Raw genomic sequence first — 68361 nt, forward strand, 5'->3', positions numbered from 1 at the left:
TGACTCCTTTTGGTCAAACATGTGGGTTGTTCATGTATCCCTAGAAAGTGATTTTTGGAGGCAGGGAGAACACTCAGAGAGATGCAAAATGGCCATAAACGGAATGCAGTAGCTGAACTTCTCTACCTGTGTGAAATAACCAATGATGCAAAATAACCAGTCAGCGTTTTGGCTGCCATAGCCCATGCTTCATTCTGTGGTCTTCCTACCTATGTAATTGTAATTTCTGAACCAAATTTTAACTTTGGCCGTCCCTCAATGGCTTAGCAGTGTTTGAAAAGAACATCAAATGCAAAACCTGCTCCAAAATTTTTCCTTATTTGAATTATTGGCTTGATTTACTTTTCTCAGAGCAGAAAAAAATAACGGCACTGCCCACATGCATTGTCGCACCATTGCAAATGTCTCCAAGAGGACCTTCTGTGCCATGTGACCCACTACAAAGCTGTCAGGGCAGCAGATTCTTCATACACGCAGTGCCTGGCAGGTCTGTTTTGCTCTGATCCAAGCCAGGGCCCACCTACAGTGCAGCCAGTGGCTGGAGAACAGTTTATCCAGGCTAAGGGGAAAGCACAAAAACAGCTGCCTTAGCAAAGTGACGGCTGCTGATGAAAACGCCCAGGCAGGCAGAGCAGGGAACGCTCCTGTCTAAAATCACAGAGGCAAAAACTCCAAGAGCTCTGCAGGAAAAGGGGGGGGGGGAGTGAAGCTCTTAAAAGCAGTTTAGAGTGGGCATAGTGGTCCGAGTGTGTTGGGACTAGGAACAGGGGACTGGAGTTCAAAGTCCAACTAGGCCATGAAACTCACTGGGTGACCCTGGGCCAGTTGCTCTCTCTCAAACTAATCTCGCAACATAAGAAGCTGGATGGAACTGAGGCAGACCATTGGTCCATTCAGTAGTGTCTGTACTGGTGGGGCCAGCCATCTATGAGGCCAACCGAAGCTATTGCCTCAGATAGAAAATTGGTAGAGGCAACCCCCCCCCTCCCATATGCCCTGCAGGTTGAACTGGTCCTCCTTCTCCCCAGTTTGGAAGAGGGAACAGAGCAGAAAAGTGTGGAAGAGAGAGAGTGGCAGGTTAGATCAGGGCGTGGGAGGAGCAGAAGCTGGCATGTCACTAGGGAAGAGGCAGAAGGAGGTGCTGCCTTCACTGCAAAGAGGGCAGTTGCTTTGCAGAGTTTTAAGGTCTTTCCCAGTCCTGTTGTGAAAACAAAATGCGAAGAACCTTCCACACAGCCCTGAGCGTCTTGGAGGAGAAGTGAGACAAAAATATTGCTATGACCGATAAGGTTGGGAGACGGGTAGAAAACTTCTTCCTAGAGTTTGATAAGCCAGAGTGTTTGTTAGCCAGTTCTTATACTGGGGCATAGGTGTGATACAAGGTGTTATCAGTAGAAGTTTAGCAGGGATGCTTACCTGAAATGTAAACAGCATGGTTTTTTATTTCTCTCTCTGAAACTTGAGTCTCACAAGCATTTGGCTGGGATTGGGCAGCCTGCCACAAGATGTTCTCTTAGAACAATGTTGATACATTTGAATGAAGTCTTTGTTTTCAGAGCACAGAAAAAAAAGATTTTTCCCTTGGTGCTTTTTGAAATTCGGCTTGAAGGAGCAACAGGCTTTTTAACACACAGGCTCTATCATTGCTTTAAGCTCAGAGATTGCATATATAGGCATATGTAGTTAGCTATATAATATTATTAGAGCAACAGGCTGTACACACACACGCTAGAACAGTATTATACACCAGAACCAGTTTTGGTGCATAAACACATGTAACTAACATTAGCCTAAATAAGTTAGTAGTCTAACAGCATTAGAGGTTTAAGACAACATATCAAAAGCTACTTCCAGGTTCACAGCAAAGCATTTCCAGATTAACACAGTGCAAAGGTCAGATTCCCACAGAAAATCATTTCACAACAGTTTTTAGATGAACACACGCACCGTGACGTCAATGGCAAGTATGTTGCCTTACGAAGGCCACAGTACATCATCCAATGGTTATGGATGAGGTCAGGTTTGTGTGCAGTGCCATTTGCTGACTGTTGGGGGTATATTGTATATGATGGATGTATAAGATAGCCTATTATAAAACAACAGATGTTTTGAACCCACCAATGAATTGTTTCCAAAGAGAAATGTACGTGTCTCAAGGAGGGAACCCCAGATTGTAATAAAAGTCAGCTAAAGGAAGCATTACGCGCTTCTCTTCTCCCCACTTCTGGTGCAAGCGGGCTCCTTTGAGGCTTTTTCCTTCCCACTGCAGTCTCGTTTGAAGACATGGATGGATTTACCACCTTTTGCTGATGGATTTACAATAAAGGCCTGGATTTGATCACCACTGTCTACTGAGTTTGCTTTGGTACCTGGGATTACATCTGAGATCCCTTGTAACATCTTGGTTTTTCACCTTGCAACAGGTGGAAGCACGAGGTTCCGGGGGGGGGGGAGAGATAATTCAGCAGAACTGAACTTTTAACCTAAATTTCTGCCCAGTGGTATCACTACGGTCTGCATCACCCAGTACGGGAGGCCAGTGCGTCACCCCTATGATGGCCCGCCTCCTATGTAGTGGGTGGGGCAATGCCCTGGGCAGTGGGTGTGGTGATGCTCCGTCGCCCCGCCCCCTGCTGATAGAATGGAGATATTTCAGTGTGATTTGTTCCAATGCATTCTGCCTGGAAATACACGTAGAATGATATATAACATGATGGTATAAAATACCAAGATTTTAAAAATTTTGGCCAGTAGTGGTGTCACCCCCCCATGCGCATCACCCGGTGTGGCCCACACTCCACATCCACTGCTGAATTTTCAGAGGTGAGTCTTAAATCCAGGCTGCATTCTAGGACTGCCATTCTGGACTCCCGAGCTCTCTGCTTATGGAGGAGTCACCCTACACTCTCCGCTGTTTGGAAGTGGCTCTAGAGAAGTGGTTTTCAATGTTTTTCTTTCATGGCACACTGAACTTTATGGTTTTCTCCTCCTGTGATGTCACTTTTGGCTTCCAGAGAACTCTTCCAGGTTCTGAGGCTCTGCTTCTAGGGCAACTGTCTGTAGCAACGAATTGGTTTTCCTTTTCCTCTACTAGCAGAGTAAGAGGGACAGACAATTCGTCCCTCAAATACTACCAACAGTTACCCTAGAAACAGAGCCACTGAACCTGGTGGAGTTTTTCAGCAAAGTTCAACCACTGTACTCCAAACACCTGTGGGACACCTGTGGACCTTATGTGGCCCACCGGTTTACAATTGCAAGCCTAGAGCCACATAACCATTGAGAAGAGAAGGTGGTTTGAAAAAACAATGGCTGTTCCTAACATGTACACTCACCCACTTGGCAGCTCTCCAGAATCTCCTAGAACTACCACTGATTCCAGCAACTCTCCACTAAGGTTCCCTGTGAATCCACCTGCCAATTTAAGTTTTAGAGGAAATTGGCAGCACCCCTTAATCAGGGCTTGTCGAGGCGGCAGTTTAATGCAACAGGATGCTTAATCCTCTAGTCTTAAGAAATGGATGGCCTAAAAATTCTGGTAAAAATAAATGTCTTTTCCTCCGCCTATTTCCTGAGCTGACCTTCCCTTTCCCATTCCCAGCTCTATGTTACCCTCCTGACAGGCAAAAAAAGATGAGCCCAGAAGGTCCTGTTGAAGATCTTCCAATAAGAATATTTAAAGAAAATGTTTATTTTTATGCAAAATACAGTGCCAGCACAGAAATTGCTCTAGAAACCGACATGGTTTCTTATTTACATGCATAATATTTTCATCTGGAAGGCTTGGGAACAGCGAGAGACCTGCAAAGCAACAGTACAGAAATAAGAGTGGAGGACAGGCAGGCTTGTTAATCCCTCCATCCCAACTTGGGAAGAGGCATGGTCCTAACCACTGGCCAGCCCTGAGACCTGTTCTCCATTCTAGAGCTCAGTTCTACAACTAGTGAAGGGAAACCATTCTCTATCATGATGGTCATTTGGTTCAACATAAGATGATCCAACAATCTTTTTCTTAATTATGATTTTTAAATGACAACAGCATAATTCTCCTGACGGGAATAAAGCACATCTTGTTGCTCTTAGACAGGGAAACAGGAATCCTGGTTGCCCTGAAGACAGGGTGAGCTCCATGTTTGAGAGGGTCCTCAGCAGACCCCCTCTTACACCCCTGGGCCCCCTTTTATAAGGGTGGACCCAGTGGGCTTAGGTGGTAGCAGGCAGCAGCAGTTCTCCTCTCAGTGCTGGGTGGCTGGAAGTCATCATTTCACTCACCCCAAACATAGATGCTATTCTGGGGCATCGCGGTGGAAAATATGGTAGCCCCCTGAGGCATTGTGGGAAATTGAGGTGGCAGTAGTCAGCTGCCCAGGGTCAAAGGGATCATCATAAGAACATAAGAACAGCCCCGCTGGATCAGGCCATAGGCCCATCTAGTCCAGCTTCCTGCATCTCACAGCGGCCCACCAAATGCCCCAGGAAACACACAAGACAAGAGACACAACCTATGGCCTGGTGCCCTCCCTTGTATCTGGCCTTCTGACATAGCCCATTTCTAAAATCAGGAGGTTGTGCATACACATCATGGCTTGTAATCTGTAATGGATTTTTCCTCCAGAAACTTGTCCAATCCCCTTTTAAAGGCATCCAGGCCAGACGCCATCACCACCTCCTGTGGCAAGGAGTTCCACAGACCGACCACACGCTGAGTAAAGAAATATTCTCTTTTGTCTGTTCTAACTCTCCCAACACTCAATTTTAGTGGATGTCTCCTGGTTCTGGTGTTGTGTGAGAGTGTAAACAGCATCTCTCTATCCACTCCTTCCTGTGCATAATTTGGTATGTCTCAATCATGTCCCCCCTCAGGCGCCTCTTTTCTAGGCTGAAGAGGCCCAAACGCCGTAGACTTTCCTCATAAGGAAGGTGCCCCAGCCCAGTAATCATCTTAGTCGCTCTCTTTTGCACCTTTTCCATTTCCACTATGTCTTTTTTGAGATGCGGCGACCAGAACTGGACACAATACTCCAGGTGTGGCCTTACCATCGATTTGTACAACGGCATTATAATACTAGCCGTTTTGTTCTCAATACCCTTCCTAATGATCCCAAGCATAGAATTGGCCTTCTTCATTGCCGCCGCACATTGGGTCGACACTTTCATCGACCTGTCCACCACCACCCCAAGATCTCTCTCCTGATCTGTCACAGACAGCTCAGAACCCGTTAGCCTATATGTGAAGTTTTGATTTTTTGCCCCAATGTGCATGACTTTACACTTACTGACATTGAAGCACATCTGCCATTTTGCTGCCCATTCTGCCAGTCTGGAGAGATCCTTCTGGAGCTCCTCACAATCACTTCTGGTCTTCACCACTCGGAAAAGTTTGGTGTCGTGCACAAACTTTGCAACCTCATGAAACATTTTGAACCCCCCCCCCCCCAAGCATCAGAGATTAGCTCTGCTGGGAAGTTAGTCACCCAAGAGCTCCATGTGCTGACATTGAGTCCGGCTCCAGAATCTATTTTGGAATCTGTGTTACATGGTAAACTGTTTTCTTTCTATCTGCAGATCAGCAAGAGAAGTATCTTAGCATGTACAGAACACGTACAACCATGCATGTTGGCCACTTGTATTTGGGATTGCAGAGCAGACAGGTACGGGTGCCATCTTCTCTCTGTTAAGGAGTCTGCTCCTGTGAATTTCCTACACTCTCACCAACCGTCAAGTGCCTGGGGACAATTCTCCCACAGGAGGCATGCTGTAGCTCTATCCAGGACCAGATTGTTTTAGCTCTACCACACCCACATAAGACCTTGGAAAAAAGCCATGTCTCCCTTTGCACAGACGTGTGCAGTACATCACTTCACAACAGCAACTGCACGCTGCCGGTGAACGGATGGAGGAGAAGGAGGAGGAGCGCCTGGTTAGGACACAGAGTTCCAGGCACCTACTCACATCTCAGTAACAAGAAGTTGAAAGTGAGCAAGACAGAACCGGAGGCTGGAGGAGAATTTGGCAGAGCTTCTTCTGTCTCTGCAGAGAGATGCAGCTGACGATACAGGCCTCTCCCAAGCTGCTAATATCAGGGATTAGGGAGGGCTGGACACCGCAAGTCTACGAGTCTACAAGGAGCCGCTAAGATCCTATCGCAAAACTTGCTCATTGTCTCAGGACTACATTTAGCCTCCACTGGGCTTATATGAGTGTGTGGGGGGTGTTATTTGGAGAAGAACTGCACATGCTTTTCCATGCATAAAATTCCATGTTCACCCCCTGGCTTCTCCACGTAGGGCTGAAGCCCTGGAGACCTGCTGTCAGGGAATGTAAATACTGAGCTATATGGACCATTGAGCTGATTCAGCATAAAGCTGCTTTATACTTTTCTTTGAACCCAGGCTGAGAATTACATTTGTAGTTCTATTAATTGACATAAATTGAGGGGTGGGGGAGAAACTATAAGCTGTTGCACCCACAGTCTGTCTCATTCATTTCCCTAGAAGGAAGTAGAGCCCCCTAAGCCATAGTGACTGGGGCAGCGGTTCCCAAACTTTTCAGTGCTGCAACCCGCCTCGTCCTTCCCAGTGGGTCAAGATGTGATGCTCCTTGTCAGGTAGCCACATGGGAGGGCCCAGAAGCCTCTTCTGGGTTGCGCTGGGCTGGCAACCCACACTGCTGGCCTCTGCAGACCTCTGAATGGCCTGCAGATGCATTTGGAAGCTACTTCTGGTCAAACCAGAAGTTGTATCCCAAAACTGGAAGTGGCTTCTGCGGGCCATTCTGAGGCCTGCGGAGGCCAGTCGAGCAGGTTGCCAGCTCAGCAGGGCCCAGAAGAGGCCTCCAGACCATCCCAGTGCTTCTGCAGTGGTTCCAATTTGGAGCCAACCAGAAACAAGGGCGGGGGAAGCAGCTTGTGACCCACCATACATGGGCTTGTGACCCACCAGTGGGTCATGACCCACACTTTAGGAAACCTTGGAGTAGGTTGTTGGGCTTGAATGTGGAAGACTCAAGTTCAGATGTCTTGTTTAGCCAACAAGGTGGGCTTGGACAAGATCCTAGCTGCCCCCTATTGACTCAGGATTCTGTAGTACAAAGAGAAGCAACTGTCTGTATCCCTCCCTTGAGGTGCACTCTCTTGATTTCTGATGTCCCAAGTAAAGGCTGTAGTCCTGCGGTGGGCCTGCCCTACTGTCTGGGTGCAGGGTTAGCAGAAATGGGAGGCTCATGACTTTACAAAAGGGAGACATCAGACTCCGTTCTGCATTATCAGGAGGAAGAGGCTGGGGCCCCAAGCGTTCTCAGAAGCTTCACACGGGTTGATTTGCTCACATGGAGTCTGTTCTCTTCCGGGCAAACACGGCAGAGACGCTCTTGACAATGCTGCGGATGCCAGTGCCTTTCTTCAGGGCCAGTTTAGCCTCACAGATCCGTTCCGCCAGGCTGTGGAAGACCATGAGGGCCCCGTGATAGGCTTCTGCCGCAGAAACCTCGTAAAACTCACAGTCCATGGAAAGCGCCAGGAGCCGGCCCTCTTCGCTGGAGACTGCTCGCCGGTGGTGCAAGTCTCTCTTGTTACCCACAATGACAATGGGCACTTTCTCCTGGCTGGGCCCTTCCTTAGCTGCCTTGATGGACTGGATTTTGGGCTGGATGCTGTTAAAGCTGGCCCGATCACAGATGCTGTAGACAAGGATGATGCCATCAGCCCACTGGATCCGCTTATCCTCTGAAGAGCTCTCATCCACTCGCTCCTGAGAAGGTATTTAAATGTGATTAAGCAGGTAGGTGAATTCATTTAATTTGGATCCTCTAAAAGAGTTTCCCCTGATTAATTAGTTTGAAGACTTAATTTTCTCAAATTCTTTCTAATAAAAGGCCTTCCAAGAACTGCAAGCACCATCCTAGAAGAGGCATACCCCACAAGACGTGCCTCTTCTGAAATGAGGAGAATGTCTCTTCTAATACACATGTTCATTACCTAAAAACAAAGGTTGTTTCCTTTCTTTAGAATCATGGATTTCATATACAAATATATTTATATTTAATCCATTAATTACTCCACCAAAACTTACATACAATGAATCAACAGAGTTCTTTAATCTGTGACAGTCTTAAAAATAAGTTGGGGAAATGCAGGACACAGTGGTGTAACACTAAAAAACAGGGTTGGACTTCTGAGGGGATGCAGAGGATGCACCCACCCACTTTCTCAGAGTGGGTCTCACCCTGTGTCTAACAGACTGAACTATCAATCAGGAAGTTCCCAATTTGAGTCTTGCATTTACCATGGTCACTAGGCTGCCTTAGGTGAGAGCCACATCCTCTCAGCTCAGTCTTTCCCATCTGCAATATGGGGATAATGCTACTGACCTGCCCTACAGGGTTATTGTAAAGATGAGAACAAGATAATCCATCCAAGTGTTCTGAACATTCAAAAGCACTACAGAGGTGATGATGATGATGACGACGACATCCTAGGGTCCAATCCTATCCAACTTTCCAGGGTTGATGCAGCCATGTCAATGGGGCATGTGTTGCGTCCTGTTGCAGGGCAGCGGTCACGGAGGCCTCCTCAGGATAAGAGAACGTTTGATCCCTTAGCTTGGGGCTGCACTGTGGCTTAATCGGTGCTGGAAAGTTGGATAGGATTGGGCCCTGAGACTCCAAATCAGACTCCATTATTGTTATTAAAAAGTGGAATACAAGTACTTGAACAATAAAACAACCAGGTCGTGTGAGTCACAAAGCCCCTTACCTGTGAGCAAGGAAAGTCCCAGATATGGAAAAGGATCTCTTTACCTTCCAGTGCCAAAGTGTGAGTATAGATAGACTCTGCAAGGGAGAACAAAAAAAGACAGAAAACCCACACAGTTTTTATTGCCAGAAAGCCACTCCCAAGATCTCTAACCTATTTTCTTTCCCTGCTTCAGCTTTGCCACTCCCTTCCCTACCTGGCACTGCTCTTCAGGTGTTATAGGCTGCCAGTTGCACATAGCAGAAAAAGTGAACCCAAAGTGGTGTGTGTCAAAATTTGTGGCTGCAGAGTGTGTGGCTGCTGAGAGGTTCATGCCTTCATTCCAACCCAATTATTTCTGTTTTTCCCAGTGATGATGCATCATAAGCGTCTCACACCTCTAAGTGACATGTTTCCAAATGTGTTGGATGATTTGCAGCTGGGATCCTAAGTGTACCTACTTGGAAGTAAGCCCTGCTAAATTCAATGCCGCTTGCTTCTTCGGAGTAAGTCTGCTTAGGATTGTAACAGCCTTAAAGCCACAATGTGGGGCAAATGTGTTTGCCACCACACCACCCATGATTCTTCATAAGTATATGCACAAGGTCATCAAGTGTCCCTAAATGCACTGGTGGGTTACAGTTCCACAGTGCAGGTTCTCACCGTGTGTAATGATTTGTATCTATCTCCAAGATGCACTCTAGGGCTGAGAGGGCCCTTGTCATCTGGCAGGCTCCCTCCTATGTTCATCTGTGGGAGACTTGGGTGGGGGGAGCTTCCCCTTGAGGTACTGGCGGTGAGCTCCTAGCTGTGCTCCTCTTAGCACTGGGCAGCTGGTGGCCGCACTCTTGGTTCCCCACAATGCCCTGCATGCTGTGCATTTCTGGAGCATTGTGGGGAAAAATGTCCACAATGGACATTGTGGGAACCCCCATGTTTTGTAGTGGCAACCAGTTTTTTCTCAACATCTCATGATTATACAGAGCATTGTGGGGAACCAAAATGGGGGCTGCAGCATCAAATGGGCTTTGGTGACTGCACCCTTCCACCAAGCTGCCCCCTTTCTCATCATCTCAGCAGAAGGAAGCAACACACGGCCCTTCACACAGAATTGGTTATTGCAGCCAGAATTCTCCTGTGCGATGGGCGAACCAGCCTCCCGGGGATGTGAAAAAAATTAACAGGCACAAATCTGTCCATGGGAGGATGACACTCACCCAGATCTCCATATTCCCCGATGAATCTCCTGGTGAGAAAGCGCACCGTCAGCGCTGCAAAAAAGAGTGGGAGTTGGAACCGCTATTTAAAACAGGTTTGGAGAAACAAGAAAAGCAAAACACCTTCAAACCACCCAACCTACTTCTCTGTTCCATAATGTGAGGGGGAACATGCAACAAAAGAAAAAGATGACAAAACCAGTGTCAATCTTCAAATACTAACATTCTCAAAGCTCACTTAGTAGGATTTACAGTGACGACATTTTGACTGAGTTTACTAGAAGAAACTCTTGATTTTTGCAGAATCCTGGAACTGAAATTCAAGCAGCATCATGGTTATGCACAGAGAACAGTTGCCAATCAATGCATACTTCAAGCCTATCTGTGTTTACTCAGAAGAAAGTCTCCTTGGGTTCAGTGGGGCTTAGGAAAGTGTGAATAGGATTGCAGCCTTATGAGACAAGCTAGTCCTATTGAGCTTGGTGGGATTTCCTTTCCACTGGGTTTCATAAAATGTAGGGGGGGGGGTATGATTTAGGCTTCCAATTTACTAGAAATACCTCCTTTAATATAACTTAATCCTGGATTGGTAGCCCAGCCAAGCAGGCTTCTCTACAACGAATCTACATACAAAATACAGAAGCCGTTACAAGTATTGACACGTTGATGATGTTTTGGGTTGGAGTTTCTCACAGTTCATTGTTTACTGTAAGAGGGCTATACATTAAAAAGTGATTCCAAAAGACGTCTGAGACAGACATTTCCCTTAAAAAGGCAGGACAGACTCCGTGTCGCAAAATATCTTAGTACTTTTTTCCTTGTTTCACATCATTAGCAATCTGAGGATCTGGTAACCATTTGTCCAGTGGACCAAAAAACTGTCTTTTTCTTGCTCACAAGTAATACCTCACTCATGAAACATTGCTGAGCTGTTTTCCACCCAATTCTCTTTTTTTGAAGGCTAAAGGATAATTTAAGATTTAGCAATTGGGAGCTGGACCATTTGCTTTCCTAGACATTTGTGGCCACTGATGGACACACCCTCAGGCCTGCCCACACACACAATAGAGGAAAGTCTTAGAATGAACTGATGGTGTATCCCCTCTGTGAGCCCCTCTCTGCAGCATTAAAAAGTATGCAAAACAACTATCAAAAAAGCAATTAATTTTTTTAAGTTTTCATGCAGATCAAGTTTATGCAGTTCTGCATATTTCCTGTTTTTTTCACCAAGCACAGTGCAAAATATTAAATGCTCTACTCTTGGATCATCTTATCTTACTTTTTTTTTCTCATGACAAAACTCACCTGATTTTCCCACACTGTCTGCTCCAAGGACCACCACATTAGCTTCCATTTTCACTGGGGTGGGACTGGGCACCTCCACCCCAGGCTGGTGGTCTGGGGTGTAGCTGGCACTTCTGCGGAGGGGGATTCGGAGGACCATTGAGAGATCTGTTTTTTGCCCAGCAGTGAATCTCTGTCTGTTTCCTGCTCCTCTCTTTGCAGACAGAAGGAGAATGACTCCCTTTTCCACTTTAGCTGTAGGAGTCATTTGCATGGATCATACCATTCCTAATGAGTGGAAGGGGTTTTGCTCTCAGGAACCACTCACTGAAGAAATCCTCAGTATTACAAACAGTTTAGAAGGCTAATTTTATGCAGAACTGAAATGACCATAAAAGTAAAAAAAAAAAAGAATGAAACCCATATTGGAGCAGTGGAAAAGTCCAGGTGGGACTCATTATTTTCCATGAAGGTCTCCAGTGCCTTCCGTAAGTTATGTAGGCATTCCATAAAAGGACAGTGCGGCAAATGAAAAATCATTTGCTCCAGAATATACTAGAATAGTGTCTTTTTCTTCTCAACAATAAAAATGTATTATTATTAGAATGTATCAGTCTTCTTGTATGCCTGCTTAAAGCAACATAAAAAAAAACCACAATTAAACATATGTAAAAATCACACACACACACACACACACACATTTCCTAAACTTCTGAAATCAGAAACACATTTTAACAGCAAAAGCACACTTATCTGTGAACTGTCTCAAGCTAATTCATACGAATTAAAATTATTTCAGCCCATGAGGCCATCACACAGATATCTGTTGCAAAACTGAGTCTGTTTCCTCCAGTTCACTCACTGAGCCTTTCTCATCCTGAGGTCTTCTGGGCTTGCCTCTTCATGTGGCAGTGCACACCAGAACTCAAAATACAGCAGCACGTCTAGGATTCCCAGGAACCCACCAGACCGAAACCTGTTAAGCTTCAGCACAGTTCCTGCATCAGGTGCCTTCGGACCACACCTTGGACTTTTGTGACAGTGAAGGTATAAGAACCAGCCACTTCACAGAGAAGTCTACATTTCGGAGTGAGTTCTTCTGAGCACCAAACCCTGCTTGGATGAAAACTCACACAGAGCAGTGACTCGCACAGAGACCTCACAGATAGCCTCCTCCACGGGTGGTCCATTCTGTGTCTCTCTATTGGGAGGGGTGGAATATTTGGCCTGGACGCCTTTAAAAGGGGATTGGACAAGTTTCTGGAGGAAAAATCCATTACGGGGTACAAGCCATGAGGTGTATGTGCAACCTCCTGATTTTAGAAATGGGTTATGTCAGAATGCCAGATGCAAGGGAGGGCACCAGGATGAGGTCTCCTGTTATCTGGTGTGCTCCCTGGGGCATTTGGTGGGCCGCTGTGAGATACAGGAAGCTGGACTAGATGGGCTATGGCCTGATCCAGTGGGGCTGTTCTTATGTTCTTATATTCTTATGAATGATCCAGTGGCACCCACTGCAGAGATGTGGCAGAATGTTCGGCTCCTTGTGGATGCTGCTTAGCAAATGATGCAGAGTTGCTGCCAAGCTCCTTTGGGGTGGATTCTTTGGGCTCATGGCGGGTGGGGGAAGGCTTTTATTACTTATTTAAGGAACAATAAGCCCAACTAACTTGAACATGGCGAAACTAGACTGAGCAAAGAAAAAGCCCTGCTGGAACATCATGTCAAGGTTCATCCTGATTCCCACAGAGGCAAATCACAGGCTTCCAGGCAGCCCAGAAAGAGGTCATGCAGGCACTAGCTCTATCTCTCTCTAACTCACAGGGTTGTTGTGAAGATAAAAGGGAAGGGGGTTAGGTGCGAGAACGAAAGAACCACACACAAGAAAGAACCACTCTGGATTCATTAAATCAGTGGTTCTCACACATTTAGCACTGGGACCCACTTCTTAGAATGAGAATCTGTCAGGACCCACCAGAAGTAATGTCATGACCAGAAGTGACATCATCAAGCAGGAAGAGTTTTATCAAACCCTGGCTGCAATCCTACCCACACTTACCCAGGAATAAGTCCCATTTACTATCATTCTTAAAAGAATATACATGATAGCTTGTTAAAAGTACAGGTCTGTAACATTTCTCCAAATGGAGTCACATACCATGGTAGTATCAAGTCTGATATATGAAAAATAAAATATTGAAATGAATGAGGATCCACCTGAAATTGGCTCGCAACCCACAGTTTGAGAAACACTGCATTAAAGGGATAGAAATGCACAATAATTTATACAGCATATGTGTAATGACCGTTATCACGTACCTGCAGCTCAATCCTATGCATGCCTACTCAGAAGTAAGTCCCACTGTGTTCAATAGGCTTACTCTAAAGAACGTGTGTATAGGATTTCAGCCTTAGTTTAGCTGGCAATAATTAAATCTTGGCAGCAGGAAGATGTACTTACCAGGAAGAAAGGGTGGCCTATTATGATTATACTATAACATCACACAGATAGCATCACCACCTTGGAAAAGTGGTTGTCTAACTGCACAATTTGGATACTCTTTTTTGTTTAACAAGAGGCTCAAATGAAACAATTAATTGCTGTTAATTAATTAACAGTGGCATATGTTTATCATATTTATCATATTTTGACCCTGCCTTTCTCCCTGGCTTACAATTCCAAAAGTACAAAAATAATATTAAAAACACACAAAAAATTACAACGATTTGTGTGGATTTTGTGTTATGATTTGTGTTGGAAAGTCTACTTTATTTGCATTCATCTGCTTATTGGCAAGGTGGTGTTCTTTCTACTAAAACTGGAAAATGCTGATGCCTTGTCGATGCATGGAAAGAAAGAAAGAAAGAAAGAAAGAAAGAAAGAAAGAAAGAAAGAAAAAGTCTGTGGGACCAACAGGCACTGCTTAAACTTTTCTGTCTGCCCCTCCATGGCTTTGTCGACTCCCCTTTGTGAAGCACTCCATCATCCCACCTTGTGGCAGGGAGTTCCACGGGTCAAGGGGGTGTGCAGCAAAACAGTCCTCCCTTTCACAGGACATCCACCCCTCTTGCCCTGCTCTCTTCTCCCACCAGGGGATGCTTTTTGGGAGTGCTGAATCCAAGGAGGGGAAAAGATGAGCAAGCCCCGCCAAGAGCCCCACACGAGGATGCAGTTCTGTGCAAGGAGGAGGACTGGGGAGTGCAAGCCCCAAGTACCTACTCTCGGGTAAGAGACCCCAGGGCACAATCCTATGCACGTCCACCCAGAAGTCAGCCCTGCTGTGCCTTCTTTCCAGGGCAGCGCAGGCTGGCGGGAGGGGGGGAGGAGGAGGGGGGCTGCCCCCTTGACGCCACTTCCCGGCGCCGGTCCGCCCATCGCGGCCGAGGCCTGCCTGCCTGCGGGCTCCGAGGAGGAAGGACGGGCGGGCTGGCGGGGCTGATGCTGCCAGGTGAGCCGGGCGCGCAGGCAGAGCCTCTTCCCGAAGGCGTGCCTCTGAGCGTACGCAGAGGGCGGGGGCCGCCTGCCTCCCCTCTCTCGCTTGGCACCAGGCCCGAGAATTCCCTCCCGCTGCCCGCGGCCCTTTCGCCCAGTCGGGCCAGCGCGGCCGGGACAGCGGAGCGCCTGCAGGGCGCGGGGTGCCTGTTCGGCCGGCGCCCGGACCGCCCCTTCCTCCAGCGGCCCCGGGACGCGAGTTCCAAAGGTTCCCTCCGGCTCCCGCTCCCTTTCGCCCGGGTGCCTGCGAGCCAAGGTCGGGCGCTCGCCCGCCCGCCCGCCCGCCTTGGGGAACGCCGCTCGCCCGGCGTGGCGTGGCCGGGAAGCAGAGCGCCTTTCGCCGGACCTGCTGCCCTGCTTGTCCCCGCAAGTGCCAGTGGCTGCGGTGGCAGCAGTAGCTCCGAACCGAGCAGTGGAGGCTGCAGTCCCCTGCGCACTCTTCCTGGGAGTAAGCCCAACTTGGCACACTGAGTAGACCTGCCTCGGAGGATTGTGCTGTAACCGGCCTTCTATGGAAAACTGAAGGATGATGAGAAATTACTCCATGAAAAGCAGTTTTCATACATATTCTTTTTTTTCTCTCCATTGTTATTATTTATTGTTGAATAAATCCTCCAATTTTCTTTAACCCTCCGATTACCCCTCAGGGTTCTTTTTCTTTCTTACTTTCCATTTTTTCTCCTGTAATATCTTTAATAATTTATCTCTATAACAGAATCTGATAAATCCACACTTTCTTATATAAAGTGTGTTCATTCTTCCAGTTAACTGGGATATATTTTCTCCTTCTTGTTCCAACAGATTTTGTGATTTGTGCACTCCTGTTACTCTGTCCATCTTATCTTTCTTGATCTCCATCAGCACCTCTTCTTTGTCCTGTTGATCATCCTGTTTTCCTCCTTGTCCACTTTTTCACTCCCTTATTTATCTTCTGCTTGTTTCTTCGCATCTTCCAATTGTTTCTTACAGACATCTATCTGTTGGGAAAGAGTCTCCAGACTGGCTTGAATCTGTGAGGACCAATTCAGCTGTTGTCGCTCCATAACAAGCAATCTCTCCGTATTAATCTTCTGTTTCTACATTTCTGGAACAGAGTCCATTTTGCAATTTCTCTCTAGTCCACTAGATGTCCACAACATATTATTCTCCTCACTTCCACCATGTCATTACTACGCTGCCATCCGCATTCCTTACATACCTCTTGCAGATAACAGTCCAGTGCAGTTAACGGAGAGAAAAACAAAACGAAAGAAAACAGTCTCACCGTCTCTGGTACAGAGAAAACAAAGCTCTTTCAAATCTAATGAGAGTTATATTTATATCCAATTATGTCCAAGAATGATTCTGGATTTTAGTTCACACCTAAGTTATAGTTGTAATTAAAATCCACCACCAATTTATTCCACGACAGTGAAAAAGAGCACTTTCAACCTCCTTAAAAAGTCTCTCGTTAACGCCTCCAATATATCCAGGGCTTTTAGCCAAATCAGTCAATCAGAGCTGGGGACAATATTAACACTTCCTTATCTTAAATTTCCAACTTAAGCTTTACACTTCACGCTTTCCCCCCTCCCCCATATGGCATCTCAGCACGGAGCCAGCAGCTTGATTGCAGATCACTGCACCTCCCCCAATACTGTCACAAAGGGTTAGATTCCTCTGCGAAGAAAGCCCCCCCCCTTGGGCTTTCAATTTCCCAGATACCTGCACCGATGAAGATCTTGTCTCTCCTAACCAAGATCTTCAGGTCCTCTTCAGACCTGCAGTATTTGGGGGAAAACTGTCTCCCAGGAGCTCCTGGGGACATGTCTGTTCATCCACTGTTGGCTCCTCCTCCCAGCCTCTTATTTTGTTCTTATTGTCAGGGCCTCTAAGAGGAATTTTATCAGGGGGTACAAAGTGTCTTTTGGGTTTTCTTTTTTTAATTTTCCTAAGTCTCTCTAAAATCTTTTAAATATAGAAAATTAGCAGAAAATTAGCTTCATTGTATTGAAGTTCACACTAGAATGGGAAGTGTCCTGGTGGCATCAAAACATACTTCCACAGCAGTTGTAGTCCTGCCGCTGTGTCCCTGAGCTCCTATACACTCCTTACTGGTGAGCGGATCAACACGCCAAAGAGCTATTGTAGCAGGCCAGTTTCTTCCCAAATTTGACACTGAGATAAGGAATGTCATGTATGCATTCCTTGGCCCAGCACATATGGCTTTTGGTAGCAGCCGTGTTCCCAGCATCCCACATGGGCAGCAAGTCCACGTGAGATATAGGAAAACACGGTATAAGATTCCATGAAATTTCTGAGGCCCCTCCTTTGGTTCCTGGGCCCCCTTTTTTATCCAGGGCATGAGTCCAAATTACCCCCTTTATTCCCCTCTCATTCCCTACTTATTATTGCACTTGAAATGTCTTAAATAAGACCTGCACCTGTTATTGTTGTGTTATGTTATTATATTGTAAACCATTCCAGAATCAACTGATGAAGGGTGTTTTATAAATCTTTGAAAATAAATATCAAATAATAAGGTGTGGAACAGCTGTTTGCACATTATGCTGTATCCAGGTTACAGAATGTCTGTTTCTGGGTTCAGCTGCTTGTACCTGGATACAGGTTTCCATATGAATGGCTGTACCTAGGTTCAGTTTTTACAGATCACCAGCCTGTGTGCACTGTACTCATATTGTACCTTCATGGAATGGAACATGTGAATAACATGTGAATGTGATCTGTTATTTTAAATTATTTTTAGTGGAGAAAGTGTTGCCTATTCTAATCTGGCTTTGCCTCTTTTTGTAGCCTGCCAGCCAGAGGAATGACGCCCCTTTCCATCTTCTTGTGGTCCTGACTCTTCAGCCATTGCTGATCATGGGGCTGAAAGCCAAGTCCCAGCCACCAGTGGAGGAGACTCGGGTCAGGGTGGCTGTGCGCATTCGGCCCTTGCTGCCCAAGGAGCGACTGCACGGGCACCAGACTTGCCTGCGAGGTGACCCAGAGACAAAAGAAGTGACTCTGGGCCATAACCGCCACTTCCATGTTGACGGCGTCTTCACCGAAACATCCAGCCAGGAGTCTGTGTACACAGCTTGCGTGCAGCCACTGGTGGAGGCCTTCTTTGAAGGCTTCAACGTGACCGTGTTTGCATATGGGCAGACAGGCTCAGGCAAGACCTACACCATTGGAGAAGCAAGTGTCTGTGAGTTCCATCTTCCTTTCTTGCATGAATAGCCCGCTCTGAATTCCCTCTTCCTCTCCACCCGGTGTGCATGTTGTGCCCCCAAGCTCGGGGGTAGTTGAGCTATAGAGGGCATACTAGTCTGCTGTGTTGGGTCGAGAGAGGCAGAATTCTTTCAGTGGTCACAACTTTTTTTAGTGCAGTGATATTGACTGTTCTAACTCATAAGGGTCCTGAGTTGCATGTGAAGTGTGTCTTCACTCTGAAGCAAGTCCTGTTGATTTCGGTGGAGCTTCTTGTAACTGTGTGTTGAATTGACATCTCTTTGTTGGTACAGAAATACTTACTATGAACCTGTCACAGCAGCGGCAACATCCAAGGCAGGGGTGTCAGACTGAAGGCCCACAGGCTGAATGTGGCCCCCGGAAGCAATTTCTTCAGCCCCTGTTATAATTGGGCTCTCCCAGTGGGATAATTGTCCTCTCTCATATCTTGAAATTATGAACAAGACTTGCACATTTTCTCTCCTGTCATTTGCAGCTCAGGGAGAAAGGTGGAATAGAACTATTTTAAATGAATTCAAAGAAATTAATCAGAAAGGCAACTTTTTGTCTTTATAAAGTACTATCAGGACTAATTTTTTATTGGTGCTAAAGCACAAAAATAATGTCCATGTGCATGGTGGCCCTTGACAGAGCAACGAACAGACAGGTCAGTCCATGCTCTGATATGGGAGAAGTGATAAGATTCCCTGACTTTATGTGCAGGGCATTTTAAATGGTGGGTTGCTGAATTTAAGTGGAATTGTTGTCATGCCTGCCTCTTGCTGTGCAGCAGCCTGTCTGTAAAAGAAACAGGTCCTATATTGTAGCTTTCCCCCAGGGATGGAATCCCCTTCCCTGCATCCACATCTGTTGGTGTGACCCTTTCTCCCTGGTTGTGTGTATGTTCCTTCTTCCTAGCTTCCATCAATGAAGATGAGCAGGGTGTCATCCCCCGAGCCATGGCTGAGGTCTTCAAACTCATTGATGAAAATGATTTGCTTGACTACACTGTCCGCGTCTCTTACCTGGAAGTGTATAAGGAAGAGTTTCGGGACCTGCTGCAGGTGGAGACGGCTAGCAAGGACATACAGATCCGGGAGGATGACAAGGCCAATATTGGTAAAAGTTAACAACCCTGCACCACCTCTTGCTCCCCAGATATTGCAACCCAAAGGTTATATCTCTGTGTGTTTAAAAACCTGCACACTGCAGTTTTCCCTTGCAGCTGATAAATGAACCTTGGAGAAGCAGAACGTGCTTCACCAGCTCCCTTTTACTGCCGGGGCGGGTGTGGGATGCCATGGGGACATTTAGGGAGCTTTTCTGGATTGCAGAGTCCTGGCAGAACTTGAACCCAGATCCTCTACGTTCGAGTACAGCTCTCTCTTCTTTGCACCTTGTTACTGTCTCCCGTGCCATCACTGTGATGCGTCTCTCATTGCAGTGCTGTACGGAGTGAAGGAAACGGAAGTGGAGGGCCTGGATGAGGTCCTGAGCCTGCTCGAAATGGGCAACATGGCCAAGCACACCGGGGCCACCCACATCAACAGGAAGTCCAGTCGCTCGCACACCGTCTTCACTGTGACCATGGAGCAGCGGCGCAGTGCCGGCCGCCTCACTCGCCTCGTCCTTCAGGACAAGGCCTCCGTTCCGGCCTCGGGCCAAGTCCTTGCTTCCAAATTTCACTTTGTGGATCTCGCAGGTTCTGAGCGGGTGGTAAAGACGGGGAATACAGGGGAGAGGCTCAGGGAGAGCATCCAGATCAACAGTGGCCTTCTGGCTCTGGGCAACGTCATCAGTGCCTTGGGAGACCCCCGTCGGAAAGGCAGTCACATTCCTTACCGGGATTCTAAAATTACCAGGTGAGTAGTCCCCACCTAAGACCTTGCGTTTCTCCACAAAGTGGGTTCAGGCTGAGCTTAGCGCTTGCTAAGAAGGATGTGTGTGTAGTTCTGTTTTTAAATTAGCAATCGACCTGGTTGGAAGGTGCTATTAAGAACATAAAAACAGCCCCACTGGATCAGGCCATAGGCCCATCTAGTCCAGCTTCCTGTATCTCACAGCGGCCCACCAAATGCCCCAGGGAGCACACCAGATAACAAGAGACCTGCAAGGCCTCCTGGGAATTGTAGTTCAGAACATAAGAACAGCCCCACTGGATCAGGCCATAGGCCCATCTAGTCCAGCTTCCTGTATCTCACAGCGGCCCACCAAATGCCCCAAGGAGCACACCAGATAACAAGGGACCTCATCCTGGTGCCCTCCCTTGCATCTGGCATTCTGACATAGCCCATTTCTAAAATCAGGAGGTTGCGCATACACATCATGGCTTGTAACCCATAATGGATTTTTCCTCCAGAAACTTGTCCAATCCCCTTTTAAAGGTGTCTAGGCTAGACGCCAGCACCACATCCTGTGGCAAGGAGTTCCACAGACGGACCACACGCTGAGTAAAGAAATATTTTCTTTTGTCTGTCCTAACCCGCCCAACACTTAATTTTAGTGGATGTCCCCTGGTTCTGGTATTATGTGAGAGTGTAAAGAGCATCTCCCTATCCACTCTGTCCATTCCCTGCATAATTTTGTATGTCTCAATCATGTCCCCCCTCAAGCGTCTCTTTTCTAGGCTGAAGAGGCCCAAACGCCGTAGCCTTTCCTCATAAGGAAGGTGCCCCAGCCCAGTAATCATCTTAGTCGCTCTCTTTTGCACCTTTTCCATTTCCACTATGTCTTTTTTGAGATGCGGCGACCAGAACTGGACACAATGCTCCAGGTGTGGCCTTACCATAGATTTGTACAACGGCATTATAATACTAGCCGTTTTGTTCTCAATACCCTTCCTAATGATCCCAAGCATAGAATTGGCCTTCTTCACTGCCGCCGCACATTGGGTCGACACTTCCATCGACCTGTCCACCACCACCCCAAGATCTCTCTCCTGATCTGTCACAGACAGCTCAGAACCCATCAGCCTATATCTAAAGTTTTGATTTTTTGCCCCAATGTGCATGACTTTACACTTACTGACATTGAAGCACATCTGCCATTTTGCTGCCCATTCTGCCAGTCTGGAGAGATCCTTCTGGAGCTCCTCACAAGCACTTCTGGTCTTTACCACACGGAAAAGTTTGGTGTCGTCTGCAAACTTAGCCACTTCACTGCTCAACCCTGTCTCCAGGTCATTTATGAAGAGGTTGAAAAGCACCGGTCCCAGGACAGATCCTTGGGGCACACCGCTTTTCACCTCTCTCCATTGTGAAAATTGCCCATTGACACCCACTCTCTGCTTCCTGGCCTCCAACCAGTTCTCAATCCACGAGAGGACCTGTCCTCTAATTCCCTGACTGTGGAGTTTTTTCAGTAGCCTTTGGTGAGGGACCGTGTCAAACGCCTTCTGAAAGTCCAGATATATAATGTCCACGGGTTCTCCCGCATCCACATGCCTGTTGACCTTTTCAAAGAATTCTATAAGGTTCGTGAGGCAAGACTTACCCTTACAGAAGCCATGCTGACTCTCCCTCAGCAAGGCCTGTTCGTCTGTGTGTTTTGAGATCCTATCTCTTCATGTATCCGGAGAGTTTTATTCCGCGAACACAGCTCCATCAAGCTGACCAAACAGTGTACAGCAGCTTTTCCCAAACTGTGTGTGGCAGGCTGCCCGCTGGCTGGCAGTGAAGCCATGCTGCTGCAAAAGACGGCAAGAGGCTCAGCCAGCTGAGCTCCTGCACATGGCTTCTGCATGCTGGGAAAGGCCCTCCCTCCTGCCCTGAGGCTCTTACCATCCTTTACAGTGGTGTGGTTTCCAAATCTGGAAGTAACTGTCAATTTTGTCACCGCCAGTCACTTCCGGAAGCCGTGCATTGCATTTGCAGCCTGGGGAAGAAGAGCCATTGGAGGCCTGGGAGGATTGGGAAGTGCTGGAGTACAGTCTGTCAAAATGTTGAAAAATGGCAATAAAATCCATCTTTAGGAGGTTGGTGCACATGTGATACTTCTGGTTCTTTCAAAGCAAGGTTTAAATTGGTTTTTAAAACCTGGTTAACAGTGATCCCTGGGGGTTATTAACTGGGTTTAAAACAGTGGCCTGCTGGCTCCGGGCAACGTGTGGCTTTAACTACAGCTAAGGCTTGGGTGGGAGGAATATGGGCTGGAGAGCAGAGGGACAAGATGGAGAAACTGTGTGAGCCAGCAGCTCACTTCCAGTTTGTTAGCTGTGGCTAAGAGATTGGGAGAATTAATTCTGTATTGGACTAAGGGCACAATCCTAACCAGGTCTACTTAGAAGTAAGTCCTATTTTGTTCAGTGGGACTTACTCTCAGGAAAGTGTGCTTAGGATTGCAGCCTAAGAACAGAACTTTTGCTACCCAGTTAGGCTTAAACATTCCTTATTACTAAGTAGGAGATACTCTGTATATGTTTTGCTCCTACATTTGGTGAAGGGGTATAGAAACCCCCACTGACACTTGTGGGCACTGACCCAGCGGGGTGACTGACCCGTAGAGAGGCAGATCTGACGATTATGGAACTACAGGTGCTACAAATGTTTAAGGAAAATAGTGAAGATGAAGAAATAGTAGCTAGGATATTCTTCTACGTGAGCTCTTAAGTACTAGAGATGTTAATAGCAATGGATCTGACAATGAAGGCAATGCAGAGAAAGATAAATTATTTGACACTGCTGTGAATATTTTCATGAAGAATGCCTGCTTTCATAATGGTTGGTCTTTATGGTGAATATGTGGTGCTTTTGTGGTCTTGCTTGTCCGTTCGGCCTTGGCTCTGGCAGTATAACAATGCCCTGGTTTCTTTTGTCCTCCTCAGGATTCTGAAAGACTCCCTCGGAGGGAACGCCCAGACTGTGATGATTGCCTGCGTCAGCCCCTCCTCCTCTGACTTTGACGAGAGCTTGACCACTCTGAACTATGCCAGTCGAGCGCAGAACATCAAGAACAGGGCGGTGGTGAATTGCAGCAAGGAGGTGGAGCCTGTGGAGGAACTGCAGTTGCAGATCAGGAACCTACAGAGGGCGCTGGAGCAGCGGCACCGCTCGGAGACCCGCATCATTAACCGCGGCGATGCCACCGCCACTAGGCAGCGTGCGCACGACCGGGTCTCCGGCTTGCTTGCGGAGTGCGCTCGCTACAGGACCTGCACAGATGCAGCATACCGCCTCTTGACGGAACTGCAGGAGGAAGGCAATCTGACCGTGGACCAGATCCTGCGGGTGAAGGAGTGGTTGTGTAACGTGGAGAGCGAGAGGAGTGAACTGAGCACGGCCTCCGGCTTAGACAGTGGCATCGAGAGCACTTCTGCGGAGGATCAGAGCCACAAGGCGCCAAGCTCCAAGTTGTCCAAGTCTCAGGTAGTAGGACAGCATGGGGGGTGTGTGTGTGTGTTTAAAAGTCAGTCATTTCCAACCTTTTTTGCCTCATGGCACACTGGAAAGGTACTAAAATGGTCAAGGCGCAGCACCGGTTTCTCACAATTGACAAGTCACACCATGCTGTTGGTGAGAGGGCTCACATCTCCCAATGTCCCTACTAATCAGTGACCCTCCCCCAAACTCCTGAGGCACACCTGCAGACCATTCGCGGCTCACCAGTGTGCCACGGCGCAGTGGTTGAAAATGGCTGTTATATGTCCTTGTACTCGCTGAGAACAAGCTTCCAAGGTCTTCCAAAGATGTCACCAGAGGAGAGTAGATTCTCATGCAGAGAGATTGCCAGCTGGCGATATGGTTGTCTTTACACAGTGAGTTCCCCAAGAATGCCAACCCCATGACTAACTTCCATCTATTGAACAGCTTCTTGGTGGGCGGGTGGGTTCTCTGGCCAAGATACGCTTCTGAATCTAAGAGCTGAGTCTCTCCTATCAACTGCCTTTTAATTAGTCCTTCCCCTGCTTTGCGTTCAGATGGTCCCAGGTTCAATTTCTGGCACCACCAGCAAGAAAAAGAGGTCCCGGGTAGGAGCGTTTGGAAAAAGTGCTTCCAGAAAATGCTGATGAGTGGCTTCCAGTGAGAGTGGACAGTGCTGGGCTAGACAGACCTTGAGTCATTATTTACAGCTTGTGCACAGAAGATCTTGGGTTCAACCTCTGACATTTGCATTTCAATCCTACGAATGAACCTGTCATGCCAAGGTTTGAAAGAAAAATGGGAATCCTTGGCAAGCTTGAGCACACTTGACTTGCCCACGTCATCTCCGTAGAAAGAATTATCCAGTTGGGTTTACAACAGCAGGATTCTTGACTTTGGTATGCAGATAGGGGGTGAAGTGCCAGGTTGCAAAGTGCAGGGCCTGTGAGTGAACCTAGAAGGCAGCGCAGATGAAGCCCCCTCCCCCCCCCGAATGTCTCTTCTTGGGTTGGAATGAATTGCTGTCTCACAGGTGGCACCCTTGATTGGGCACACAAATGCTCCACGTGAATGTGGGTGGCTGTCTTGTCCATTGTGGTCCTCTTCTGGGGCTCCTGGAAGCCCATGGTTGGGACAGAAGGGTGGTGCCTTTCTGGTATGAAGAGAGCCAGTGATGAGGAACGTGCCCCCTTCCTTGGGATTCCGTTGCACACAAGTTAAAATCGTCCACCTCGTTGAGCTATTTTTGTTCTTGGTATCTAATTAGAAGGGGTCCAGCATTGTTCTCCTTCTGCTAGATTAAAGGGCTTGCCTGCCAGCTTTGATTTCCCCCAGAAAAGCACTCATTCCCCATAGTTGTGGAGTTCCGAGCACTTCATGGACTCTTGCTGTGTTTTTTCACATAATCTCTGGGACTGTGTTGATCCCTGAAATCAAGAAATGGGTCACATGAGGTGATGCATTTATTCTGGACCGGCCCTTTTCAGAATGCTGGAAGTAAGCTTTGGGGATTGAGGTATGTATTGTATCTAAGGCAGTGCTTCCCAGGCTTTTTAGCACAGGGGCCCTACTTTTAAAAATGACTATCTTTTACAACCCACCAGACAAAAAAGCGATCTAGAATGAAATAATATTTTATTAATAACAATAAATCAATTATTAATTAAAAATAATGGGGTCCTGTGATACTGAGGCTGCTAGAGACCTTACATCTAGTATATGAGTGTACATTTATATTTATTTATTTATACAGGTATTTATATACCGCCTTTCTTTAGTCATCAGATTTCTCCTCGGACTTTAATCCAAGGCGGTTTACATAGGCAGGCTGTTCTAAACCCCTGTAGGGATTTTTACAATTGAATAGTTCTGGTCTTTCATAGAACTCCTCCTTCCGGCTGGATTCCTTCCCGGTCTGGCCTCTCTCTGGTCCTTCGCCTCCCACGCTCCACTTGACGGCAACTCCTCTCTGCCTCCGAGGGTCAGCTCATCAGTATCTCAGCGTGTCGTCAGTTCTGGGGTACTTCCGGTTGTTTTGAACTGGCAGCCTCAGATCTTCAGGCATACAAGGCGGCAGCTCTACCAACTGAGCCAGACCTCCTGCTATTTGCTAGACTCTTCCTAGAAATGAAGTTTGAGTGTTTCCCCCAAGTCTTTACAATCATTCCAGGGTGCCCAGAAGGCTGAACAATATATAAGATGTGCAGTTAGGGACTTCCAGGCCAGACACAAGGCTGAAACTGGGTTCGCACATGATCTATGGCACACCAATTACTAGAGAAAATTGGAAAATGTGACATTTTAATTTGGGGGTAGGAAGATTACCTCATACTGTTTTTTTCCTGCAAACTAGGCAAGGGTGCTTTCAAGGCTATTTTTTAATGTTTTAAAAACTTCACAACCCACCAAAAATGGGCTTGTGACTCACTGGTGGGTCCTGATCCACAGTTTGGGGAACACTGATCTAAAGCGTCCTTTTGAGCGGAGTCACAGAGAATGTGCCTTGATTATCCAGATGGTCCTCAGGGGCTTAATTCTATTTACTGTATGTTTATCCTATTTTTCTTCCAAAGAACGTAAGGTGGCTGGCATGGTTCTCTCCTGCACTCTTCCTACCCTCGTTACCAACCAGGTGCGATGTCTGGAGTCGTTGATGGTCAAGGCCTGGTTGTAACTGGCTGTTGCCAGTGAGGCAGATCCACAGTTTTCTCCCGGGGTGGCAGGGGTTGAGGCCAAGCATGGGAATACTCTGCTGGTGATCACTAGCGGTGCAATGGCTGTGATCACTAGGGCACGCTGCCCCTTCTTTGTCTTGGGGAGTGCAGCACAGTCTGAGAGTGCCCTGTCTCTCTCCTCCTCAGCAGGGGCTGGAAGGTCACGCAAAAGGATCCGAGGCGGTGCGAGAAGAGCACGTGGCAAGGCTGGAGAGGCAGGTGGAGCGTTTAGAGGAGGAGAATCGGGATTTCCTGGCTGCCCTTGAGGACGCCATGGAGCAGTACAAGCTGCAGGTATTGTGAGGGTCTGTTAGCAAACTCCCCCTCTCTTGCTCTCCTGCAGAATAATCCGCTGTCCTTGTTCTCCTCCTTTGTGTTTCATTAAGCTCCTCCCTCGGCTGTTGTCCATATGTTGGATTCTTAACCCCTGACTGAGTATTGTTCCAGGTAACTTTACTGTGGACTGTTCTGGGCATCGGCCTTTTGCCCAGACATGCCTTGCCTACGGCTCTGCAGTCCTGATCCGGCTCGGCCATCAGTGGGGTGGGTGCCGGCAGCAGCCACTGGGCAGTTGGCCCACGAGAGCCGCCTCATAGCGCAGTTCTAAAGCAACCATTTTTGCCTTTTTTTTTGCCCCAGAGCGACAAATTGCAGGAGCAGCAAGACATCATCTTTGAGCTGCACAAGTGCCTGCAGGTGAATGTGCCGGGCGTAGGTGTGCCTGAACTGCTGCAGAGTGTCTACCTGGTGCAGCCTGGCCAGAGGCCTCACACAGCCCCTGTGGACGCTGCTCGATCCCACCACTGGCCAAAGCCCACCCTTCCCAACCACAACAAGGTGTGTGCATTGTGCTGTGCTGTGCTGTGGTGGGCGGCGAGGCTGGTTTCCTTTTGAGTCAGGATTGGCCTCGTGGGTTCTCTTTTCTCCTGTTGTACATTGAAACTGGCTCTCTGAATTAAGATGCTGAAAGGTTCAAATATATTTGGCTCTTTGACATATAATGTGCAGCTATTGGCTGAGCTCCTTTTTGCATCACAATTAATATAACAGGTAAATAAGAAACTCTCAAGCTTTATAATTATTTATCAGGAACAAACTGTCAAAGTCCACTGGATTAAACATAAGTTTAATGTTCATGGTGGGTAAATATACGTATATTTAAGAATTGAAATACTTCTTAAATATTGCAGCTCTCAAGCAGCTGAAGCTTAATGCATGCGGCTCTTACGGTAAGCAAGTTTGGCCGCTGATGTAATATAGGAAGGGGTCTCCTGCCACTGATCCAGGGCAAGTGGAGTCTGACCAGGAAAAACCTGAGATTCTTCAGAAATTCCTAAGGAGCTGGCATTTCCCTTCTGAGGATAAATCATTTCTAGACAAAGCTTTGGGACTCACACAACCCTTTTTCTGGTCTTCAAACAGCTCTGTGACTCCTCAGCTTGTAACGGAAAAGACTTGGAGTGCCGTCAAAGTTGCAATCAAGGCTTGGCGTGCAGCTTAGAAGTTGATGACGTGGTACCAACACAGGAGCTCGATGTAGCTTCTGAGCAACCACCGGCAGGAGAGGAGGAGGGAGGAGGGCAGGAACAGGTTCGCTCCCTTTACCAGCGCAGGTAGGTGAAGAGGCTGAGCCTAGTTTGGTGCTTGACATAACTTTGCATCTGGAATGGTAGAGAGATGGTCTCCAGCATCTCCAGTTGACTTTTCTTAGGTCGCAGGGCTGGCAAAGACCTTTCTCTACCTGAGACCTTGGAGAGCTAATGCTTGTCAGAGAACGCATATGGACTAGTGGTCTGCATCAGTATTCAGAGGCTTCTTGTGTGCCTGATGCTGGCTCCAGTGTAGCAATGGCTGCAGCTGGAATGTCTGGTTCACTGTTTTAGCCATTGAGGGTCTGAGCACTGCAAGCCGGAGGACTTGCGCTTGACATTTGCAGTCTCAGAGCTAGGAAAACTGGGAGTGCATGGCATGAGCAACCAGGCTGCTCCAGGAGAGGAGAATGTGGCAGCCGGACAGGCCCAGAGATGCTGCCAACTCAGAACAGGACTCCACAGATGGTGGAGCTGAACGAAAACAGGAGACTGACTGGGATGCTACCAGCAGAAGGCTGTTCTGTTTGCCTTGGGCCAGCCATTGGGGCTGTGGGTTGGCACCCTCTCAGGGCATGGTGCCCAGAGCAGTGTACTTCTCTGCCCCCCTTAGTTATGCCACTGCCCTGAAGCAGTTGAGGAGCCGAGTCTTGTTTCCTTCTGCCCTGTTCCTGTCGTCTAAAGTGAATGATTTGGTGCCATTCTAGAAATGGGATCCACAGCTGGAACCAGAAGGAAGTTTCAAGCAAGGGGAACAGAGAGTGGAGCAGAAGCAATCCAGCATTGATCCAAGAAGCGCATCCAGAAGTATCCAGAGGTAGAGATGGTGGGATGGGGTCAAGCAGATTCCCCTGTTTTTCACTAGAGGGTGAGGGACGAGACGTGCCCACCAATTATTTTCCAAGAGCCTTTATGTCTCTCTCCAAAGACTGAAGAACAAAAATAAGCACTAAGAACCTTTTCCCAACACAAAAGGACAAGGGGAGGGTTAGAAACTGTATAGCTGAACAACACACCAGCACTGGAAAAAGCACACCAGACTGGGGGAGCCTTAAGGCAAAAACCTTCACTTGGCAAGTGACGTTCTCCCGGATCCGTTCTTCAGTGCCTGAGTGCAGGGTTATGGCACAGGCCTGTGCCCCCCCCTCCTATAACACATCTCCTTGTCTGCCGTGTGTTGTACTTGGAGGCTGTTCTGAGTTGGGGGGATGGAGATCAGCACCAGAGTATTTGCTTCCCAGATGATGGAGGGGGGAGATCACTATAGGGATTCCATAGTTTCCTCCCCAGTTTCCATAATCCTCCTCCCCTTCATTCCTTCAAAACGTGTGCCATAGTTACATCTGTAGGAGGAAGCAGGAAGGGCACCTCTGTATCTAAAATAGGAGACAGCCGCTGTGTGCTGACCCTAGGCCCTTCTTATATTCCCCCCCCCCCCCGAGGATGCTGGAACCTTACCACAGGGCACTTCAGAATGAAATCTCTGTGTTGCAGCAGACTGCAGGAGACCAGGCCTGGTCCGTCTGGGGGAAGGCTCTTCAGGAAAGGGTTCTGAGTGGCGCCTGGTCCAGGCCCAGCAGAAGATCCGTGAGCTGGCCATCAACATCCGCATGAAGGAGGACCTGATTGTGGAACTGATCAAGACAGGTGTGGGGCAGTCTGTATTTAGAGGCGTTTGGCTTTGGTGAAAGGCCTGAGGTTGGGATTGAACCTTTGAAGGGGTTGTGGCTTCCTAAAGGTGTCAGTTTTTGCCTGCAGTGTTCTGCCCAGAAGCCTTCTAGTGCCTGCCGATGCTGTTCTTCCCTCTTTCACGGCTCCTGTTCTCCTGTTTCTTCTTTCTCCTTCCCAGTCTCCTCTTCTCTAAGAACACACTCAGAGTCCTGCTAGATCAGCCCAAAGGTCCATCTGGTCCAGTGTCTTCCACCAGTCACCCAGGTGTCTTTGAGAAGCCCACTGCAAGGGTAAAGCCACCTGCCGCTTGCTGTTGTCCCAAGTGTCTGGTGCTCAGGGGCATTCACTTCTTTTCCCAGCCTGACTTCTAGCTGCAGCAGAACCCAGAAACAGACCTCACTGTCGCTGCGACTGCTGTTGCTTCTTCCCCATTTCCCTTCTGCTTCCTTCTTGCTGGTTGGAGGGACAGGAAACGGATCTCTCTCTTCCTTGATCTGTGATTATTTTTATTGGCTTTTGCTGTGATTTATGAGTGTGCATTTTTAAAAATTTGCGTTTCCACCCCCCCTGGCCCATCCCAGCTTGCAGGCTAGCCTTTTGTGGTGATGCAGGTGTCTCTGTTTCAGGCAAGCATGCACAGACCATGAACAAGCAGTACTGCCAGAAGATCTCTGACCTGGAGCAAGAGGCGGAGCAGGTACGAGTGGAGCTCAGCGACGGTCAGAGGCAGCTGCAGGAGTTGGAGGGCAAGGAGTCTCGGGACCCTGGAGAGAAACGAAAGTTGCAGGAGTATCGCAGTAAAGTGGCAGCAGCTCAGAGCAAGGCCAAGGTGAGCCCTGAGATGTCTCACAAAGGTGGGCGGCTCGTCCTTGGACAAGGAATCCTGATTCTGGGAGGTTTGGGGGATTGGCACGGGGGTGTCTGAACCAGCCCAAAGGACCTCCGCGTTGTGGGCTCTTGAGTCTGTCCTGGCTCAAGAGGCATCGTCATCAGATTGCCTCTTTTGGGACAGGTTCTGCAGGAGAAGAAGCAGGTGACGGAGAGGCTGGTGTCGCTCTCCGCCCAGAGCGAGAAGCGCCTGCAGGAGCTAGAGAGGAACGTGCAGCTGATGCGGCGGCAGCAGGGGCAGCTTCAGAGGCGGCTGCGGGAGGAGGTGGAGCAGAAGCGACGCCTGGAGACGGAGATGCACAAGGGGCAGCATCGGGTCAAGGTGATGGTTGCTGGGCTCTGGCCCAAGGCTGAAGGGTAGCCTGTGCCTGTGAGCAGAGACAGTCCTGATCTGAAGCAGAGGGCATCGGCCACCTTCAGCAGGAGACTTGAAGGGGGCTCAGCTTATTACAGCATGCAGTGGGCTTATCCATGGGCTCGGCACCTGCTGATTTGAGCCTCCGCAGATGCCAAGCCCACAGCTCAGTGGCCTCAGAGAACCTCCCAGACACGACCAGAAGTAGTTTCTGGTTACGCCTGTGACTTCCTCCTGTAGCTTCCAGTTTGCGCCTGTTGACATGCAGGTTTTCCCACTTGGGCCAGCCCTGGGAGGGCCCCTCTCGGGTAGGCTGACGTGGGGATGCATGCTGGTTTCCATACCGGTGGCAGACTGAAGAGTCTCCTGCCCCAGGATCTTCCCAGGCACGCGGCTTTTTCCTTCCCCCTTCAGGAGCTGGAGCTGAAGCACGAGCAACACCAGAAGATTCTGCGTATCAAGACAGAGGAGATAGCGGCCTTTCAGCGGAAGCACCGGAGCGGAAGCAACGGCTCTGTGATCAGCCTAGAGCAACAACAGGTAAAGCGAGTGACTTTCTAGATGTTTAACTCATCTTCCACCAAGTTCCAGGAGCAGCGATGGTTGGGGTTAGGGTTGGGGCATTTGTTTCATGGTGGACAATATTGATGCTAATTTTCTCTGTTTGACTTTGGGTCCCTGGGATCAACTCCTCTTCTCTTCTGCCTTTCCATCAGACAATTGAGGAGCAAAAGAAGTGGTTGGACCTGGAGATGGATAAAGTCCTTGAGCAACGCCGGGCCTTGGATGAGCTGGAGGATGAGTTGACCAAACGGGAAGCCATTGTGGCCAAGAAAGAAGCTCTCCTTCAGGAGAAGAACGGCCTTGAAATTAAGAGGCTCCGCTCCAGCCAGGTGGGACTTGGGCTGTGGAAGGCCAGCTGCTTTCCTCTTCTTCTTATAAATATTGTTTTTAAAAAGTGTACAGCAATTGTATTCTCTCAACTTGTTTTTACAGAGTATGTATTAAAGGAAAAATGTAGTGCAGCAGTAACTTGGTCCGTGTAGAAAGCCCTAAGAAACAATAGGCATCCCAAGAGAATTCCGTACTGTGCCAGACTTGCAAACGAGCGGGCTCTTCTAAATTCACTGAAAGTTTTTACCCCAAGTAAACCAGACATAGCATTGGACTTAGTCCCCAAAATACTTGGTATGACATCTGCTGTTTCAGATAATGAATGAAATCTTATTTGAGTTAAAATGTTGTTCTTAAAGTGTGTAGGGAGGAGGGAATTTCCTCCTCTGACCAAATAAGACTTTCCCGATGTTTGCTGAACACCAAGGGTAGGGATGGAAGTCACAGCCAGCAGGTGGTCATGGGGTGTTGGAAGCCTCTCTCTCTCTCTGTCTCTCTCAGGCCTTGAATGATGACATCATGCGGGTGTCCAGCCGGCTGGAGTACTTGGAAAAGGAATTGACCCAAAAGAATGGGCAGCTTGGTCAGAGCAGCGCCCACGATCAGCAGCAGATCCGGCAAGAAATTGACAATCTGCGGCAGGAGAAGGACCAGCTGCTCAAGCAAAGGCTGGAGATAGATAACAAGCTACGCCTGGGCAACCTTCTCTCACCAGAAGTTAGTTGGCTCCTTCTTTTTCCTTGTGGGCAGTTAGATGCTAAATAGCTCTGCTGGCCTCTAGTACACTCTCTCTTGTGTCTGCCACTTAAACAATCTGGCTGGGGAGGGGGTTTGGGGCAAGCTATTGGAGGGTCTGTAATCATAAAAAGGTTTAGAACTTCTGTTTTAAGATAATCAGAATTAGCCCTAGTTCTCCAAATAGGCAAAACATAAATTACAACAAAGGTTCCCAAATTAGTGTCTCAATGCCTTAGGGCAGGGGTCTCTAAACTTTTCGACCGAAGGGCCGCATCAAATATCTGGCACAGTGTCGAGGGCCGGGGGAAAAATATAAAATTTAAATAAATACATTAGTGATGGAACTTAGATGAATAAGTAAATGAATGAAAGGGCTCAAATGTCCACGATGTCTCCCAGCACCAACACAGCCCAAGAAATAAAGCACACACTTAAATGGACCCCCATTCCCCCACCCCACAAGCACAGCTCTGGTTGTGTTTGATCAACTGGCCAGAAGCTCTCAGTAGATCAGAGGCTGGCCGCGGGCCGCATATTGGGTAAAAAAACCCCTGCTAATTGGGTAAGAGGCACTTTTTCAAGTGGGTGCTCCTTTTTTTAGCAGGGGGAGAGTAACTGGCCCACCTCACCCCAGCACTGTCTGTTCTAGTGGCTGTCTGCTGGTGTTCTTTTTGCATCTTTTTAGATTGTGAGCCCTTTTGGGACAGGGAGCCATTTAGTTATTTGATTTTTCTCTGTAAACCGCTTTGTGAACATTTAGTTGAAAAGCGGTATATAAATACTGTTATTATTATTATTATTATATGACCCCTGGGCCAGGGTTTGGATACCCCTGCCTTAGGGTGTCACTGCGCACTCACAGGGGCGCCACGGGATTCCCCAGTTGCCCCTCCTACCAGTTCCCCCAGGCACTGCCATCTTGGATCTCGCCAAACCTTGTGAGATTTGGGCACTGCCATCTTGAATCTCATGACTTTTCATGAGATCCAAGATGGTGGCATCCAGCTCAGCCGGGAAGAAGAGGCTGCAGGGGGCGTCATGACTCAGGTAAGTTTGGGAACAGCTGCTCTATAGAGTAGTTTCTATAGAATAGGGTGGATCAAAGTTAAGAATTGCCGCCATAGGAGTATAATTGCTGTTTAAAACCACAAAGATTCATTCCCTCTGTCTCAAATCTTTTTCTTCCTTCCCCTTTCTGTTCAGGAAGAACGGATTCTTTTCCAGTTAGACGAGGCCATTGAGGCCCTGGATGCTGCCATTGAATACAAAAATGAGTCAATCACCTGCCGGCAGCGTGTCCTGCGGTCCTCCGCCAGCCTCCTATCTCAGTGTGAGATGAACCTCATGGCCAAACTCAGCTACCTCTCTTTGTCGGAGACCCGGGCACTCCTCTGCAAGTACTTTGATAAGGTGGGCACGGAATTGTAGCTCTGCTTGGTCAGACAACCTCTCAAGGCGTGGTACCCAGGGCAGTACCTCCCCTGCCCCCCTAGCTACACCACTGGCTGAAAGGAAGCTCCCAGTTTAGAGACTGCGTGTTGTCTAATAGTAGTTGATGGAGGGCATGCAGCTGGAGATTGTTCTCATGCTCTTCTTGGGGGGCTTCCCAGAAGCATCTGGCTAATGTATTTCTGATTATGGGCAAGTCCTCACACATAAGTGAGGGGGTGAATCTGTGTCTGGATTATAACTGTTCAGAGTCCAAGTGGAGGCTCTGTACCAAAAATTCCCCCCCCCAACACACACACGCATACAGAAGACTAGTGTGCCAAGGGGGTCTAATTCTGTGTTAACCACTGACAGTCCAGTGAGTTCCGTGTGCTGGTTTTGGGCAGGTGGTGACTCTGCGGGAGGACCAGCACCGCCAGCACATTGCCTTCTCGGAACTGGAGATGCAGCTGGAGGAACAGCAGCAGCTGGTGTTTTGGCTAGAAGTGGCCATGGAGCGCCAGAGTTTGGAGATGGACCGCCAGCTCACCCTGCAACAGAAGGAGCATGAGCAGAACATTCAGCTGCTGCTCCAACAGAGCCGGGGTAAAAAAAAGAGACACTGGGCCTTTGTTGACTCCTCTTCAGCTTAGAGAGAAAAGGCAATGAAGGGGAAACATGATTGGAACATCTGAAATGATTCATTGGGTGGGGAGTGGATAGAGATGGCCATCCACTACCTCCAGGATCAGTGGATGCCTTTCTTTCCTGCTTGTGAACTTCCAGGAGCAGGTGGTAGGTTGCTGGGGGACATAGATGGGTCTTTGTCTTGATCCACTAGAGCATTTTCTTATGTCCTCAAAGTTTTCTAATAGATTTGTGGGTGCTTTTTTGCCATTCTTGCAGAGCACATGGAAGAGGGTCAGGTGAATAGCAGGCTGCAGTACCAGAGGGGGATCCAGGCACTGGAAAAGGAATTGGCCCACTGTATGCGGGTGAACCAAGAGCTGAACCAGAAGCTGGCTGCTGTGAGCCAGGGGGGATCCGGCAGAGGTGAGGATAGTCTTGGCTTGGCTGCACTCCCTCCTCATTACCAGTTCTTGGTGAGGCGGTTTGATGCAGACAGCAGAATGCACAGCCCTGTTCACTTTTGGCAGGTAAAGCAGGGCTTCTCTGTTGTTGATTCATCCCCATCCATGTCTCAGCTGCCAGGTAAACATTCTAAAACACCTTGGGGGTCACAACCCCCAGAGAACAGGAAACATTTTCCCCTTCAGGGAAGTGATGACTTGGTGGTGGCTACACTTCTGGGTTCCCGCTGCTGCTGCCTAAGACAGGGGTGACAAACTCGTTTCATACCAAGGGCCAAACACCATTCATGGTGCATGCCGAGGGCCGGAAGTGATGTCGTTAGGCAGGAAATGATGTCATTAAACAGGTCACACCAAAAATAAGCACTTTTTCTCACTTAGGAACTCATTAACTGCAAATGACAGAAGAGAAAATACACAAATCTTGATCATATTTCAAGATATGGGAGAGCCCAATTTTCATGTGGGCTGCCCTTTCAGCAGTAACACCTCAGCACTGCTCAGCAGCTGAGAGCCTGAGGGCTGGATAAAAAGCTTCCGTGGGCCACATCCAGCCCCCAGGCCTAAGAAAAAAGGGGTTTTTGAACATACCCGTCTACAGTGGTGGCAGGAGACACTGCAAAACTCAGGGTCTTGCCAAGCACAGGTAAGTTCAAAACCCTCTTTTTGACTTAGTCATGGTTGGAGTGAACCTGGAAGTGCTGCTGTTGTCCTGTTGCCACCTCCTTACCTGCAAGCACTCACAGGTTCCCTCACCTTTAAGTAAAGATTGGAAACTGCTGCTCTAAAGTATACAGTAGCAAAAAAATAATTTAAAAAGGGGATGAATACAGCTGCAGCTCAGGATAAGTCGAAAGGAATGCAGAAAAGGACTTATTTTGAGGAGATTGAACAGGTGTTGCTCAGACTGTAGTGTTAAACTGTTGTGGTTGTAACTGACATTTGGTGGGTGAGGAAGACTTGTGTCCACAATGAATGAGGATATCAGGTCTCCTTCCACCATTACTAAATCCCTGGTGCTTCTCTCAAACTGCCCTCTGTGCACCTCCTACCTACCTGCCTGAATGGACCCCATAAGCGTTGCTTTGTCACCACACCACCAAGGCTCCAGTACAGAGTTGGTCTCAGGGATCAGCAATGGGCCTTTGGCAGCACCCGTCCTGGTTTTTGTCTCTGGAACAGAGGCTAACAATTCCACTCCATGCCGTTCTTCAGGCCAGTGGTCTTCCAACAGGTGGTTCAGGGGGCTATGAAAGTGCTGTTGTCTCCATTTTGCTTTGAGACTCAGACCCGTAGTTTGTATGGTGGCCAGGCTTAGGGGGTTGCTAGAAGAGGTAAAATATTGGGTGGGCCAAGCCTCCTAACCTTCAGCAGAGCCCCCCTCTCCCACCACAGCCGAGACAGTGGAAGACAATCCTAGACAAAAATTGGCCTTCAACATTTACATCACTGAGATCCCCCTCCTCTTTTCTTTTAGGTATGGAAAGAATCACACATGCAGTTGGAGACAAATCTGCGTCTTTGAGGATGCACGATAATTTCAGTACAAGCGGCATGCTGGAGCAACCCTTGCTGACCGAGGCCTCTGAAAGAAGTCTCAGAGATGGCGATGAAACCAGGGACTTGGTGCATGCACCCTTACCATCTACCTGGAGGCGCTCCTCCCCATCTAGTGCCAACGTTCTTGTCCCAGAAGATCTTCGCCAGAAGGAAGCAGAGTTTGTCTTCAGAGCTGGCCAGGCCAGGGAAGTTTCCCTGCCATTAGGCCTGGCTCCAGTTTTGAAGTGCCGAAGAGCAGGCTTGAACTCTGTCTCTGGCCTGTCTTCCCCAGAAATCATTGATGTCAGGAAAAATCCACTCTAGGCAACAGAATTTATCTGCTGCTCTTGCTGAAAGCATGGGAGTTATGGGTTTTGGCTAGCTAGAGAACACCTTGGAATAAGTTTGTATAAGCCCTACTGCAGATCATTGATGCTGTGATGGCACCTTAAGGTTAAGTAGCAATTGTCTTCCTAGAGTTGCAATTGAAGCGGCCCAGGGAGAAAGCTTGCTTGTTTCTGTTACATCTGCCTCCTGAGACAAGAGGGAACAGAGAACAAGCATTATGGGCCTTCTCTACAGCCAGAGCTGTACTTTTTTAGTGCTGGTGCCTCCCAAAAGGAAGCTCACTACCACTGGTGAAAGACCTGCCTCTCTGAGGAGGCAGGAAATGGTCAGAAAATACTTGCTGTATAAAATGATGCCTAGGGAAAACATGTACATACTGTAGCTTACTTTTTTATATTGCAAGTTCCAATAAAGCAGAGCAACTTTCTATAAGTCTTGCACTCAGTGAATGTAGCATTGACTTAGCCAGCAGGAAGTTGCGCTGCAAAGCACCCTACATATCCTATACTACCTGCCCAATGGAAAACAACTTTATTACATTCTGTCTGAAAAAAACAAAACCCTTTAAGTCTTCCCTGCCTTCTGGTGGTACGGACAAGAGACCTAGAAAACTACATTAAAACATACAGCACCCCAGGATTATTAAATTTGTATTTTAGTGCACAGAAGCCACAAAGTTCTGTGTATAGGAATTGATATTTGCTGCCGAGTCACACCATTGGTCTGTCTAACCCACAATTGTCATCACCTGACTGGTAGTAGCTCTTCCCCAGATTCCTACTGCTCCTTTGAAATGGAAGCTACCAGGGTTTGAAACTGGGACTTCAGGTAAAGTGTTCGGCCACCTCACACTGGTAAGTGTCAGTACCATTAAAACAAGTAACTTACAAGAACTTAAAAATTTATTTTACAAAATAACTATTTAAAAAGTGATCTTCTACTAGCACACATAGCTAGATGGTAGCACTCTACGTAGGGCTAGCTTTCCCCAGTTCTTTGTGTTGGATCACTTCGCCTTCCTGGGCCTTGCAGGCACTTCCAACCAGTTTCAAACATGAGCTCTCAGCTGTGAGTTCACGAGTAAGAGAAGCTGGTGTTGGGACTGGTTCTGTTACTTCCATTTTGATGTGTAAAGCTGCCCCAAATGGCTTTGTCATTTCTCTGAGTGTTCTCAGGGTCAGCTCAGCAGCCTTTTCCGTGAGTAAGTCCTGCGGAGGGGGCGCCTTCCGGAGACTGTGCTGTGAAATGGAGAGACTTCTTCAGTTGCAGCTCCCAATGTGGAGTCGTCATCTGTGTAGGAGACAGCTTGTGAAAATGCCAGCAGTCATGCAGGGGAGGGGAGGGGAGGGGAGGCAGGCAGGCAGAGACACACAGCTGCTCGGTGGGAGGGAACTTCCGCTTGCCTCAAGTGAGCAGATCATTAAAATGAATGTCAAAAGAAACCTTAGAACTGTTAAAAAACAGGGAGGAGGGAGTTGGAGTCTACTAAACAATCACACTCCCCATTACCTTTGTGGGTCTTCAGGAAGCCCATGCAAAACCACATCTACTAGAATAGACATGGGATTCGGCTGATTTGAAACACTTTCACCTGGGCTTTCTTCAAGTGCTCCAAGCCCATTTAAATGGCAAGAGATTTTACCTGTGGGACGCTTCCTTAGGGCTGTGCTGTGTGCTTGATAGAGCAGAGGAGATTGCGTCAGAGCCCAGAGAGCGGTAGCAGAAATGGAATTCTTTGAAGATGACCTGGGTGGAGTCAGGGTGGAGCCTGAAAGAGGGTGGAGTCAAAATTAGAGAGCATTAATGAGCCCTAATAGTGAAGCTGTAATATACAAGACACTGGAGAAATGGGGTAGAGTTTGGATCGATAGGTAGGGGGTGGGCATGAGAAACTTAATCAACTAAGCTTTAGTTGATTAATTGGGGCAGGCAAGTGTTTGTGAGCATGGCATGTAATTAGAGAATGAATAATTCCTTTACAAGCAAATAAGCTTTTTTTAGTTACGTGCCTTAATCAACTACAAATATTTATTCCACTGACAACACTATTAGCTATTGCTCCAGAGTTGCTATGGGGAAAAAATTCATAATAAGTATCCTAGGGATGGGAATCACGTCAGAGCACAAGGCAGGCTGAGCCGAGGAAGCAGGCAGATTTGCTGTAAAAAGACCAGTGCAGGTCCAGAGTCTGGCTTGAGAGGGGGCAGGGAAGGATCTTCCCAAGATCTTGCTAAATTTAAGTTAAACCTCACTGGTTCCTGTAGGTGAGCAAAGCTGCCTCTAGTTTATGGAGCCTAGAGATGGTGTGGACGGCTCTAAGGGCAATAACAGGCAGGAAAAAAACCATCACCTTTCAATCTTTTGCTCTTCTAGCGGCACAATACTGTGCCTGTCTACTCAGAAGTCCTATTGTGTTCAATGGGACTTACTCCAGATAAGTGTGTATAGGACAGTAGTCCTGGATGACATCGTCCTCCCTCCATTCCTCTAAACATGGCTCTGAATTGCACCGCAAAGTACCTGAGATGCTCAGGATATCGCCCTCCTCCAGGCTGGTCCTGCTGGGGGCCACACCTCCCAGCCCTGTGCTCAGCAGTACTGCCACATCTGGCTCCATCTGCTTCAGGCAGGGCCTTTTCACTTCCCGCACTGCTTCCTCCTCTGGCAACAGGTCCTGCTCCAAAGCCCGCTTCCTGGACTTGCAACCGCCATCATCCCCACTGGGTTCAGCATCGCTGCAAGGTGACTGAAGCTTATACACTCCCTCCAGTTCAAACTCCCCCAAGAGCAGGGCTTTGTCCATGCTGAGGAGCTCCGGAGCATCTATGTGCCTCTCATTTCTGTTGCAGCCACCTGTGGCTCTTTTCCTCCGAGGCCAGTCCTTGATGGCCTCCGGGGTAACTTTTCCCTTCTGCTTTGGAGAAGGTGTCCAAAGAACAGCAGCATTGCCATGAGATGGAGAAGTCGCGTTTGAGGGGCAGCGAGTTGGTGTGTACGACTGGCAGATATAGGTCTGCCCCCCTCCCAATTTGCCTGGGGTACTGTGGGCAGAGCGAAAACAGGATGGTGAGATAGAAGCAGGCTCTGATCTGCCTGGGTGCCTACTGCACCAGGTCACAGAAAGATCCCCCGTAGCAGGATCACTTTCTTCTCTTTGTGGTTTTCCATCTTCTACATGAGGGTGCTGTTCGGGAGCTGACCCAGAGGCCACTCTCTTGATACGGAGTTTGGGCAGGCCAGAAGCTTGCATCTCTAGTTCCACTGCGTACGTTGGCGGACTAGTTGCAGAAAGCAAGATATGCGTACTTGGGGGACTGCTAAAAACTGTGGCCTTCTCAGCATTCCCCAGACGCGCCGCAGCCTCCCGCTGCCTTCTGTCTGGAGTGCAGCGCAACACATAGGCACAACAGCTGGACTTAGGGGCTGCAGACGAGGAAGGCAAGTCATGCCTGCGGGGGCTCGGAGAAAGAGGCCCCTGCAAACCAGCTGGCTTTTCTGCCAGCAACACTCTAGCTTGTGAAGTCTCTGGGTTTAGGTTTACCGGAGGACTATCTGCAAGGGGACCGCAGCCTGCAGCACCAGCTACAGAAGACGAATGGAGGCGCTCGCGCACCACAAAAGCACCTGGGATACGTACAGGGTCTTTGACGGAGAGCTCAGAGGACAGATGTCTTTCTAAGCTCCTTTCATTTGGGCTCACAGCTTCAGCTGTCTGTTGGTGCCTCTGCATCGAGGGTATATGCTCAGCGGTCCGAGTTTTGTCTGAGAGTTTGGCTTTAGTTGGAAGACGAGCACCACTATTTGAGTGCTGCTCAGACAGGCAGGAAGGGGACCTGAAGTCTTTTGTTGGGGAGATGCCTGCGATGCTCAGAGGCTTTGAAGGACATTTCTGAGGAGTACGAGACATCCTGCTCAGCTTACGAGTTCTCACAGGGGAGAGAGTGCGTGAAGGAGGGGAGTCAGCAGCAGGCAGTAAAGCAAAATGAACCTGCAGAGGTGAGGAATCCAGAAGCTCAGCACTGTGTGGACTTGATGGCAGCTCTGAAGGTGCACCTCTCGATTTGGCAGGTGTTACTTTGGACAGCACAGAGTCCAGCTCTGTTGATGGATGCAGCTCTGGGTCTGAAAGTCTTTCCTCCTCAAGGGGCCACCTCTGAGCAGCAGCTGGAGAGGCTGCTTTCTCAGCAACTCTCAGAGTCGGGGGCTGCAGCTCCAGGAGTGATTTCTCCCAGGAATTCAACAGCAATGGTGCTGCCATGAATGAGGCAGCTGCTGGACTGGGGTTGCTTGGAGGAGACACAAACACGTCGTCAGGTGCCTCACCCCCTGCCTGCTTCCCTGGAGTTTGCAGCTGCGTTGTCTTGGAAGGGGAAGAAAACCTGTCCCTGGCTGGAGTGGTCGGTACCAACTGCTCCCCTCCTTTCCCCCTCGATTCAGGTAAGGACTTGCTCTTCTGCCTGCAAGGGGAGAAAAGCTTTCCCAAATTCTTTGCTGCAGTCTGCTTTGGGACTGGGGTTTTCTGAGGGATTTGCTGTAGCTTCTCCCGCAGCCGCGGAGATCTTCTTAGTGTATTGTTGGACGGGCTCAGGAGCCTTGGGGAACAACGGAGGGGGGTTTTTCTTGGTGTCTGCGGAAGAAAAGCAAGAACTGCTTTGGAACAGAAACAGCAATTCCCCATACTCAAGCTTAATGCCCATAAAGTAATGAAATCACTAACTGTACTTAGCCAAAGGCACTGCAGCTACACACTAGACACAGCAGCTTAACAATGGCATACAGGCCAGAACCCCAAGGTGGCAGCTTTACCTGATAAACAGGTGGCTCATCTGATGCCAAGGATTTCCTTCTTGTCCTGGGAGAATGCAATCCTTCCGAAGTCGACACCTCAAGAACTGCCCCAAAGAGAAGACTCTTTGGAGACTGTACGGCTCTCTTTACATTAGGCAAGGCTGAACCTATAAAACATAAAGGTAACTCTTTGAGGATCTGGCACTGATACTGTCACTGCCAGTCCAAACTCTGAGCACCGTGTTTGTTCATTGCCCAAGTTTTCTATCCCAAAGTGGATATGAAGAAGGATTTGGTAACCCAATAACTCAAGTCAGAATCTTCTGTTTGCCTAAGATAATTTTTTTTAATGGAAAAATACCTTTCCGTTCTATGCTATTAACCCATTTCTGCCCAGCCCACAGGTGGACCCATTTGATCCCTTAAAAGGAGTATCTGTGAGCATTTAGAAAATAAAGGGGTGACTTCAAGGAGCAAGAATGGGTTTGTCAAGAACAAGTCATGCCAGACAAATCTCATCTCCTCCTTTGATAGAGTGAATAGTCTGGTAGGCCGTGGGAGTGCGATGGACATCGTGTTCCTGGATTTTAGTAAAGCATTTGGCAACATCAGGCCAGATGGTACTTCTGTGCATTCAAAGCTGGCTGAACAACTGTTCCCAGCAAGTGCTATTAAATGGCTCTAAGCCTGCAGGGAGGCATTGAATGCTACAGGGCTCTGTTTCCATCCCTGTGGTCTTTGACATTGATACAAATTGTCTGGAAGATGGAACTGAGGGGGATGCTCATCAAGTCTGCAAATGACACAAAGCTGGAAGGGGGGGTAGCTAACAGCCTTGAATTAGGATTCAAAATAATCCACACAACATGACCAAGTTCGGCAGAGACAAACTGTTCCAGTGCTCCTGCCAAGGAGCATTTCCCCCATCCTGTACTTTTGCCTCTGATTTTTTGTTCTGCACGCAGGACTTCACAGTCTACCTTGTGCAGTTGAGGGCTCTCTCTCTCAATGGAGGCTTTCAAGCAGAGGTTGCATAGTTGGGTGCTGTAGTTGCCCATACTGAGCATCAGGTTGGACTAGATGACTTCTCAAATCCTGTCCAACTCTAGTGTTCTATAAAAGCCTCACTGTGGGCTTGAGCTGCGGTATGTGGGGGTTAACACCTGATTTCCTCCAAGACACGTTCATTAGTTGTTACACAATTATCTGTTCAGACAGAGGCAACTACCTCCTCACTTCCATACCTATAGAATCTCCTGCAGCACCTGGTCTTTCTCGCCGTGGAGAGCTCGTCTGCATATTCTTCAGATTAAGTTGGGAGGGCTGGAAGGAACCAGACAGTGTTCTGTCCAGGGACAGGTGCTTAATCCGTGGACTTCTTCTTAAACCACCTTTAATGGGGGGGAAAAATCAAGTTTCTCTTACACCTACAACCTTCCTAACATCAGGCTGTGTCATTAATAAAAGATCAAATTGACATATAGGAAAACTAGTGTAAACATAATGAAGACTTCTGACATTCACAATAAGATGTCTGAAGTTAGCATGTCATAAAAACAAGTCAATATCACCACATCTTGACTTTCACTGTGACCATTCTTTTCCCCTAGCCACTTGTAACCTCTGTAGGTGTGGGAGACGGGTCATGTCATAAGCATCCCTCCCTCCCAGGGACGAGAAACACACATGATTCTTCAGGGAAGGGATCTTTTAATTGGTGTAAAGCAGAAGTTCCCACGCCCTCTGTGGTGGGTCACAATGCTCCTAGTGGTGCTGGAAACGTCTCCCAGCCCAGCAACCCACCCTACAGGCCTCAGAATGGCCCTAAGAAGCCTCCATAAGCCACTTCTGGTTTGTGGAAGCAAATCAGGCTTACGGAAGCTGCTGAGGGCCATTCCGAGTCCCACAGAGTGGGTCACCAGACCAGGAGAAGCTTTTGAAAGCTCTGGAAAGTAATGGGGCTTCTGGAATGGCACCTATCTGGAGTCAAACCAGAACAAAAGCGGGCAGGAGGGCCCAGATCACGATCCACGAGTGGGTTGTGACCCACACTTTGGGAAATACTGGTAAAAAGTGACAAAGAGGTCTGTTCAACCTCCCTTCTTTGCTCTTCAGAGATTTTTCCAGTTTCTCTCTGGTACAAGCACAAATGATCAGAATTCTTCCTTCTGCTCCATAACAAATGACTGTCAGGTACAATCAAGTGACCACATTTTGAAGTCAAGGAGAAACAAGGAGAAGAGAAGAAAAGAGGCTCTCTGGACATCAACACCTACAGGTTACGGCTTTTTCAGGAGATTCCTCAACCAAGCAAACTTCAGAGCCAGGATCTGAACACCTGTGCGAAACCAAAGTTTTAGATTCAGTGAAACATCCGTCTAGCGCAGAAAGCAAAACAATAAACTTCTACTTTCTAGTACCCCACCAGCAAGCAGGCCTCCCAGCAGTGCCTTCGCTCACCGGCCTTTCATCTGCTTGTGCAGCAGCCTCCCAGAGATCTGCTTGTGCAGCGGCGTCTCCGCCACCCTCTTGGTCAGTAGTTTGCGACTGTCTGAAAACAGAGAAAAGAATTAAGTCCTGCAAAGAAGCAAGCTGCTGACCTGCCTTGCTCACCATCAGGTCATTATGCAATGACTCTTCTGAAATTTAGTTTGGGTGGTCCAAAAGCCACTGCAAACTGCTTCTCATTCAAATACGGTGCCCATCCTATCCTCACTACTTTCCCCTTTGCTTCCATGCTGGAGCCACAAAAGAGAAGAAAGAGGATCGGCATATCACTCGCCCATCACCTGGTCTCATAGGGATTGCAGATTCCCCTTCCTGGCTTAGCACATGCTTGCTTGATCTCACTTAGCCACCTCCTCAGCTCTCATACCTTCTCCCCTCTGTCTTTTCCCAACCAATCTGCTTCAGGCCACCAAAGTCTCAAGGAGACTTCCACATCCCTTCTTGAGGTTTACCAATCCAGATATTGCCCAGAAAGTTCTTTCCCTGGATGCGACCTGACAAAAACTTGCAACTAACTACAACATCCCCTGTGCCTTCCTAGAGGCTCATGTCCAACTCTGGCTAATATATCTTGCTCTTTTCTTTCTCAGACCTGTCACCCCTTAACAAAATGCTTATGTCCATTCATTCAACCCTGTAAGGCTTTAGAATTTGATACTTTGGATGACGAGTTTGGAAGAGTCAACTTGGGTTCTTTTCCTACATGTAGAAAACATAGCTGACTAATGCCTTAGAGCAGCCATTTTCAACCACTGTGCCGTGGCACATTGGTGTGTTGCAAGTGGTCCACAGGTGTGCCACAGGAATTTGGGGGCATTTATTAGTAGGGCCAATGGGTTTTTTTTACCCCCCCCCCCCCACTGGCAGCATGGTGTGCTTTGTCAATTGCCAAAAACCTGATGGTGTGCCTTGACAATTTTAGTGCCTTGTCAGTGTGCCAGAAGATGAAAAAGGTTGAAAGTCACTGCCTTAGAGAAAAACATATGTTCTAGAATTATAGAACAAGGGGAAAAAAGTGTCGATTACCAGAGCATGCAATTAATGCAAAAAAATCAAAACTTCACATATAGGCTGAAGGGTTCTAAACTGTCTGTGACAGATCAGGAGAGAGATCTTGGGGTGGTGGTGGACAGCTCGACGAAAGTGTCGACCCAATGTGCAGCGGCAGTGAAGAAGGCCAATTCTATGCTGGGGATCATTAGAAAAGGTATTGAGAACAAAACGGCTAGTATTATAATGCCGTTGTACAAATCGATGGTAAGGCCACACCTGGAGTATTGTGTCCAGTTCTGATCGCCGCATCTCAAAAAAGTCATAGTGGAAACGGAAAAGGTGCAAAAGAGAGCGACTAAGATGATTACTGGGCTGGGGCACCTTCCTTATGAGGAAAGGCTACGGCTTTTGGGCCTCTTCAGCCTAGAAAAGAGACGCCTGAGGGGGGACATGATTGAGACATACAAAATTATGCAGGGGATGGACAGAGTGGATAGGGAGATGCTCTTTACACTCTCACATAACACCAGAACCAGGGGACATCCACTAAAATTGAGTGTTGGGAGGGTTAGGACAGACAAAAGAAAATATTTCTTTACTCAGTGTGTGTTTGGTCTGTGGAAATCCTTGCCACAGGATGTGGTGATGGCGACTGGCCTGGACGCCTTTAAAAGAGGATTGGACAAGTTTCTGGAGGAAAAATCCATTACAGGGTACAAGGCATGATGTGTATGCGCAACCTCCTGATTTTAGAAATGGGTCATGTCAGAAGGCCACATGCAAGGGAGGGCACAGGTCTCTTGTTATCTGGTGTGCTCCCTGGGGCATCTGGTGGGCCGCTGTGAGATACAGGAAGCTGGACTAGATGGGCCTATGGCCTGATCCAGTGGGGCTGTTCTTATGTTCTTAACTACAATTCCCAGGAGGCCTTGCAGGTCTCTTGTTATCTGGTGTGCTCCCTGGGGCATTTGGTGGGCTGCTGTGAGATACAGGAAGCTGGACTAGATGGGCCTATGGCCTGATGCAGCGGGGCTGTTAAGTTTTCCATGCAATCTTTATGGCATCTCTCACCTCTTGCACCATCATGAGAATGGCTGCGTTTGTGTTTCGGACCTTCCAGAACTGAAACCGACCGGCTTCGAGAAATCTTTTTTAGGGAACTGGCACCTGCAGGAAGCATCTCCCCATTGAAGAGGTTCCTTCGCACCTTCGTCACCTCTGAAATAATTAGAAAGGCACCATATTAAGCAACAAGACAGCTCGTTGCTGCTGTTGTTCCCACAAAGGAAGATAAAGATAATAGCCTGGGAGAAATAAGACCTTTCCAAGCAGTTTAAGAACAATCAGGTCTGCTCATGACAGTTCCATAAGCCTGGAATTATTGTATGTTCAACTGTTTAGATTTAACAACAATAGTGTCTTAATTGAAGACACACTGAAACACCGTTTAATGTGCTCGAAAAGCCTCTTACTGCCCTAGGCTGGTCTTCAGAATTTCTCCTGAAGCCCAGGACCACAGCAGTGTTGCTCGATGTTTGTCCTTTGCTGCACCACTTCACATGGTCCGCATATTTGAATTACCACTGGAAGTAACTGGTGATGATGATTTGGGAAGCCAAATTCTATGTTCAAACACCAGGAAGAGGTTCAGGGTGGGCTTTTTCGCATGCAGAAAAGCATGCTTTGGAGCGCTGCCTGCCAAGCCTCCTACTCCTGTTTGTTGTGTTCCTAGTCTCGCTGCCAGATGGCAGGGGTCCCGCAAGTACCACCACACCCCCCTCGGGTACCACTGATGGTACTCGCATCACTGGTTGAAAAATACTGGACTAGAGGAAGAAATGGGAACAAGAACAAGTAGTTTAAGATCCTGACTCTATGGTCAACTCTTGGCTTTCCCCTTCCCCAAATGCCCCAGTGGAATTATTGAGGAACTGGCCTTGTGGCAAGAAGGAGGAGGAGAGAGAATAGCCTACCAAGAAACTGAATTTAAGAGTGCAGCATGAAAAGAGCTGGCTTTTATGGGGGCTCACCTTTGTCATTGTTATCATACAGTTTTTATTAATATTTTATGTCCATCACAATGAGATTTGCCTGAAAAATCCCTTATGAATGTCTATAGTAAACAGATTACAGAAGCCACATAGCTCTCTATTAAAGAAAAAGGTGGCAGAGATGTGCTTTCTTACCTTGCACTGCTACTTTCTGTGCTGTTGGCAGAGGTTTCACATTGAGACAAGCCTTGGTGTTGTCCTGAAAAATAAAAGTCAGAATTGCCATGATTTCAAAACTGCATCTACTTGTAGCCTTAATTTTGAGCACCAATGTTGGAACTGAAATCAACTTCCTTGGAAACCAATTCCCCAGAGAATTAAAGCAATGGAACTTCCTTCTGTTAAATCCATTTAGCGTAACCATCTCCAAAAGACTACTCTGTATGCAGCCAAGAGGAAGGCAGGGTGCTTTTTATAGGGCTATGATATTTCATACATGACTTGACTGTTTCACCTTTTCACAAAGGTCTTGCATCATCCTCCCAGGAAAAACCTTACCTTCTTAGGACGGCACTTGGACCCTTGAGGAATCTCTATCTGTCGTAGGTTCTGCGATGCTTCTGTCACGCTCCGGTGTCTGGCTAATGTATTCTTTCTATAAATGCCAGACAATCAGCAAGTCAGACAGAAGCAATTATATTTCAGTTACAATCTTACAAACATGGCTTTGATGCTGCCAGCTTGGAACAAGGTTCCATACAAAAAAACCAACATGATACACAAATTCAAATGTCCTACAGGAGGCCTGTTAAGGTTGGGATGGTCTCACGCCCATGACTTTTACAGCAGTGAGAAAATCCTGCAACTGCTGAGTCACTATTTGATAAGATAGAATGAGAGGGACCAAAAGGATATCTAATCCAGTGTGGGGTTGACACTACCCAGTTTCACAGAATCGCTGACTGTCTGCCATGGAATCCCAGCTACTGGTGTGCCAGAACATTCCTGAGTCATGTATAAGGATGCAGGGCACTGCCCAAGGATTTGGGGCATCAATGATCCCATATGAACTGAAACATACACCCAAAATTCACACAGAAAGACAGTGGCAGACAAGTTGTCTCCCAGGGAATCCCACCTACCTCTACCGATAATGACAGGAAAACACTCCAGTAAGCTTCCACAGAACCTCAAAACTTGGTGGAACAAAGTTTGAAAAATTTTTCTCTAAACCAACCCACAGAACCATTCATCTTCCCCACACTGATCCACCTTTGGGCTCGCTTTCCAAATTCTTTGAAAAGTCGATGACACTTCATTAAAAATAAATACATACTAGCCTGATCTGAATTCAGCACAACTGTCTCTCTTCCTTGGAACACACTCACCTTTTCTCGGCAGATCTGGTGCGTAGCTCTTCCAGCTGGTCTGCCTCTGTGCTTAAAGATGCTGCTCTGGCAGTGGAAACTGAGGCTATGGAAGGAGGAAGGGATGTAGTTTGGCTCCCTGGATTTATGGAATCATCACTGAAGATATCTGTAGGCAGTAGAGAGGCAAGCTTGGGGGGAATCTGTGTCCCCAGACTGTAGTACAAGTCCCCGAGGATCTTTGGTATAGATTCCATGTACCTAAGAAAACAACATTAACAAGAATGTGTTAGATATGCTGTTAGTAAGGATCCTGACCTCAAACTTGCAGAAATTATGCTACTAAACTGTATCTTGTTTACCCCCATTAGCCTGCAAAGTTGGCCTATCTTTTAAGTGAAGACAAGGCTGGTTATGCCAGTTCTGGCCAAATGCACAAGACTACCATAAAATAAATGGATGCCAAACTACCTTGTAACTCGTCACCTTTGTATAGCACCATTTCAATTACCCAGAAACCTGTAAACCCAGCTAGGCAGTGTCCGCACCATTTGGGGATTTAGCCCAGCTGGAAAGCATTCACACAAGGCCTCTAGTTGGGCAGCTGAAATTCATTCACTTCTCAAGATGGCATGAATCCATGTTTTTAGGTCTGTAAATGTCTTCAGCTCAAGTCTCCTGAAAAGTTATCGCAAATCTTAATCTGAGTGCCAAAAAGGGAAATGCACTTGACACAGTTGTAGTAACTTCAAGTACTGGGGGCTACACCTTACAACTAAAAAATAAGCACACAATAAAACCAAACCTGTTTTCTCCTCCATGAGATACCTGGCAGAATCTTCCCTTGTTCGGCTTAGATAAACAAGCAAAGTGTTGAAACTGATTGCTAACATGATGAAAAAAGTTCAGTGTTGGAGCTCAATGAGCACCATTTTGCCTCGAAATCAGGTAGGACTGTAAGGTCCTTCCCACTGAAGGGGAGCAAGCTCAAAGTATTTGCATGGTGCTACCCCTCTGAAGCAAGCAGGAGTAAATTCACTTTTCAATAGCCTCCTTCACCTAAGAAACAAAATCACTTTGTGACCAGTTGATGAAAGAAACCTAATCAAAGTCTGAAGTATTCAAGTGTCAGCTTTTTAAATAAAAAGTAACGGAAGTTTAAAAAAATATATTGCCTGGTTTTTACATTTTATTGAAGGTTTTTAAAAGCCTGTTTGATCTTCCTTCCCATTTTATTGTGAGTCTCGTTCAGAAAAGCTACAATGAGAGCTACCTTGCAGCAGTAAACATAAAATGCTTTCAAGTCAGATAAGTGGCTCTTAAACTCAGTAACGCTTCACAATGTTCAATTAAATTCTGCATTATCTAAATTAATCATGCTCTGCTCAAGCCCTCTAGATAACAAAGGCTCTGCTGATTTATCCAGGGTGTGATCCTTACTGGTGAAACCCTCTGTTGTTCAGTCAGCACTTGGAGGTGCTTACCTGTCTACCACTTCTTCCAAAAACTTGGTGAGGTACGCTGGGTCTTTGGTCAAGCACAGAATACGCAGCATTTCTGTCAACTGTGTGTGTGACAAAGAGAATTGGGGGGGGGGAGAAAACCAGCTGGAGATCAGCAACACCAGGCTCACGGTTGCCATTTATAAGCAACTGAGATGCAAAAGCAACACTTCATGGATCAGAATTTCTGTTTTCTGCTTCTGGATCACAGAACCCAGGTTTGTTCGCTTACCTCCTCTACAAGCTGTTCCATTTCATCCACACTGTTCTGCAACGAGGGGCACTGCAAGGACATTTCGAGGCGCAAATACACCTGAAGTTGGCATCTGTTAAAAGGAAAAAAGGGGGGAAGAGGAAAACAGATGGGAAGATGAGACATTGTTCGAAGCTGTGGTCCTCGATCTTCGGATATATTTGAATCTTTGTCTCAAAAAGGAACTCGTCCACTTTGATAATGACAAGACTTTGATAATGACACGTTAATAGCAGCTATTTTGTAGGAAAACATGCATTAGTTAATTCCTCCACTATCACATGGAAGAAGTCCTTTGCATGGCAGAAGAGCATTTCATGAGAATCAGAATTAACTAGCTTGGGAACAGAATACTGTGGATCGTACTCTTTGACTTTGGATTCCTTCTCAGGGCTGCCACCAAGTGGCTGACGGAGGATTTTGCTGGTCTTCAGAAGGCAGCTTCGGATTATATCTGCACAGGCCACCTGTGGACATGAAATGGAAAAGGCTGTAAGACAGGAACGTCAGACTTGAAGTAGCCCTCTGAAACTAGGGCTGAGATAAAACAGGGTTGGTGCAATATTTATTTATTTATTTATTCATTCATTCAATTTATTTATTTAAAATATTTCTACCCCGCTTTTCCTCTGCAAAAGCAGGTGCCAAACAGTTTACAATTTGTAGCTAAAAATATACAATATACAATAGAATATAAGTATACAATATAAAAATAAATAAAATCACAAAAAGATAAATTATTTTAAAAATATACACAACCAGTCCTGTTCCACAAACACAGAACACGGGTGTTTAAGAACGTCCTGTATGTTCTTCTTACCCTCTCAGCAGTCAAATTCAACCTATCACGTGAGCCTACCTCTCTCAGTTTGCCGTTGCTTGTTTTTGGAAAGGCACTAACAGCTGTCACAATATCCTGGACACATGCAAACAAGTTGTCTTCATCAGAGACGGCCTTCTGGTACTGTGCAGTCAAATAGGAAAGCAACTCTTCCTCCGTTTTGAAGCCTGTTAGCAAGCAAACCCACTAGTCACTGGCAAAAAGTAAGGATCTGGCATTACCTGGAGAGGAGAGCCCCAGAGAAGACTGCCAGCACAGTGAAGGCTTGTTTTCCAATAGGAACCCCTTGCTTTTTCTTTAAGTGGAAGCAGAAAGGAGACCAGAGAGCATTTCCAACATTTATGGAGTTCACACAGCTGTGGCCACAAGTACAGCTCGGCATACTATTGGCCCAGTGCTCCAGGCCAGTGGCAGCAGCACTGAGGAATCCCTCAAAACGTGACCAAGTGCCACAGGCTGCTGCATTCCACACCATGCCAACACTGCCAATTCTCATTTAGGCCTTGGACGGTCCTAAAACACTTCTCTTCAAACCCATCACTTTTCCTACCGTCTCCCTTCCCCATCCCCTCTTCCTAATTCTGCAGCTGAGCAGAGTCAGAGAGCAGCACTGCAGGAGCCGGTAATACTCCACAAGGCAACCTCCCTATTAAGGCAGTCTCTGCCATCTGTGCACGTATCTGGCACCTGTAACTGGACCTTGTAGGGTTTTTTTGGCCTTTGGTTTTAAGCAGACAAAAAACCCAACAGGGCAATTATGATGGATGAAAACTTTCACCTCACACATACCTATCTTAGTTTTCACTTTTCTTCCTTTTTCCTCCGCTTTCACATCTGATTGTCTTGATAACAGCCTGTGGGGTAACTTCTCGCTGACCGGTGGCTCGCCATCTGGCTGGAACTTCTGAGCTTTGACATTCAGCCTTGCTGCATTCAGCATCTGAAGGGACCGAGGCATGGTCTTCATCTTCTTCCTAACAGGAGTCCGGGGAACTCCATCTGCCCAAATCAAAGGTGCAAGCTTATCTTACTTACTGGGATTAAGTCAGATTTGCAGACAACCAACACCAGCCCTGCAAATGACACAGGACTGAATCTGATCAGGGACAGCAGGGTTGGTTTCTTAAGTAAAACAGATATGAGATAGTTGTCATACAACTGGACCAATTGTATGTTAAAGAAAAGAAGGTTGAAGTAAAAGTGTACACTACTTGACTTTGAATGTTTAAGAAACATGCAATAGATTAAACCAACAAATTATTTCTGATGGGAATACTCCAGGACAAACATAATGGGAGAGGTGCACGTACGCCTTTTTTTATAATCCTGCTGACGAGATGAAGACGACACTTCACAGGCTTTACTCCGGTAAAATTCAGACAGGCACTGAGTCAGCTCCATTTCAGGGTTTGGGGTCTCATCCTCAGTCACAGAAGCTGCCTGCAGCAACCTGTCCCACCAAAGATACCAGTCAAAAGGAAGGGTTATTGGCCAAAGCAAGGAAGGAAGTTGATCTTCCCTTCTACAAGCACATATGAAACTTGTACAGAGGTAGAGCATACAAAATGTATGAAGCTGCCTATTTCAAGGCAGGTCACTGATCCACCCAGTCCAGTATTGTCTATTTTGACAGGTAGTGGCTTTCCAGGGTGTTAGAGGTCCAGACCTGAAGCCCAAGGTCTGAAGGACCAAACATGGTATCATCTGCATACAAAAAATGTGCTCTACCACCAAGCTATGGGGCCTCTTCTTGCTACCACCATGAAAGGGAAGAGTGGAACGTTGCATTTTGCATGAGAATCCTCCTACAGCAGTGCTTGCTTGGAAAAACCCCACCCTTCCACTCACTAGTCAAGGTCCCACCCTGCTAGCCAGGATATAATAAATGGAACCCAAACTGATGGCGGTTTGTTTACTCTGCACTCTTAGTCTATGAAAACTAGGCACCCGTCACAACACAAAAGGATGTGCCATAACAAAATCACTGTCAGAACGGTTTCCTGTATTGTGATAACACTGCCTCAGTAAGAAGTTGCGTGTATCTCTCCGTCAACTGTTGAGATTTTTCTAGCCCCAATTATAAAATCCTAGTTTCGCCTTTCCTGATCTAACCCCAACGTTGTGCATTGAAACCAACTTATAATGTTAATGGGACTGGCTAATTAAGGGAGTATTCTGCATCCTGGATCTGCTCATTTCTCAAGAAAACCTGCCTCTTAAGGACAAGGAAGACCAGAATTACCTGAATGATTCCATCAAATGAGAACTTGCTCCACAGAGGTCCGATAAAAGGTACCAGCCTTCCACTACTGCAGGACTCCAGCGGTGTGTACAGTGCAGCTCCTGCTGTGCCCACTCTGGAGATGGAGTCTTTGCTGAATATTTACCGATCAAATGGAAGCAAGAGGAATACTAAATCATCAACAGTCTTAGACTTCACATAGCTAAAGGTTGCTTCAAATCCCATGTTTACTCAGAAGTAAATCCGACTGAGTCCCTAGTCCCAAATTCCTAAGTACCCACAGGACTGCCCTGCAGACAACGTAGTAGCATCTAGAGCAGGGCTGGCCAAACCCCAGACCGAGGGCCAGATCCAGCATTCGGCCAAACCCTTCCCTCCTGTGACTGGTGCTTCTCATTCTAGAGCGCTGTGTCTCTACCTGTCACCCAATCAGGATGACGCGACACTCCAGCCCGTTGTGTCTTCCCAGAAGTCTGGGTGTAATGACTGCTGGTGCATTGCACCATAGACATAACAGGCTGGAGTGTCACTTTGTCCCAATCAGGACACAGAGAGAGATGTGCCACTCCGGAACTCAAAGTGCCGGTCGCAACGGAGAATGCATTCTGGAGAGTCCAGTGGTCAGCACTTTGAGTACTGCTGATCTAGAGCAAGATGGGAAGCATGAAAAATTCAAACCTGGGTACAATTATCAGATACGTTTTATGTTGCACAGAGATGCTCTTATGAAGACAGATGGGGTCTAGGTTCAGACATAAACACCAAGACATGACTGTTTAGCAGTAGTAGCAAGAGTTTTGGCCTCATGTGCTCAGAGACAAACAAGGAAGCTTACCAGAATTTGCTGAATCATCTTCTTTTGAGTTATCAACATGATTTAACACACTGTTCATAATTTCTGGGAGGCTGAAGTCCTCATCTTTGGAAACTTTCCCTTCCACAGCAGTTTGAAGGAGACATTTGTCAGTTTCAGTAGCTCTCTCATAAGAGAGAAGGGAAAGAACTGCAGCAGTATCAGAGATGGGAGAGAAAATCCCAGTGCAGGGTAAACAGCTTCCAGACAGAGACACTTCAGCAACCTTACCAGTGGGAGAAAGAAAATAGCAGGCAATAATTATATTGGCAGATCCACCATTTTTAGGGGAGGAAAAAAAAACAAGGTACTTAGGGAAACTGGCAAACTCAGAGAGATTAACTGGGAACGGCTGAACTAGATTGCCCTAATGTGGATCCGTGGCTAAAGTCCCAGTTTTTGGTGGGTTGCAAAACTGACAAGGCAGATTAAGCTATGTGCACCATAAGAACATAAGAACATAAGAACAGCCCCACTGGATCAGGCCATAGGCCCATCTAGTCCAGCTTCCTGTATCTCACAGCGGCCCACCAAATGCCCCAGGGAGCACACCAGATAACAAGAGACCTCGTCCTGGTGCTCTCCCCTACATCTGGCATTCTGACTTAACCCATTCCTAAAATCAGGAGGTTGCGCATACACATCATGGCTTGTACCCCATAATGGATTTTTCCTCCAGAAACTCATCCAATCCCCTTTTAAAGGCGTCTAGGCTAGACGCCAGCACCACATCCTGTGGCAAGGAGTTCCACAGACTGACCACGCGCTGAGTAAAGAAATATTTTCTTTTGTCTGTCCTAACCCGCCCAACACTCAATTTTAGTGGATGTCCCCTGGTTCTGGTATTATGTGAGAGTGTAAAGAGCATCTCCCTATCCACTCTGTCCATCCCCTGCATAATTTTGTATGTCTCAATCATGTCCCCCCTCAAGCGTCTCTTTTCTAGGCTGAAGAGGCCCAAACGCCGTAGCCTTTCCTCATAAGGAAGGTGCCCCAGCCCCGTAATCAGCTTAGTCGCTCTCTTTTGCACCTTTTCCATTTCCACTATGTCTTTTTTGAGATGCGGCGACCAGAACTGGACACAATACTCCAGGTGTGGCCTTACCATCGATTTGTACAACGGCATTATAATATTAGCCGTTTTGTTCTCAATACCCTTCCTAATGATCCCAAGCATAGAATTGGCCTTCTTCACTGCCGCCGCACATTGGGTCGACACTTTCATCGACCTGTCCACCACCACCCCAAGATCTCTCTCCTGATCTGTCACAGACAGCTCAGAACCCATCAGCCTATATCTAAAGTTTTGATTTTTTGCCCCAATGTGCATGACTTTACACTTACTGACATTGAAGCGCATCTGCCATTAACCAAGGATTAAACAACCCACTACTTGTGGGGGGAGCACTGTTGCCCAATCACCGCTATAACCACAGAGGCATGAGCAAATGGTAAAACGAAACTTTTTTTTTGAGGTGGGTCCCAATGCTAAAAAGTTTGGGGAACCACTAATCTAGTGCATGTTTACTTATTCCCCATCAGGCATATTTAAGATCGCTGTTTACATATTTCTGAACTACAAAAGACTACTAACATTCAACTGAATTATCCAATCCAGTTTCCGAAGGCACTATCTTTGAGGAGACATTCCCTCATGAGTGGGAGAGGAGGTGGACTGTGTAAGATGTTGCTGCTATCTATTTTTAAGTACTCATGAAAAGTGTAAACACTTAGTAGGTCCCGCTCCACAATTTGAGAAACACTGATCTAGCCAATTTGTTGACTAAACAACATTGCAGCCTTGGTAGAAAAGTGAAGTTGCCCAAAGGATCATTGTGCATTGCCAATGAGTTCAGAGGGCTTTGTTTTCTTAATGTTGTAATGTTCGTACCAGGAGATAAGGGAAACACTGTTGAGAAATGAACAGAAAGTTGAGCAATAGGATGGCCTTAAAGTTCCTGCAGTTGTTTTGCCTAGTGTGAAGAACCCTTAGAAAGGTCACCTACTCCTTGCTGAGCTTCTTACAAGAAGGGAAGGGCAGGGTACAAATGGCAGAAATAGATATTGGACATTTTTTCTTTGTAAACAAATGAAAGTGATTATTTAGAGCAAACAAGAATTATTTACCATATGTAATTCTTTGGCCAGAATGTGCTTTACAAGCTGCCGAAACCAAGACTTCTCTTGGACTGACTGTCCTGCCAGCGAACTCCGCAATACCCATTGCTCTGTGTGGAAGCTCCCAGCATGCACCGCATTCCATCCAGTCATAGTATACTTAAGGGAAATGTTGACAGGGACTTCAAAGTGCCTCTGGCCCACGATTAGGGGCTCCAAGGTGACAGCACAGCTCCGTGGCATTTCTACTTCTGTTCAAGATAAAATACAATTGGGGAGATTTTAAAATAAGCTGAACAAACATGCAATGAAACAGAAAGAACCATGGATTAAGTTAATGGGTAACTCAGCGGCCATAGAAAGATCAAGGACTTTGTTTACTAGGCTTGGAAGCAAAGGGGGGGGGGATAACTGGTACCTATGCGGAGAAGCAGCTTCATGCAAAAATACTCCTGGGACAGATGTTAACTGAACATGGACATCCCCCACAAAGGCAAGGGTCTTTCCTTTTAAAAAGAAACACTGGAATTCCTTTGCTATCTCCTGGCAAAGAGAAAAACCTTCACAATCAATTGCGTTACTTAAATAAGAAATGTACAATTCCACATTTAGGTTAAAGAAAAATCAGTCAGTTTCATTGCTGAGCTTCGCTATCCTGTAAGTACAAGTATCTAACAGAATAAAGTCTCTTTTATAGCATCTGGGCTACCCCCAGAAGGGACAATAATTCATTTCTGGCTATTACTTAGTTATTACTTTAATTACCTTCAGTCTTGAGGATCAGTACTCCTTCCAATTGAGGGAATGACACTTGTAATGCAGAAGGCAAGGAAAAAAGGCAGTTCAAAGTTGAATCACAAGGCAACATCATAGTCCATGATGTGAATGGAAGCTCAGAGAATCTGGATTCCTTGGGAAAGCCTAGGGTGACGCCACTTTGTTGGGAACACTGGATCAAGGTCTTGTAAGGCAAAACAGTGCCCCCCAAGGGACGCAGCAGTTCAACCAACATCCAATACCCAACATAATCTGAAGATTCAAGAACCTGAAACAGGGCAACGAAAAGCCTCAGGTTAGTGATAGTGAAGTGACTAAAGCAAGAGACAATAATAAGATGGTTCAGATGCAACATTAAACCATGGCTTAGTGTAACAATAGTTTCTGATGGTGCTATTTTAATTATATAGCTTTTTACATACAAAAGTAGTGGTTCTTAATATTGAACAGAGAACTGCCAGCGTTACTGTTCTAGATCCTTCAACTATTCCTCCCAGTTTTTCTGCCTACACATTTTTTTCAGCTTCCTTTAACCAATACATAAATAATGGTTTTATAAAAACAAGAAATCATTGGTTTCTTGTTTCTAGAGAGAGAAACTTCAAAAAAGCCCCCCCCCCCCAATTTTGGTCACCTACTTCACATGTATTCCAAATATTTGCATATACAAACATGTCTGCTAATGAATTTTTCACAGACAAAGTTGTACACTTATCCTTAACCCAGATCAGAGATCTGCTGGGGCTACAGGGGGTCAAATATGCAAACTAACTTTCTGCACACGCAGGCTTCTCCCTTTACTTTCACATACAGGACAGTTATACGCATACATCAATCCACGTGGATGCACGCATGCAGAACAACCACTGTTGAAACAAAAAGGATAGTTTGCATGCATTGAAACTCCATGTATGCACAGGGCAAAGAGGATTCTACAAACTGAACATAGATACATGCTAGCAGTTTCAGGAACTGCAAACATCAGCAGGAAGATACCAGATGTAGACCTAAAACATCTGGGTTTAAATTCCTACAACATTCACAGGATTATCATAGAATCATTATCTCTCAATCAAATTTAGAATAAAGCATTATGCCCAACATATGCCATCCTCTGCTTCTTAGAGAAAGAGCAGAGTATAAATGTGATAAACAAGCAGCACTACAGGGCAGTAAATTTATCAGCTGAGATTTAGCATCGGGATCAATTAATTCTCTCATATTACCTTCGACCATTCAGCAGTGTCTACCCAATACAATGTGACTTTCTGGCCAGCCATCATGTCTTGGATTCTTTTGGGTATGAACTTTTCTGTCAGATCATGAGAAGTGGGCAGCTCATCAGACAAATGAATGCAACTTCCAGAAACAAATTGCAGCAGCTCCCTCTGGGAATGGGGGCAGGGAGAGAAAAGAAAAATGGCATTCACGAAACCCTCAGAAGAATTAGAGTTCGCAGAAGCCTTGTCCAAGGGCTGGGTTAACTTGTTCTTCTGGCTCCTCAATACTGGTTTCGCTGGAGAGGCGATTTCAGGCCGGTCCCACTGGTAGTCGAGTAATGTTTCTTTCAGTATGTTCTGAGTCAGAGCAGCTCGAGGCATAGGACCAGGCAAGTGTGAGCTGTGGGCTTGGCTTCCAAACCTGGCCTCCAGCAACTCCTCAAAGTCTTCCCAGCTGCGGGAGCTGAGCTCATGGAAATTGCCCACCTGCGACGTCCTGCCTTGGGCACCCAATGAGTCAAAAAACTTGAAGCCCCACCGCACTTTGGCCAGGCCGAACCTGCAGCCCAGGTAGTTCAGGATCCTCAAGATACCCAGATGAAGAGAAGCCTTTGGCACGGAGCTGGCCATGTCCAGCAGAAAGACCACGTTGTGGGAGCAAGTCATGACGATGATGTGGCAGGCACTTTGTATACCAGCCGCTGCTGCTCTGGACACGTAGAGGAGCAGGCGCAGGAACACCACAAAGGAACCACAGCAGATTGTTCTAGGAGGAACCCTGGAGCCACCTATCTGATGGCTCCTTAGCATCCCAAGACTTCCATCCTAAGTATGAGACATACCTCCCGTTGAGCTCAGGGGGAACTTCCTTCTGGGCAAACACCCTTAGAAGCTAGCAGCAAACTTTCGGGGGGGGGGGGATCGAAGCAGGCAGAAGGAAGGATGCTGCAGCTACAGCCCTTCCTGAGATGCACCTTTCCTCCAAGGGAGGGGATGCACTGTGCGCGCACACACCCAGCGCCAGCAAAGGCCCCCTTACCTCCTCTATTGCAGCTGCCTCTGGGTGGGAGCTCACTCCCTGCTCCAGTTACCCTGGCAACCCCCTGCCCCAGTTTACCCCTGAATAATAAAGGGGGGAGGCTCTTGATAACTGTTGTTCCTTAAGGGGAAGTGTCCCCTGCCCAAGGGAGGGGATGCAGCCCCCCCACTCCAGCAAAGCGCCCCCCCCACTCTCCTATTGCAGCCGTCTCTGGGTGGGAGCTCAGCACCTGCCCCAGTTGCCTGGGCAACAGCCCCCCCCAGGGGCACCCCTTAGGAACAAAGGGGGCCTCAGTAACTGCTGCTGGTATTATTTAAAGGGGGGTCCAAGCCCCCCCGCCCCACAAGTCTGGAATAAGGTGGGAGGCCTCAGCGCCCCCCTTGCCCCCACTCACTCAAGCAAGCAACTCCATGATCCACCCTCTCTGAAGCCCTCAGTCCAACTGCTGGCGCGCTCTCCCGTTCTGCTCTCCCATTGGCTGCGGGGCTCTCTCGCTTCCCATTGGCTAGAATTGGTTTCCCTGGTTGCGCCCAGATCTCGCGAGAGCTCTTGAGTGCACATAGAGGTAAAAAGAACCAGAGTGCCACATCTCACTCAGGGTGGTCCATAGGGTCACTTAAAAAAAAATTATAAAGGCTGTTTCTGGAGAAAGGGAAAGTTTCCCATAGAAATCAGCAGAGGAAAGAAAATCTGGGATTGGAAACTGAGCTGCAACTGGGCAGTGGAGTCTCTCCCTAAACACACGCACAACACCAGAGGATGTATATGCACAAACACAAACCCTGATAAGGGTGTATGTGCTCACACAGAGAAAGACAGAAAGACAGACAGACACAATTCTGCAGGGGATGGATAGAAGGATGTTCTTTTTCCACTCACACAACACCATCAGGGGACAGCCTGGGGACAGCCACTCAAATTTAGTGTCAGGAGAGTTAGGACAGGCAAAAGAAAATATTAATTGGCCACATGATATGGGGGAAGACATTATGCAGGAGGTGGCTGGAGGGATGCTCTTTTCCCTCTCACTCAACACCAGAACCAGGGAAAAGCCACTCACGTTGACTGTCAGGAGGGTTAGGACAGACAAAAGGAAATATTTCTTTACCCAGCATGTCATTAGACTGTGGAACTCCCTGCTACAGGATGTGGTGTTGGCACCTGGCCTGGATGCCTTTAAAAGGGGCTTGGACAGATTTCTGGAGGAAAAGTCCATCACAGGTTACAAGCCATGAAGGGGATATGCAATTTTAGAAGTCGGCTGTCTCTGAATGCCAGGTGCAAGAGAGGCACCAGGATGCAGGCCACTTGTCTCATGTGCTCCCTAAGGCACCTGGGGGTTCCCTGTGGGACACAGGCGTCTGGCCAAGAGGGCTTGGCCTGACCCAGCAGCGCTCTTTTTGGGTGCTGAGGTTCTTAAGTTCACCCACTGAACAAAGGGGAGAGGGCAGAGCTTCCTTCTCTTTCTGGTTCCCTCTCACTTCTTGGAGGTACCCAGAGAGAATCCTCCAGCTTGCACAGGTTTCAAGCTTTTAACCAGAAGTTGGAGACCTGTGTGTCACTCTAGACTTCTTCTATATCTATGTTCCCCCACCCCGCCCCGCGTGCTCAGGCCCTTCCGATTGGCTGCCGGTTCTGTGACGCATGAAACTTTTTTTGCGGCACAGCGCGTGGTCCTCCATAGCCATGCTAGAGTGGCAGAGTCTCGATGGGCCGCTCTGCTTCTTTCAGCTCCATGGTGAAAACTTTGCAATGGAGTTGGTTTTTTTTTTGCTTTGCATTGATTGGTCAGGAGTTTCGGAACGCGGGCTGTGATTGGGTGACCGTTGAGAGGCACTGATTGGATGAGGCGCTGAGTCGCTTTGAATTTAAAATTTAAAGAGTGTGATTGGAGCAGACTAGGGCTGCTCTAGGCATACCATGGTGGGGGCAGGTGTGTAAGCCATTAGGGGCAGAGACTGCATTAAATGTTACAGGGTTTTAACTATTAAAAAACTGGGGTTCAACTCTGGTTTATCACTATTTTCTTTTTAGTGGTTTAGTGCAGGACCCACTTGGTGGGTTGTGAGCCAATTTCAGGTGGGTCCCCATTCATTTCAATATTTTATTTTTAATATATTAGACTTGATGCTACCATGGCATGTGACTGCATTTGGGGAAATGTTACAGACCTGTCCTTTTAACAAGTTACTATGTGTATTCTTTTAACAATGATAGTAAATGAGACTTGCTCCTGGGTAAGTGTGGGTAGGATTGCAGCCTAGGATTGTTGAAAATTTTCCTGCTTGATTATGTCACTTCTGGTCATGACATCACTTCTGGTGGGTCCTGGCAGATTCTCATTCTAAAAAGTGGGTCCTGGTGCTAAATATGTGAAACTCACTGGTTTAGTGTATATATACCAAACCACTAAAAAGAAAATAGTGATGAATCCCAGTTCTAAATATATAGTGGGGTTTGGGTTAGGGCAGTGGTTTTCACACATTTTGCACTGGAAACACTGCTCTGCCCTTTGTCAGAACCTCTAAGGCTGCAATCCTAACCACACTTTCCTGAGAGCAAGCCCCATTGAACAAAATAGGACTTACTTCTGTTTGGGATTGTGCCCTAAGAGAGGTAAGTTGCCCTCCAGGTATCATCAAGTAACATCTCTCTGCCTCTTTCCAAACTGATATTACTTGTTCTTTTCTTTCTCTAGTGAGTCTCTCATACAAACTCACAGGGAGATGCTGCATCCTCCAAACCGTTAGCTCCCATTAGCACTGTCCACTCACCCTGTACAAACCACTTCAGGAAGGAAGTGTTGGCCAGTATCACCATAAGCAGGTCCCGACCCACAGTTTGAGAAACACTGGGTTAGGGAATTTTTCACTTTAAGTGCATGGGTGGTGGTAGAACAGTCAGATTCCCCTTTAAGTCCAGATGAGCGAGTGTGAAATAGTCTGTTTTCTATGAACATCTCCAGGACAGTTGGAGTGTCTGTTTATTCTTAAATCTTGAAGGCCAGTTGTGGTGTCTGTGTTCTGTCATTCTCTGGGAATGCCCATCACAGGTATGGGCAAAATGTCAGATAGCTGAGATTTTAATGGACCATGGCCTCAAAATCTGGACAATTTTGTTTTTAAAGATAACTACACCAACCACGAAAGCCTTAGAATGTATGTAAAACATACTTAGAATACTTAGAACTTAGAATGTATGTAAAACAAGCTCTTGGTTTTAGAGGCAAGCTGCCTCTGATTGCCAGATTCAGGGGAGGGCACCAGGACACAAGGTTATGCCTGTTGTCTTGTGTGCTCCCTGGGGCATTTGGTGGGCCACTGTGATATACAGGAAGCTGGACTAGATGGGCCTTTGGCCTGATCCAGTTGGGCTCTTCTTATGTTCTTAAAACCAATACACATTCACAGCAGAAATACTGTCCTATTTTCTCTGACCTGATACTTTACCTCCTGACCTGAAAACTGTTTGAATGGCTATTTCTCTTTTCACCACTAGATGTCACCATTCGCTCGCTGTAAGGGGATTGCTGCACCAACAGGGCTGACTTGTTTACTGCTCAGTAATTTATTGAAGGGTACTGAATTCCCATTGAACTCAATGCAGCTTACTTCTAGGGAAATATGCTCAGGCGCAGGCTGCGCACAGGTGCAGAAGACTCTTCCTTTTGTCATAATTTAAGGTTATTTATCATGAGCAGCTTTAGATCCCTGAGCAAAATGGGATCCCTGTTCTCCAGGTGTCTCTAACAGATGTCCTGAGTCTTTTCCTTAGCCAGTGGGAAGCAGCTTGGAGTATGTTGACAATTTTGAGTGGAAAAATGGTTGGAGGGAGAATTGCTGAGCAGCCAGTTCTCCCCTCCCTTTCCTGCTCTCAGTGACAATCTTGGGGAATACTCTTATATGGTGGTGGGGAGAGGTTATGGTGGAAGACAGTGGCAGACCTTGAAGATAAGAGAGGTCGACCCAAACTCACACCTATCATCTACATGGTTGAGCAGGGAATTGAAGCTGGATTTCTGCGGTGCTAGTGAAACACATTAACCACCACACCACAACTGTTGTCAGTTCTTTTGGTAGAGGAATTCTGGATAGAAGTGAGGGGACCAGGTTATAATGACTGGGTTTGTGTGGACAAGTAACCCATTACGATATCTGCAGGCTAGTCATATTTGCACTTTATTTGCAAAGTTGGTTTTAGATGCTTTTGCCCTATTATGTGTCATTGCTGTTTTAATTTAGTATTTAAAGATTGCCATCTCCCCCCCCCCCTGACAAATAAAACACCTTTTGTAATGTTCCGTATGATATTTCTATTAACAGTCAAGCAGAAGATTTGTGCTATCAATACAGGAATCTCAGAGCAAAGCAGAGAGATGTGATGTGAGTCATACCCAGTTTACTGTACATTCAAGATGCTTAAGGATGTTTGGAGAAGTGTGACAAAATGAATGGGTATTGTTGTTCTCGATATCTGAACACTAAAGGAAAAGCAGTTAACAAGCAATGTAAAAAAAAGGCTCAAATTACAGGATAAACTTGGCGCTCCAACATCCTGGCCTCATTCATGTGTCACGTCCGAAGTCAGTGCAATTAAAAAAATAGAAGCTATATGCCAACAGCCTAATCTTAACTAGTGCTGGAACAGCCAGGCCAACTGGCCTGCGCTGTATCCTGTAAGTGCTGGCAGGAGGGAGACTCAGGGTAAGGGGATAGTTGTCCCCTTACTCCAAGTAATGCCCCAGCCACCTCTATGGGGCTACTTGGATCCGTGCCAGCGAAATCGCTGCTGCAGATTTGAGCAGCCTGTAGAAGGCTGCTCAGTCCAGGGACAGAATTCAGTTTGTGGTGTCACTGCTGATCTCTATATCTATAAATAAATCTAAATAAGTATCTAAATCTATAAATAATATGATCCCCTAAATCTATAATAATATGCATTTGTATAGTGCTTTTGACTGTGTAAAGTCCTTCACATGCATTATCTTGATATGATCTTTCCTGGTTGTTGGCATCCTTCAGTCTCGGAAGACTATGGTGTCACGCTCTGAATGGTGGTTCTGGAACAGAGCGTCCTCTCCAGTGTGCGAAGCCTGGGTAAAGTAGGTATGGAGGATAGGCTGTTACCCATGCAGCAAATCCCCTCTCTCCATGTCGCTGGAATGGTCCAATGGAAAGGCAGAGGCCAATACGGTTGGTTCCAGCGGCGTCGCAGGAGTTGCCAGAATGTGACTGTGTTCAGCCATGAACTGCCTCAGGGACTCTGGCTCCGGATTTTGCCTCGAGGTTAACTCCTGAAGCCTTTTCCATAACTGGATGTAGCCACAAGGCAGTGGAGGTTTGGGATCAGAGTTTTCCTTTTCTCAGATGAGCTGCCTTCCCAGGCTGACGAGTCCCATCTACCCGGTAATGATCTTTCCTACACCCAAGAAAAGTATTATCTCTGCATTGCAGCTGGGACTGAGAAGGAATGGCTGGCCTACGGCCACCTTCATGGCAGAAGCAAATCCTCATTCACTTCTCAGTCTCTTTAACAGCTCCGCTCCACCAGTGTAACTGTTGTTGATTACAACAGACTGGAACCCTTGCTCTGATTAGCCGCTTGCATGAGTGATCCTGGCTGCATATTAGATTATGGCCACATCAAAGTCCCTCGCTGGACTGTACCTGCCCAGGCAGCTTGAGATGGATGCCCAGCACCGTGCAACCACAACCTGCCTTATCAGCAATTGACGTGAGAACCGAGAACAGCAAGAGAGCCCTGCAGCGTTTTCTAACTGATTTTGTGTGATGGAAAAGATATGGGTTTGCAAAATCTGTTGGTTGACACTGTTGTTGGTAATGTCATAGCCGCGGAGCTGGAGGCTAATCCAGTTCAGTTATCCTGCTTAAGGTAGCTCTCTGTTTCTTGCTTTGTCTTCATATACTTGTTCTATAGACGGCAACAGAAGCTGCTATCAGAATTACCTATTTGGCTTGCCACCCTCCATCGTCTAGAACAGAGGTGTCAAACATAAGGCCCGGGGGCCGGATGTGGCCCGCGGAAGCTTTTTATACGGCCCTCAGGCTTTCAGCTGCTGAGTAGTGCTGAGGTGTTACTGCTGAAAGGGCAGCCCGCATGAAAATTGGGCTCTCCCATATCTTGAAATATGATCAAGATTCATATATTTTCTCTTTTGTTATTTGCAGCTAATCAGTTCCTGAGAAAAATGTGCTTATTTTTGGTTATGACCTGTTTAATGACATCACTTCTTGCCTAATGACATCACTTCTGGCCCTCAGCAGGCATCATGAATGCTATGTGGCCCTCCGTATGAAATGAGTTTGACACCCCTGGTCTAGAACTGGAGAACATCTGGAACCAGCAGGTTTCTTTTGGGGGGAGGTCAGGGCGAATTAGTACAGAACATTTCACAAATGAATGGCACCACCTACAGCAAGTTCTGTGCTCATTGAAGTGCTCCACTTCTGGGTTTCCTTGTGTGTGTACAGAACTTCCTTATTCTCATGTGCAGCTCTAGATAAGAGTCTTTAGGTCCAGAGTTAATGCCAGGAGAGCATAAAACCAGGCATGGTTTAAAAGCCCCCCCCCCCCCCCACACACACACCATGAAAAGCCACATGGAGGATGGGATTTCTGCTGGCCCCAGAAGTTGATCAACAGGTCAGAGGAAATTGGGGGATGGGAAGAGTCCTGAAACTTCTGAGTTATAATAATGTTAATTGCAGTTGCAGGAGGCCTGATTTTGAATCAGGGTTGTGGTGCTTTGTGGGTGGGTGTGTTACCCTTTCCTTTGCAAATCCAGAGTTTCTTAAGAATAATGCATGCAAGTAGACATGCCTTTGTGCGCTCTCTCTCTCTCTCACACACACACACTCACACACACATGCACACACCATGTTTACATGAAAGAAACATTTGTAGTGCTGGATCAGGAAATTTCAGACAAAACCAGAATGAAAGTCGATAACACAACTGGGCTGAACGGAATCAGCAATGGAAAGGCCAGGCCAGGCCAGGCCAGCGTAGCACTGGCACACCTGCAGGGGGGGCAAAGGTTGCAAATGCCCCGGGTGGCACAACGTGGAGGAGCGGCACAGCAACCTGCTCCCCGCTAACCCGTTTCATCTTTGCACTCTGTTTTCTCTTCCCGGCTTTTCTCCAGGCTTTCCCAATGCTGGATTTGGAAGCCAAACAGCCCCATTGGTGCTCTCTCGCCAGTGCTGCCCAGTGAGTCCCTGACATGTGCTGTGCCTGCCCGCCGCTCAGCACTACCTTCCTGCTGCTCCGTTGTCTTCCTTGTTTCTGCAGGCGCCTGTGTGGTGGGCCCCTTTTCTCCTCCCCCGCAAGAGCACTCGCCGAGCACACTCACTCCAGCTTCGGCGGTGGCTCAGCCAAAGGGAGGCTGCCCTGACCCAGAGGCAGGCAGGCAGGACTCTGCCCAGAGCAGTGGGAATGGCTTCCGGAAGCCACAGCCTGCTCTCTTCCTGGGAGGCACCTTGCCAACCTGCTCACTCCAGCGGTGGTGGTGGAACAGACAGGTTGAGGTTGCCTTGACCTGGAGGCAGGCAAGCAGGCACATCACCACAATTACTTCCGGGTCAGTCAGGCGGGGGGCAGCTTTTGGTGGCACGGCCCTGGGGCAACTTAGCAGACAGGTACTTCAGTGCAGTGTAGAACGATGCAGGCGCTGTCCCCATTCAAATCAATCGAATGCTTAGTGCACGCCTGCCTGGTGATGCTGCAAGCATTTGCACACAAAAGCCGAGGTGCCGCCACTCACGGCAGTGTGGCTGTCAGCTTGTGTCAGCAGGAAGGTTCTCTTGTCAAATTATACTCTACATTTTCTCCTGCATTAACAACAATTGTGGGCTTGGGAATTCACCACCTTCCCCTGGAGGCAGTTTCTTGCATTAATGATTACTGCAGATCACCTTCACGGAGTGGGTATTTTTCTCAGATGTGTGAGGCATTCTGCTGGCCTGCAGGGAGACGATGGGCTCCATTCTTCACGCGACCTGGAGGCTGAGAGCTGGCTGGGGAACAGTGGCATCACCAGGGTTTGTGTCACCTGGTGAGGGAGGCCAGCACGTCACGTCCACGATGGACCTCCTCCCACGCAGTGGGCAGGCAATACCCTGGGCGATGGGTGTGGTGATGCACCATTGCTCCGCCCCCCTGGCTTTTTGGCTATAACTTTTAATAGAATAGAGTTATTTCAACACAGTTTCTTTCATTGCAGTCTGCATGAAATTACACACTGAATGATATATAACATGATCGTATTATTTGAAAATATCAAAACTTAAAAAAAAATTGGCAAGAGTGGTCTCACCCACCTGTGTGCGTTCCCCCACGCCTCCCTAGCGACGCCACTGCTGGGTAATACTCCCAAATTCCTGTGTGTGTGTGTCTATGTTTAGGCTGCAATCCTATACACACTTTCTTGGGCTTAAACCCTACTGAACACACTGGGACTTACTTTTGAGTAGAGACACCTCCATTTTCTGTTAACTTTGTTGCTTTACCAGGGATCAGTGATTTTCAACCACCATGCCATAGCACATTGGTCTGCAGGTGTGCCACGGGAGTTTGGAGGAGGGGCCTTTGTTAGCAGAGCCATTGGGGGATGTGAGCCCCCCCCCCCATGTGCAGTGTGGTGTGCCTTGTCAATTGTCCACAAACTGCTGGTGAGCCATCACCATTGTATCATGGTGTCAGTGTGCCATCTTCTCAGTGTACCACAAGAGGTTGAACATTCTTGCCATAGATGAAGAATGGCTGGGGGGGGGGGTATGCACATGTGAGCTGGCCTGTTGTCTCACTTCTTCCTCTGTTGCAGGCAGGTGGATTGGTCCCTATAGGGGCGGTTCCGGGAGGGGAGGAACCAGATGAAAGCACATTACAGAGGGTGCCAGCAATGATCCACTTTCTGCCATGGTGGACAAAAACAGAATCATACATTTAGATTCCCATCCTAGGTGTCTCTACTCAGAAGTAAGTTCCATTATAGTCAAAGGAGCTTGCTCCCAGGAAGGTGTGGGTAAGATTGCAGCCTTAATGCTTGTGCTTTACCAAACACTGGGGCTGGAACATTTGTGCTTTGCCAAGCAGTCGTGAATGGGATGCAACCCGCAAGGCCAATCTTCTCTCCATATCTCTCATGGTCCAATCCTGTCCTCCCACCCTGCCATCAGAACTCCAGGTCTGTGATCATTCCAGGCCTCCCAGAGGCAAACATGCAGCAAGTGATGAGCTTGTCACGCTTGATGCAGGGCTGCAGACCTCCTGAAGCTATGAAATGTCAGGCCCTCTCATG

General features: G+C 47.4%; 3 protein-coding genes across 5 annotated transcripts; 1 reads left to right on the plus strand and 2 right to left on the minus strand.

Annotated features, from left to right (window-relative positions):
* Nucleotides 1-7322: 7322 nt before the first annotated feature.
* On the minus strand, nucleotides 7323-11392 carry LOC136659412 (ras-related and estrogen-regulated growth inhibitor-like protein). Its single transcript, XM_066636572.1, has 4 exons — nucleotides 11254-11392; nucleotides 9949-10002; nucleotides 8753-8829; nucleotides 7323-7748 (listed from the first exon to the last, which is right to left on the minus strand). The coding sequence occupies exons 1-4, from the start codon at nucleotides 11390-11392 to the stop codon at nucleotides 7323-7325; spliced, it is 696 nt and encodes a 231-aa protein (XP_066492669.1).
* Nucleotides 11393-14597: 3205 nt separating this feature from the next.
* Nucleotides 14598-36982, plus strand: KIF7 (kinesin family member 7). 3 transcript variants are annotated; one of them, XM_066636135.1, is made up of 19 exons: nucleotides 14598-14681; nucleotides 17519-17915; nucleotides 18857-19057; nucleotides 19383-19800; nucleotides 22761-23301; nucleotides 26157-26303; nucleotides 26649-26846; nucleotides 27432-27622; nucleotides 28306-28415; nucleotides 29093-29245; nucleotides 29896-30098; nucleotides 30282-30479; nucleotides 30927-31052; nucleotides 31229-31405; nucleotides 31908-32123; nucleotides 33348-33554; nucleotides 33980-34178; nucleotides 34479-34625; nucleotides 36141-36982. In XM_066636135.1, exons 2-19 carry the CDS (start codon nucleotides 17588-17590, stop codon nucleotides 36524-36526), a joined length of 4146 nt encoding a protein of 1381 aa, XP_066492232.1. In that variant the 5' UTR covers nucleotides 14598-14681; nucleotides 17519-17587; the 3' UTR covers nucleotides 36527-36982. The 3 variants fall into 3 exon arrangements, with proteins under 3 accessions (XP_066492232.1, XP_066492233.1, XP_066492234.1); XM_066636136.1 differs by having other exon boundaries at nucleotides 29096-29245; XM_066636137.1 differs by having other exon boundaries at nucleotides 26160-26303.
* On the minus strand, nucleotides 36657-58669 carry TICRR (TOPBP1 interacting checkpoint and replication regulator). Its single transcript, XM_066635299.1, has 22 exons — nucleotides 58010-58669; nucleotides 56772-57051; nucleotides 56016-56257; nucleotides 53859-54114; nucleotides 53036-53168; nucleotides 52104-52243; nucleotides 51583-51792; nucleotides 50812-50960; nucleotides 50319-50419; nucleotides 49932-50025; nucleotides 49682-49761; nucleotides 48219-48458; nucleotides 47389-47485; nucleotides 47026-47089; nucleotides 45911-46057; nucleotides 43799-43889; nucleotides 43615-43676; nucleotides 42583-42729; nucleotides 41357-41505; nucleotides 39071-41177; nucleotides 38193-38318; nucleotides 36657-36736 (listed from the first exon to the last, which is right to left on the minus strand). Exons 1-22 carry the CDS (start codon nucleotides 58667-58669, stop codon nucleotides 36657-36659), a joined length of 5655 nt encoding a protein of 1884 aa, XP_066491396.1.
* Between the last annotated feature and the right edge of the window lie 9692 nt (nucleotides 58670-68361).

Source organism: Tiliqua scincoides, chromosome 8 (genome assembly GCF_035046505.1).
Source record: "Tiliqua scincoides isolate rTilSci1 chromosome 8, rTilSci1.hap2, whole genome shotgun sequence".
In the NCBI taxonomy this organism is placed as follows: domain Eukaryota; kingdom Metazoa; phylum Chordata; class Lepidosauria; order Squamata; family Scincidae; genus Tiliqua; species Tiliqua scincoides.

What these genes read in the sequence shown, in the direction of transcription:
- LOC136659412 (XM_066636572.1), bottom strand. Translation starts at nt 11,392, where the DNA reads ATGGTCCTCCGAATCCCCCTCCGCAGAAGTGCCAGCTACACCCCAGAC. An exon ending in CGGGGAATATGGAGATCTGG is followed by an intron (nt 8,830 to 9,948) that starts GTGAGTGTCATC and finishes TCTCCCTTGCAG; the next exon opens with AGTCTATCTATACTCACACT. An exon ending in GGGACTTTCCTTGCTCACAG is followed by an intron (nt 7,749 to 8,752) that starts GTAAGGGGCTTT and finishes ATACCTTCTCAG; the next exon opens with GAGCGAGTGGATGAGAGCTC.
- KIF7 (XM_066636135.1), top strand. Translation starts at nt 17,588, where the DNA reads ATGGGGCTGAAAGCCAAGTCCCAGCCACCAGTGGAGGAGACTCGGGTC. An exon ending in CATTGGAGAAGCAAGTGTCT is followed by an intron (nt 17,916 to 18,856) that starts GTGAGTTCCATC and finishes CCTTCTTCCTAG; the next exon opens with CTTCCATCAATGAAGATGAG. An exon ending in AGAGGCTCCGCTCCAGCCAG is followed by an intron (nt 31,406 to 31,907) that starts GTGGGACTTGGG and finishes TGTCTCTCTCAG; the next exon opens with GCCTTGAATGATGACATCAT.
- TICRR (XM_066635299.1), bottom strand. Translation starts at nt 58,669, where the DNA reads ATGACTTGCTCCCACAACGTGGTCTTTCTGCTGGACATGGCCAGCTCC. An exon ending in AAATTCTGGTAAGCTTCCTT is followed by an intron (nt 53,169 to 53,858) that starts GTTTGTCTCTGA and finishes GTAAATATTCAG; the next exon opens with CAAAGACTCCATCTCCAGAG. An exon ending in CCTAAGGAAGCGTCCCACAG is followed by an intron (nt 36,737 to 38,192) that starts GTAAAATCTCTT and finishes CTCTTGTCTCAG; the next exon opens with GAGGCAGATGTAACAGAAAC.